The sequence below is a fragment of the Molothrus aeneus genome, chromosome 1, assembly GCF_037042795.1.
Source record: "Molothrus aeneus isolate 106 chromosome 1, BPBGC_Maene_1.0, whole genome shotgun sequence".
Taxonomy (NCBI): domain Eukaryota; kingdom Metazoa; phylum Chordata; class Aves; order Passeriformes; family Icteridae; genus Molothrus; species Molothrus aeneus.
The window spans coordinates 113412420-113484508 of NC_089646.1; the positions used below are offsets into that span (position 1 = coordinate 113412420).

The 72089-nt window shown below is 38.0% G+C and overlaps 4 protein-coding genes across 8 annotated transcripts in view; 2 read left to right on the plus strand and 2 right to left on the minus strand.

Moving 5' to 3' along the window:
• The window catches only part of RGS20 (regulator of G protein signaling 20), a 20452-nt gene extending 14295 nt beyond the window's left edge, over positions 1 to 6157 (plus strand). For all 4 annotated transcript variants that reach the window (XM_066563186.1, XM_066563195.1, XM_066563179.1 and 1 more), the window contains exons 4-5: positions 887 to 1121; positions 2349 to 6157. In XM_066563186.1, the coding sequence (XP_066419283.1) occupies positions 887 to 1121; positions 2349 to 2537 (424 nt within the window). In that variant the 3' untranslated portion in view covers positions 2538 to 6157. The remainder of the gene's footprint in view (positions 1 to 886; positions 1122 to 2348) is intronic.
• Positions 6158 to 8767: 2610 nt separating this feature from the next.
• TCEA1 (transcription elongation factor A1) lies at positions 8768 to 35416 on the minus strand. 2 transcript variants are annotated; one of them, XM_066563167.1, is made up of 10 exons: positions 35301 to 35416; positions 29461 to 29523; positions 24945 to 25050; positions 17038 to 17125; positions 15872 to 16017; positions 13951 to 14007; positions 12925 to 13079; positions 11407 to 11553; positions 10377 to 10448; positions 8768 to 9303 (listed from the first exon to the last, which is right to left on the minus strand). In XM_066563167.1, exons 1-10 carry the CDS (start codon positions 35367 to 35369, stop codon positions 9295 to 9297), a joined length of 912 nt encoding a protein of 303 aa, XP_066419264.1. In that variant the 5' UTR covers positions 35370 to 35416; the 3' UTR covers positions 8768 to 9294. The 2 variants fall into 2 exon arrangements, with proteins under 2 accessions (XP_066419264.1, XP_066419257.1); XM_066563160.1 differs by having other exon boundaries at positions 15872 to 16020.
• A 5350-nt stretch (positions 35417 to 40766) lies between these two features.
• On the minus strand, positions 40767 to 53959 carry LYPLA1 (lysophospholipase 1). The gene is made up of 9 exons (XM_066563209.1): positions 53845 to 53959; positions 53383 to 53414; positions 50224 to 50289; positions 48687 to 48734; positions 47766 to 47836; positions 47117 to 47190; positions 46256 to 46357; positions 45633 to 45809; positions 40767 to 44275 (listed from the first exon to the last, which is right to left on the minus strand). Exons 1-9 carry the CDS (start codon positions 53911 to 53913, stop codon positions 44222 to 44224), a joined length of 693 nt encoding a protein of 230 aa, XP_066419306.1. The 5' UTR covers positions 53914 to 53959; the 3' UTR covers positions 40767 to 44221.
• A 2843-nt stretch (positions 53960 to 56802) lies between these two features.
• Positions 56803 to 65925, plus strand: MRPL15 (mitochondrial ribosomal protein L15). Its single transcript, XM_066563220.1, has 5 exons — positions 56803 to 56924; positions 57747 to 57904; positions 60255 to 60420; positions 60887 to 61010; positions 62253 to 65925. Exons 1-5 carry the CDS (start codon positions 56826 to 56828, stop codon positions 62588 to 62590), a joined length of 885 nt encoding a protein of 294 aa, XP_066419317.1. The 5' UTR covers positions 56803 to 56825; the 3' UTR covers positions 62591 to 65925.
• Positions 65926 to 72089: the final 6164 nt, after the last annotated feature.

The window sequence follows — 72089 nt, forward strand, 5'->3', positions numbered from 1 at the left end:
CAAGCTAAAGTGAAACAAACCCAACAAGCCATACTAAGTAATTGCAATAGTTTACCTGAAATGTGAAAATAACTATTATCTACTTGTCATTTACACCCAATCTGCAAGTCACCTGTTTTTTTACCTCCTAATGAACCAAAGGTCTGATCTATAATATTTTACTTCATTTATATGCAGCATGTAAGCACATCCCCACTCCCATGACAAATTAAAACCAGCATTGTAAACTGAAATTTTACCCTTTTTCCTGAAATAATTTAAAAATAATAATTTTTATAATATAATATATATAATTTTTATATAATATATATAATTTTTAAATAATTTAAAAATACACCCTGTTCCCACCCAGCAAGTATGCAATGAGCTTAACCAACAGTGCTCAGCCTAACAAAAATAATAAACCGGAGCTTAAATCCTCCCAAAAGTCAGGCAACAGTTTCTTCAGAAATGCTCAAACAGGTAAAAGCACCTGCAAAATGGTAACATACAGGTGGGTACCTTCAAAAGGTTTGAACCATTGCTTCTTTATATGTATTTTCATTCAATTTTTAACCATAATTTAACAAGGAATATTAGGGATAGAAAAAATGTCTAGCTGTTACACGGGTACTTCTTTGTTGCAATTACTCTGAGCACTAAACTGCAATTTCTGCATCAAAGCAGAGGCAATCACCTGCATCAGAGCTTTTGATAAGCACACTTTCAAAAAACATCTTATAAATGTGTTTACACGAGTTTGCACTTGGGTGGCTGCAATGAGGAATCAGAACCCCATGAACCTCACAATTTTGTTCCATTGTGATGGCAGATGCCTCCTGCCAGCTGCAAACAGCTTGAGTAACAATCATTCGTTTCTCTCCTTTTGCTCTTCTTCCTCCTTAAGCCCTGCTCCCACTCTTGAAGAAGTAAATGCCTGGGCTCAATCATTTGATAAGTTGATGCTTACTCCAGCTGGCAGAAATGCTTTTCGTGAATTTCTGCGAACAGAATTCAGCGAGGAAAACATGCTTTTCTGGATGGCCTGTGAGGAACTAAAACAAGAATCCAACAAAAGCGTCATTGAAGAAAAAGCAAGACTAATTTATGAAGATTATATTTCTATCCTCTCTCCAAAGGAGGTATATTGCTTTCCTTAATACATTCTTTGATGTTTCTTTGCACAGTTAGTTCTAACATATGTTTAAAGCTACAGCAATGCTTAGGGAGAATTTCCCCCCCGCCCTCCACATTCCACTGCCATCAAGTAGATATTTAGGGGAAGAAGGCACCACCATTGAAGTGAGATGGTCAAAGCTACTTTCACTGGTTGTAAGGAAGCTCTTCTTATGCTAAGCCTGGCATGCTGATGCGGAATTTTTAGTTTGAGGCACAGGTATATGGCTGATCACATTATCCTTGCCCAACTCAAATTTTATTTGTTGGACAAATCAGTTCCTTTTCTCGTTGCACTCGGAAGAGGGTGTATACATTTCTCCAAAAGCACAGTAACCACAAATAAAGTGTCATTTTCAAAGACAAATTTCTCACAGAGCAGCTGACAAAATATGGCATAGAACAAACACAATTACTTCCCCAAAAATTTTCAAAACTATTTTGCTGTTAGCAAATATGTCAAGTTTCAAAGGCACCTCAGTACAGTTTTAATATAATTCTGCCAAGCAGGCTAGAATTTGACCCCTTTCAACATCCTTGCAAAATTGCAATTTAATTTTTTTTTGGTGCCAACTATACTTATGTACTTATAGAAATGCTGTTTAAATCTACCCAGTCTGTTCCTGCAATACTAATATCTCTCTACAGACACATAGGACCTGCAGAAAAAAAAAAATTACATTACTGTATGTTGTATTACTGTATGTTGGAATCATTATATAGCCCTACCTGTGGTTCACATCAACTCACTCTGCTTTTTAACAATTTGATTAAGAAACAGCTTCCCAGGTTACATTGTCCACTTGCGTCATACTCTTACTCCAAGCTCAGTCTCTTTACAACAGCACCAACTCTCCAGGAAATGAACTGTCACAAAAAATTATAAATGCTCTCTACTACAGAGCAGGAAGTTGGTCTGGAAATAACCCACCGGTCTCAGTAATAATGGGATTGCAGATAGCCTTGTTCCAATAAGGTACCTCAGTGAGGACATTACCCACACTCAAGATATTACTCCACTCAAATTTTAACAGAATCATTTTTTGCAGAAGTTTATTTAGCAATTTTTACAGTCTTGTAGGACACCAGATGAAATGCTTAAAAAAGATGGCTTTTTCAACCAATGAAAGAAAAATAAGACCCCACCTGTATTATTCACTATTATTTACATGACTTTCTATTTTAATACACAGGTCAGTCTGGACTCCAGAGTAAGAGAAGTTATTAACCGAAATATGCTGGAACCCTCACAACACACCTTTGATGATGCACAGCTTCAAATTTATACCTTAATGCACAGAGACTCTTACCCACGGTTTATGAACTCTGCTATTTATAAGGACTTGCTTCAGTCCTTGTCTGAAAAATCCATTGAAGCATAGAATTTTTTTCTTAAATGTATTTATTTTAAAACAAACAGGACTCTGGGCTACAGAAATCCACAGGGAATTTAGAATTAATCAGATATTTACCTGAAAATAACTCAGGCAAGTTTTACTACAGACTGAATAATTTAAATCCGCACAAAGCTCTGACACAATCAACTAAGTACAGTTTCTGATTAAATTCAGTATTACTTTGAAAAAGGAAATGAAGAGACTGAAGAAGAAACCTTGTTCAAAAAATGCAGTATTTTTTCAAACACAGCAGACAATTCAGACACAAATTTATACCTTATGTCTGAGGTACAAATACCAACTGAGCATGAAACTACAACTGATTTTAAAGTGGAGTGTTAGAATTTTCTTGAAAATGAAACCAGTTGCCCCATCCACACTGTGACCAAAGTAAAAATATTACTGTCAATACTGTGTTACTCTAGGCACTGCCATCACACCTGGCATAGGCACACTCCACTTATTTTGGTATCTTTAATGCATACATGGTGCACTAATAGAAATTGGCATGGCAATCTCAAGTTTATGAAAGTTACTGGTTGAAATAATGCTGCTTATAAAAAGAAAACCTTTTGCTGAAGAATTGTTATTTTAGTATTAGAATCTGCTGAAAGCATTAAGTTCCCTTTGTTGATGTTCCTAAAATTAAATTATTTATTTCAGAGGAAGACAAGTCTGGGCATTCAAATTCCAAAATAAAGCACAAGAATTCTCACATATTTTTCTCTTCCCTCAGTAGGTGTTTGTAAAACCCTTCACTATTTGTTCCCAAGACGACAACAGTTTCAACCAGCTTGGGTTTGTAAATATGAAATTCTCCCATTTCCTGACAGATCTTGTAAAGTTTCCATCACAGATATATACACAATTTACTTAATAAAAGCAGGAAGATGGAACGTGTGTTCACATACAGCAACATTTCAGACTGTCCAACAGCACCAGCTCTATCCGGTTACAAACCATGTTCATTTACAGTATGCCCAAAGCATTACACTTAATTCCTGGTCATATCTCAAAATCAGTAATCACATAAAATACTAGGAAGAAAGAAAGTTGAATCCACATAAACTATCTGTAGATCTGTTACTCTAATGTCTTCTCTTTTTTTAAATCACATGATTCACTTCAATTCCACTACATTAAACTCTGGAGGTTATAGTGGATTTCCACTGAATTGTATTTTTCCCTGTGTATTTATTTAAATGACCCAAATGACATGTATAGGTTAGAAAAAGATATATGGGAAACAGACACAAAAAATACCCCCAGAAAGGGGGTACCAGACAGACAGAGCTCAGTGATGTATACTGTAGCCTTTCCAAAACCTAATCTTTGCCCAATTCCAGCACTATGGAAAATACAAAATGGGAACTTTCTCTAAAAAAAAATGAAACGGGAAGAACAAAACAGAATTTAAGAGATCAGTTTAATTGTTTCCTTAATGCACTTGGCAGGTGACATGTTGTGCCCTTACTGCATTTTGAAGCACATAATGATTTGATTTTCTCAGTACATAGCACCACAGAAGAGCTGGTGCATGGTAATTTATCAATGCTATGGGCTGGTTCAAGCCAGGCTGGATGGGCAACCTGGTCTAGTGGAGAGCGTTCCTGCCAGTGGAGATGGTACTAGATTAAGGTACCTTCCAACCCAAATCATTTATGATTCTATTACCAGTTTTCATTATCTTCTTCCAACAAAACAATATTCGACATGTCAGCACAAAAAAGTAATCCAAAAAAACTAGAGAGAGCAAAGCAAAGTGCTTTTGCCTGCTGTAGCACAGTGGTGGGTGACTAAGTTAAGAGGAAACCCTTCCATGCACCACTAAAGACACAGTTCAGTTAGTGTTGACCGCTGCTTACCCTATCAATGCTGCTTACCTCAGCTGAATTTCTATTTAACTCACCCAAAGCACTACCAATACCATTTCAGTTTATGTAAAATATTACAATGTAAGTAGTAACTTCAACAAAACAAACTAGGTATCTTCAAAAGGCAGCACTCATGGGGAGCTTGCAGTCAAACAGATGATACTGTATTTGTTTTAATCAGAGTGGGCAGGAGTGCTCTAAACCTCTAAGTTGACAAATAAAGTTTACCTAGGTCAAATTCAGCTTGTTGGAAAGATCATATGCACGAATCAAAATAAAAAACTTCAAAGCATGTCACCTCACAAAATGGAGGATTTAATTTAAGTTATCTCTCTTTCCTGCAAAGATACTTCATTAAAAGCTGGAAGACAGACTGAACAATCATAGTCCATATCAAACTATATATTCTATTATTCTGCAAGGAAATGAAGAAAAAAAGATGTAATGAAGTTATAAGGCAGAGAAAACTATACTGGTTTGGGCAGTTTTATGGTTAACACTAAATTATTAAAAAAAGAAAGTAATAATTTCTAAGCTTATTTTCCATGTGCCACAACTTCTAAGCAATGAACATTCTCTAGGCAATTTTAATTTTACTTCTGCATAACAATATTTTGACATTTGCAATGTGCATTCTTTCCTGAAATATCTTACCAAATCTTAATGCTGTGCTTTAGGCCTAAGCTTATACCCACCACCAGTAGCAGAATGCTGATCCCTAGACATCCGGAGAATATCTCCTAAAAACCCAAACAACCCACTCCCTTAAATATCTTGTTATTTTCAGGCTGGTTAATGCTGGATTTAATTGATGGCATGAAGACAAGGAGTGGGGGGAGGGGAAGATGAAAACAAAAACCCACCCACACACACCACAAATTTTTAATTACATTTCATTGCTATATACCTGCTCATAGTGCATAAACTTCTCAGGGCAAAAGAAAAGTGCACTGAAAAGGAAAAGTTTCCATAGACAAGCTGTTACATGAGTAGCAAGAGAAAATAATCATATTGACATAAGACATTATTTAATCATATAAGAAATTAGCACAGAATCAATTTATCCTAGGTTGAAAATGAGTACGGTTGGTTTGCCTTGGCATTTATTGAACTGCAGGATATCATTAAGCTGTAACAACTTTCCAGTCCACTGGCATTCTTCCTTCAATGTCTGCACATCATAAAGCAGTAACTCCCACAGAACATGCACACTGTTAAAGACTGCTCTTTTCACCAGCCTGCTAAGCACTATTAAAATTGCATGGGCTCCTTCAGCCAACATATTGTGCTTTACAGTGACCTTTAAATTCCAAAGTCATTAGCACAGTACAAATGGAGAAAAAAAATATTCTGAAGGGCTCTACCATATAAAGTTAGATTAAAATTCATCACACAAGCATCATGTACTTAAGCAGTTTTGGATTACAAAGGATATCAGAAAAAAAGATAAAGTGATGAGAAAGGCTATTATATCATAATGTTAAGTAATTTTTAAACAACTTTGCTGTTAGCAGTTTTTAAGAACATGTGTCTTCTGCTATAAAAGGTGTGAGTATTGTTTCAATGACATTATGAAAAATTTTTTATACTAAGGTTGTAACTAAATTAATCCCAAGCTCTTTGAAATGGTAAAAGAATTCAAGAGTAGTGATGATCTAGTGAAACAGAAGCTAATATACAGCTGTATAAAATTGTGCTTAAAAGAAGTAAAACTTGTCAGGTTTGTTTCTATGAATGACTAATATTTCAAGATCCTTTTCCAGAGGCATGTGTTTGAAGGGTAATACAACCACATTTTACAGAATGAAGACTTCATGTTGATGAATTAAGTCCTGTCCAGGCTGGTAAGGGTTGTGAGTTTCAATTTAAAATTAATATATGTGATCACAAGTGGAATCCTGAACTGATAAAAACCAGGCCCTTCCTTGGGTTCACAAAAGCCAAGATCACTGGGCAGATATTTCCCTTCTGCTTAGTGACTATCAAAAAGAACCATTCAGTACAAGACAGTTGAAAACTCATACTTTCTCCTGAATGAGATAACAGAATATATGAGCAAATGTATTATATATGAGAAAATGCCTTCCAAGAAGGATCCAGAAGTTGTGTTTTCTGAGCAGCAGGATGTTCTAGTCTTGCTTACAGAAGATCAGATCCTTAAAGAACACACACACACACACACACACACATACACACACACACTTTAGAAGGAATGTGGCCTCCTCTTTCTCTCTATTAGAATTGTGTACAAGCTACCTTACACTGTAGGACAACTCTGCTCCTTCTGAGAGGATTCAAGTGTCCCTAAAGGTAATAACCAAACCTGCTATTCTTAGATGGAGAGATTGATCAGCAGTTCTGCTGCCACGTTTCAGTGCTTGAAATACCCCAGTGTACAGGGTCAGTCACAGCACAACTGCAGCCCGGTAGACAAAGCTAGCCATGGAGAAATGAGACAGCCCCAGCCCCACCTTTGCATCCTCTTTGGTACAGGAAGGCAATTTCAGACAGCTGTGAAAACTGCAGCAACTGTTGAACAGAGGTCCATCCAAAGATCAGTACTGGAAAGTTTAATTTTTTGATTTGGGTAACCAAAATAAAGCATGAATAGAACAGATGCATTTTGGAATCTAGCTGTTGCACTCCACCTTTCACTGGGCAAAAGAAACAGTTTTTTTTAATGGGGGCAGAAGGGAGAAGGATGAAGGCTGTTGCTCAGGTATCATCAGGTGAAATCACATTTTATTTCAACTCCTACTTGGATATACCTGCATCACAGAAAGTGCTACCACAGTTCTGGTTCTTTTAATATAATATAATCTTTTTAATATAATCTGGTGACTACAGAAAGATAATTACTACACTTTCTCAAAAGATATTTCTTCTAAGTGTCGCAATCAGACACAAAGATTAAAGGACACACAGTGTGAGGAAGGTTATGCAAACCAACCACTGCCTGCCCTGTATAGGTATGCTGTCAACATAGGTGAAATTTAGGTCTACTTGGAATCCAATGTGAAATTTAGGTCTACATGGAATCCAATTTGCTGTCATTTTTAACACAATTCTTTGGACTTGTTCTTTTAGAAGAAACAAAGTGTAAAACAAACTTTTACCAAACAAAGTGTAAACATCTTTAATTGGTTTGTTGTCCTTAACAACTTGAAATTTGAAAAAAAAAAAAATTACATCTTTTAGTATACTCTCAGGAAGCAATGCTGCCAATGGACTTACATACAGGTTAAAAATTAACCCATGCTGCTAGTAGAAAAAAATATTTTCTAAAAGACATTAGCATAAGGTGAGTTAAAATGTTTATATATAAAAATCTATTCAAGAACCTTTAAATGCTAAGCAATTTTCTGCATAAAAAATAGTCTGTAACAAAACTTCTTCTATTTTAATAATTTTTACCCTTCAGCAGAAAAGCCACACTTCCTTGCATAAGCTGACTGGAAAAGATTGCTGTATCAAGTATTAACCAAACAGTTCTTGTCTCCCAAAGTTCAAGTGTCATCATACTATTTCCAACTCATTTGTTACGGTTGCCACTATCACACAAAAAACATTCAACATAGAAAACCTTGGTGTTCCTTTACATTCAAGGAATTTATTTTCCAGGAGCTGTGCATACTCTTCCCATCCCCTCATGAATAATTTATACATTGCCAAAAAAGACCTCCTCAGCCCCAAACTCTAACAAATTAAGTAATATAAAATTAGATTTAATGAATTTAATCTCTTCTAAAGATGTTGACATGTTTTTCCTTGAAAACACATTTGCAAATATTTCTAAACATGCACTGCTAAAAAGCAAACTCTAAAAATGCAGCATTTATATAATTTCTCATATGGAAAAGATCATAATTTTAATAACTTATTCCCACTTGCAGGTCTATGATGGACACCAGATACCCTACATCTCAAAAAATCATTTCATTAACAAAATCAATGCCATTTAAATGAAGGGAGTATAGTATTACCTCCCCAGCCAGTTTAACATAATGAATTGCTTAGCTGGTGTTATTAGGATAGCCTACAACACAATGCCTTTGCTTATTTACAAAGTCTAAGCCCAAGTTGGTTGTCAAGCACATTAAGCAAGACTGAACACTCAAATCAGATTTAATCACTATTTTAGGACATTAGAAATAATGCCTGCTGATAGAAGGTAAAATACATGCTTTGGGCAATAAAATATATTGCATTGATCAAAGCTGGTTACATAAACAAGCTTAACCAACCATTGCAAAAGAGGTCATCAGAACCACTAACAAATATTCAAACCCCATGACTGCAAATTTAGTCCTAGTCCAAAAAGAGCACACAAACTAGAGTTAATTAAATTGTGTATTAGTTAACAACTGAGTTTAATGTTATGAGGAACTTACATACCTTTTCTGCTTGCAAAGCAAAGTGAACAGAGCAGAGAGAAACAAATTTCATTCTTACAATCGAGCAAATGTGGAGATGTAAAATACACACAGGAGGAGCGTGTATATTTCAGACCACAAAAAATAAAGTACGTTATTCACATAGCTAGAAAAAAACAAGACAATTACCAAAATGTTTAACTGGTAAAAGTTTAATGTCAACTTACTTATAAAAATGAAAAAATATTTTAAAATTCACCATACAATTGAGCAACCTGGCCCTACTGACTACCAGCTATAGGAAGGCATTTAAGGAAATGATGGTTGTGTCAAAACAAAGGCTAACTTGAGGCATGTATGCTGCTTTGAAATAAAAAGAAAAGAAAAACCAAAAAACCCTCTCATTTGCAGGAAGCTAGATGCTTAGTCTAGTTTTTAAAGCTAATTACAAAATACTCGTTCATACTGGTCCAGATGTCTTGACAATTTCTTCTTCTAACAGAACTGTCAAAAGAAAATAATACTTTATGAGATCTTTATACATCTTAGTTCTAAACCTCTACAAGAAGAAACAGAAATACAACACCATACTTAGAATATGGAAATTACTAATTAAAGCACTTGCTTATATTTTAACCCTTCCTTCAGGCATCTGTATACAGACACTTCTGTAACTGCCACCTTACATAAGGTTTTAAGGACAAATGTACTTTTCCAATTACTGTAAGCAATTCCATCAAATGATTTCTAAGCTTTATATATTATTTAGATATCTCAGAGCCTATATATGAACAATATTCATACAACAATACATAAGCTATGTAAACCAAGATACATAAAATATTTTTTTATGTGGGATTCTTAATGTACACCGTGGCATGGCCCTGCAGAGCTGCAGCATGCTTAACATAGAAAAATAACAGAATGAGGTTATCATGCTTCCTATGGCATGTGATCACACCCTAAACTGTAAATTTTACAAGCCTTCATTTCAGTGTTTTTCTGTTTTATTGAACTACCAATGTTTCTCCAAAGCTTTATAAATTCCTGTTTCCCAAACTTAAAAAAGATTCAATCAAGTTATCACTGCCCTACACTTATCCTGGCACAGGAATACAGCAGCAGTCATCTCTCTTTTCTATTGCTTCTTCTTTTCAGAATAGCAAAAAAACCAGAAAAAACAGTAACAACAAAAGGTCTAAAAAAGGCCTGTTACACTCACCAAAGCAGGGTTTAAAACCAGCTAAAAGAACTTTGGGTGAAGAAAGAGAAAACAGAGTGACTAGATTGTCACCACTTCCTATGTCAAAGCAGTATTGTAACTAAATGTTGCAACGACTAAGTCCTGACTTCCCTCCCCCTTTGCCACCAACCTTCTTGAGAGATCTCATACCTTCAGTCAAAAATATATTTCTAATTTAAAGCTACTTTGCAATCTCAACATGTAATATCATTAATGGGTTAAGAAGTAACCAAAAGTCAACAGAAAGTGATTTGTCACATTTACTGTAAACCCAAATTAAGCACAGAGGCTGGCTGCCTGCTATCAGATATGCAGAGCAGTCTAACAGTCTTACCTTCCATCTGTTTCCACATTCATTACAGACAACAAATGTTGTCATGGGTTCATCAGCACTGCGGGTTTGAACCTTTGGCAAAGGCAAGAGCCAGAAAGGGAAAGGAAAATCAGTATCTTCAATTTTTTGTTAGTGCGCGTTCAATGTAACCGTTTAAATCAAAGTTTAACATTAAGGAAATAAATTTGCATAAAAATACAAGTTAACTTTATGTATCAACTGAAACTGGGCTTTTTGCCTCACTATAAAGCCACGATAAACTTGGATTTTGAGAGATTTAGTAGCACTAAAATACCAAGTTCTGCACCGAAACTGTGCACGTATTTCTAGAAGATTCTGCACTAAAAGTACAATAGGCAGTACAGCTTTACATACATTTACCAATGCAAAGGCTTAAAATCTCATGACTGAAAATCAACTTTCTATTTAAAGCATATGATAAACAGTACAAAATATAAATGCAGCTGATCCTATGATGAAAATGACATTCCCTGAAGCACAGTTAAGCCAATTAAAGCACTCTTTCTGTGGTTGTGGGAATGACTGCAAATCAGAGTCTTGTGTTAGTCAAATGGTACATTAAATATATATATAAATATACATGTGCATATACATACATATAATTTTCTGCTATTTAGTCCCTCTGTAAAAATAAGCTTACACACATTAAAAACAGTATCTCTCCTCCACATAAAACCCTTATGAATATGATGTATTAAGAAGAATTATCAAGAATTCAGCATTGTAAAAAAACTCAAGTTTCAGTCTATATAGATACTCAGCTTGGATCTACATAAAATTTTTGTATTTTTTATTTTGTATTTTGAATTTTTGTATTTTACATAAAATAAATACAACAAACTTGCTTTACATAAGCACAGCTAAGTAGATCCAGCTACCTTCACATTTTATAATTTGTCAGCATTTTGTTGGAAGTTCATTTTGCAATTCCAAACTTTTTTCTCTGACAATCTTTATATAGGACTTAAGTTTTGAAAAAGGAAAACCAAGAGTCAGAATAACCACGCACCTGGGTGTATGTACAGTTCTTCTTTTTGCACTTGCCACATGTAAACAGATCAGTTTGGGTACCTCCTGTTTTAGCCATCTGGTGCTCTCTGATAGCTTCTTTGGTCAAATTTTTGCGCATTTCTTTCAGCTCATCACTTGCCATTTCCTACAAAGGACAAAGAGCAGACAGAGTTTACTAGAGCGTTTTAGCTTTAGAACAAGTTAACACTGTGCAAGCCAATACAATTTTTTATTTAGAATCCATGAACAACAACTCTGTTGAAGGGCAATGTGATTCTACACATTTTTAATTTTACAAGACTTAAGCTGGGCTATTTCACAGCACAGAAGCTACAAGAAGTTAAAAATGTTCTCTTCTTTAACACAGATAGGGAAAAAAAAGTACAAGATACAACATCAAGCATCTAGAAACATTTCTATGCAAATACACTTCTGAAGTTCAGAAATGTAAGTGAGGCAAGGCAGAAGATTTAGAAGTCCTCCAAAGAGGCAAAAAAGATGTTCTCCCTAGGTTAGATCCTTGGATAATTAACTCATTGACCTACGTAACATTTATTACAGGAAAAAATTTACATTTTTTTGACTTCCATATTTGTACTGATAAAGAAGTAGAGCCATAATTTACCATACGTCACCAGAAATCATATTAACTTTGTTTCTAAACACTAAGCAAAGAGTTCAGAATCACCCATTTTCTTTTTCCTTTAAAATAGTTTTAGTGCATGAGATCTTCACAAGGTCTAGTAATCAAGTGTGCACAGCAAAACCAATTTGTAACATTTTTCTTCAATACAATTTTATTCACCATCCCATGTAGATGTGGAATGAAAATTTTGTATCAATGCTCTTTCACTACTGTTAAGAAGTAATCTTAACACTAAGGGGGTTTTAGCCATTTGACATTTCAATACAAAACATTAATGAAACAAAGAATGTGCACTGGACAGGACAAAGTATATGTTTGTTCTAAATATGTAGAACAAAGAAAATCAAAATACATACTGAAGGTACAATTTGCTTTTTCTACACATTCTTTCACCAGCCTCTGTTTGCCCTAACCTTTATGTAAAGCTATAGTAAAAAAAAAACAACCACCAAAAAAAGCCCAGCACAACTTTCTTTTGCAATAAAGTTAGTCATGATTTTCATTAGTTGACCACAACTAATTTCTCTCAGTCTCCAAGATATTCCTTTATATTTCATTTGAGGGGGCAGAATCTAACACATAGAAGCAGAACTGCAGAACTGAAAAGAGATGTTACACAAGATGTGCTTTCACTTTTCTCTCCCATAAAATCTCATTTTTCATTTGAATTTCTTGATCTATTTTGACTTGTAAAGACACTTTCATGCCCTCTACCCCAGCACAGCCCTGTAATTCAGGTTCTGCAAGCCACAAAAAAGCCACAGTCATTCAGAAGTACACCAGCTTACACAAATTACTTTTATGGCTAATAAATACAGGCTAGGGTGTAAGTCCAAGAGGAGAGCAGTTCAAGACCTGTGCTTTACTTACCTCTGCTGTCATTTTAGCAAATTTGTCAGGAGGAATGTTTCCACATAATACATTTTTCCTTAGGTTAGGGTTCTTTGCATCCTTGAGATTTGCTATCCTACTTCGTACCCTATTTTTGTATTTCATATCAGTGTTTTTTAATTCTTGAAAAATAGGTGCTTTGGATTTAAGGAACAAAACATGGATAAGTCAAATAGAGTAAAACATTAACAAGTAAAACAGAGCATTAGAAAGGATTCATTCTGGGGGGCAAGTTCTAAACCAAGGCACTTCCCCACTGTCCATCAAGTCCTCCCCCCACACCAACCAACAGCTACTTTCCTGTTCAACACAGCAGAATTCACAACCTTCTGAAGCCTAATCATAGTTTAGCACAGGGTCAGTGAAATACGAATTTTTGAGTAGTAGGACCTCAACTGTAATTGTGAAAAGTCACTCATAACTTTATGTCCAGTTTCTTCTTTCTCCAGATCTCATCCTGAGAATTAATTAATTTTTGAATGAAATATTCAAACAATGACAGCTCACTCACACAAACTTTTTTGTTAAAAAACAAAGCACAGACCCCTGTTCTGGAACGATTCAAACACTGGTACCAGAACCACCCTTTTGAGAACTGTGAATTCATTTAGAAATAAACTTGTAGAAAATTAAATAAAGACACTAGAAAATGATTAAGAGTGTTAACAATAAAAGATTTTAAAATAGCATAGAAGAGCCCAGCATATTATGTAAGAATGCTTCAGTAAGATATTATATTGCTGCTACAAGGAAAACATATTGAGCTGAAAAGAACCCACACATACTCACCTACATGCATTCCTACATATTTTAAGGCAAATCATTTAGGTTGGGCTGATTTTTAAACACTAAATTTATGTACTGATGTGTTAAACACAGTTAACATTTTTGTTTTATATGAAATATAAAAACACTCAATATATAGATCAAGTTGATTAACTAGAAAATTACTGTGTTTTTCAAAAACACTCCTGCTCTAGAGCACACATATACAACAAAGGATATCTTCTTCAATTTGAGAACCCAGCTCTTCTTCATCAGCACCAATAGCAATGTAATCATCTGAGGAAAACAAATGAATAAAATAAATAAATAAATAAATAAAATATTAGCAACCTGACACTCTGTGTTCTATATTCCTGAGATCCCTACAGTTTCAGAATGCTGAAACTCAGCAAATTATAAAACACTTGCAGTGAGTCTTCTTGTTGTATATGTAATTTTAATTTACTCCATACTTAACATTTCAAAATTTATTACTTGGAAGAACACAAGTAAGCAAAAGAGGGAGAACAGAAGTTTAAAAGAGTCAAAAACATTTAAAAACCAAAAAACTTCTGATACCTAGTTGCAGCAAGCACAAATAGCAACAAAAACCATTGTTATACAGAAAAATCTAAAATATTCCAATGGGCTTGGCATCTCTCCCATCTCCACAGCCTGTGCACAGAACAAACTACTATAAAAGGGAAACATTTTATATTGTGTTTAATCAATTGTTTTAGTCCATACAATACAAGAGTAAGCAAATAAATGTTTTGCATGCATGGAAGAGAAAGATTTCATTATAAACATGGTAATTAAATAACAAACAATCTTATTAGATTTTTAAATGCAAAGCAGAGATGTGTCATAAAAGACGTAAATTAGAAGAAATAGACCACAGCAGTCTTGAAGGCAGTAAAACACTTGAACTAAAATGTCTCAAAATAACTGTTTACTGTTTCTGACCATAATGCTTCCCCACAAAGACATCTACCTTTCCAAGACAGCTTAAAAACAAATTGCATATAATGTTTGCCTCCTCATTTCAACATGGGTATATTTCAGCGAGTAACCCAAACATCATTTGTCCTTTGATCTCATACCAAAGGGCATAAAATAATAAAATAACCTTATTTTTAAAAATGGATCATCAGTTTACATGTGCTATAGAAAGCAACACAGCAAAAAAGGTTTTTGGAAAACTATTTAAAATGAAGACTACATAGAATTATGAATACTAAGATGCTGTGTCTGACTGTCTGGTCCCAAAAGAAGTCTATGAACTATATATCCAGATGACCACTAACCTATGGTCTTTAGTCAACATTGCTTATTGTCTATACCTGAATTTCTATGAATCAAAAGAAAGAATAAAAGAATGAAGAGAGTAAGCACAGATGATTCAGAAGCTTACTTACACGGGGCCAAGCTACACTAAGCTAAGAACAGAGAAACGGGAGCTGGGTCATAATTTTGACAAAAAGGATGCACCAGAAAAAAATCAGGTAATTCTGAAACATCCAGCTTTCAGTTTGCTCCTGATCTAGCAAATCATTCAATTTGTCAGTTTAAAGACACCCGAGTGTATATGAGAGATAAAAAGAAAAAATCCCAGAGCAGTCAAGGAATTTATAGATACACAAAAGGCACGAGGTTAAGAGCAATGCAAACTCTATTATTGCAAGCTATCTTAATGAAATGTCAAGAATAAATCAAAATAGAAAGACAGCCTTCAAAAACTAAAATCTGAAGGTTCCCAGGACCTCTGGTGTAAGGCAGTCTTGTATGTAGTCACACCCTCTCAGTCAAAAAGACTGAGACAAAAAAAATAGCAGCCTATACAAAAAAAAATTCAAATTAAGCATTAAGGAGGCAACAACATTCCTTAAAACAAGATCCCCTGTTGGCAATGTATCAGATGAACTGAGCCACAAAATGTCCTGAATTAGCAGCAATAAAAATGCATTTTGAAACATCCCCATGCCATCAAGGTTACTCATTACTTGCACCTTGGGTGAACTGGTTTATGGGTCTACACGCTCAAATGGATGCAAACAGGGTTTATTCTACCCTACAGGGTAGGAGAAAAAGTAGAGTGGGAAAGACAGAAATAGAGAGGAAGGAAATAGTTAAACTTGAAAATATAGTCTACAAAGCTCACCTCCTGTTCTGAGAGCTGCAGAGAGCATTTCTCTACATTTCACTCGTACAGAGTCTGAAGTGCTTGGAGCCCGGGGAAAAGAAGGGATGAAAGAATTTGAGGGAGCACTACCCTCCTCCTTCCTGCTGTTGGAATTGCTACTTGAGCTGCTAAAAAAAGGCAAAATGAAAACCAATATTAATGTTTTTTCCCCTTCAAATAATTTTGTTTCTGGGCAAAATACGGGTCTTTTGCTACATCCATTTGATGGTATTTGAAAATAAGAACACAAGCCACCTTTTAAAGAAGTTATTTATAGCTCTAGAGTCAGTACAATTTTTAAAGTGTCTTTAGACTATTCACTAGGGTATTTCACACAATAGAGACACAGCAGGTATTTCATTCCATTATATGGCACATAAGCTTTAATTCTCAGTTCTTTACATTAACATGAAATCTTTTTTCCTCCCACAGACCTTTACTTTAAGAAAAAGTGATGATACATCACACCAACTTTCACTCTGCATGCCTTGCATTCAATCTGCTTACTGTACTGAAGGGGTGCCATGGTCATAAAAAACCCCCCACAATCTATGTTGTTTTGCAAACTGCAAACCAAGTTTTCATCTTCCATCTGGACATACAGTTAGAGGTTAAACTTCAATTTTAAAATGGCTGCTGAAAAGAGATCACCGAAGTCAGAAATGTAGAGAAGAAATGGGCTTGCAAATACTCTTTTGTAAATGTTCTTTAGCTCCTGCAGTGACATTAATGCAGGCTTCTTTTTCTGGTAACATACTCTGTGTTTACCAAAAAAAGTGCAGAATGTTTATTAAACTTAAAAGCTAACACACAAAAGAAGCATATGCAATTACCACAAAGCAGAGAAAGTTGTTTTACAATTCTCAAAGCTGGGTGCTAGTACCGAGAGAGGACAGAGTATTTGACAGACCCAACAGATGGATAAACAAAACTTGTCTGGCTATATCTTGACCTATGTTTGTTGGGTTTTTTTCATGTCAACAGTAGCACAGTTTACTTCTCCAACAACACACTGTTCCTTGTACAACTCTATCTTTCAGAGAAGAACACGGCAGCTGTCTCTAATATTACCAATTCAGACCAAATAGTTTAATGTTAATTTATACTGAGTGAGACTATTTGCACAGCCATTAAGAATTAAGCACCTTTCTTCTCTGGCATCAGGGCTGTTTTGTGAGGAAGATGCAGGCTCCTTCTTCTTTTCTTCAGAATCTTTATCAGTTGAAGGTCCATCTGGAAATACAAAACATGAGAAACTCTCTTCTACCCAGAAATAGTAACTGATTTAAAGCAGTGATAAAATATCATGATTTTTCCCGAATCAGTTACAAATGCTATCATCTCCCACTCTCTGCTTTGACCTTCTCTTGCAGTACAGCCTTCCACTTCCCAACACCCTCCCAATGCAGGAAATGGAAAACATGACAACACTTCAGATGCTTTGAGTCAAGTCCAGCATCTGCTTAAACTGGCAGTGAAGACATGATGGAAACATAGACTTCTATGATTTATTTTTTCCAACACTCCTGCATTAGGTAGACAGTAACTTCTCAGGTATTGTATCAAGTCTCTGGAATTTGTCTTCCATGCTTTATATACTTAATTTCCTACTACATACATGCCATTCTTTTTAATTATATTGTGGAAGAGACCATAGTTGGCAAAATATAAAGTCACTTTCATATTTTCAAAGGAGTTTTCCAGACACACAGATAGTAGTTTCTGTGATAGCTCTTAAATTACTTGCCTCAGTATTTAAATATACTTGAATCTGCCATTCCCATACAGGTTATGTTTCACAACAATTTTATAAAGAATAAGGACAAAAGTCTATATAGAAAAGAGCAATCACAACACTTAAATCTAGCGCAGCAAAAATGCATACACCCTTCCATTGTAAAGAGGATTTCAGAGTGGCTAAATTGAGTGCCTGCTTTGATTTGTTCTCTAGAAAGGGTGGCTCTCTACTGCCTACAGAGAAAGCCTAGTGAGATTGACATCACTGATTGACAGATTTCGTGAATTCCTCTTCCCAAGCCCTTATAAAGCTGCTATTACACTTCTAAAATCGTAGACTGTATTACTGGAATAAGCATATATTACAAACTTTAAAATTAATTAAAAACAGGACAAGAAAAGGAGGGAAATCTGTTAAGGCTCAGTCTTGCCAACAAAGATGTCCTGAACTGAGCATGTAAATCCTTGTTTAGGCATCTAAAAGTGTCTTTATTTACAGAGAAACCCCCATCCCTGTGCTTCTCAGAAGAACTTGGTTGTACATAACACAAATCTGGGTCTCTTCAAACATCAAGCTTTTTAATTTGATTTTTATAGAGCAGAAAATAACTGTACTGGCTTTATTTTTATAGGAACAATAAACTGAACATGATTTTGATCCTTTCCTTAACCTGTGAGTTAAGGAATTTATCCAAAGAAATACCACTTTGTTAAAAAAAATCATCATAAAAGGAGAGCAGAGACAGCAGTACTGGATCAGACCAGGCACCAATCTATTATCCTGTCTCCAGCTGCACCTATAAGGACATGCACACAAAATAGTACAGGAACCAGAAAAGCACAAGAAGATACTTCTCCAGAGTATTTCTCCAGCCTTCAAGAGCTCACTCATTGTTTGCAATGTTGTATTCAATCTGTGAGAAATTTCATTTAGGAAAAAAAAGATAATTAAACACAGATGATGCACTCAGTGATCATCTTTAATAAGCTGAAAATGCTATTTAAAAAATCCTAATAAAGAGATCAATTTAACAACTTCTGTTTATAAAAATAATTTTACTAAGAAAGCAAACGACTATAAACTGAATGGATCACATGAGTTCTCTGCTATGACAACTGAAGAGAACTAAGAGAAAGAAAACAACTCCCATTTTTAACATGCATACTCACTCTCTCTATGGCAACAACTGATTACATGATATAATCTTTAAAGATGTTCCAAATATGCATACAATCTTATTTAGCTTCATAACATTTTAAGTACATGTTCATTTTTGTCAGAGGCTTTAAGACAAACCAGTAGATCAAACAGGTATCTTGGGGTACAGCTCAAGTCCTGCAAAGCAGGAGCTGTGCTTCAGCCCATTTACCTACACATTCTTTTCTGGCACACAAGTTGTCAAATTCAGGTCTGACTTGTGTATCTCCTGCTTATTATGCACACATATCACAGTTGTATAGCTGGCACCCAGATCTCTTTTATCAAACACTTCCATTCAGCCCAGCACCATTTCACCAAGGGCAGGCACTGGCCAACACCTGCCAGTACCCCAATGGCTTCTTTCCCTTATGGAAGGCAGGATGTACACAAGGCACACAGATAAAAGCACAGCTCCTCCTAAGCTGCAGTCTATGCAAGGATGTCTCAAATCAAGGTCAGACTTGAGCAGCTGAAACTGGACATCTTTAGCAAGTATGTCTTCAAAACTAGAGCTTCTTTAATCACTTGAGAGTTTTTGCTTAATCTAGTTTCAAAAAGCTGAAAATAAAGTTAATATTATCCTAAGTCACTTTATTATTTGTTTAAGTCACTTTATGGCTCATAAATTGGAAAGCATTAGAAGAGATGCTTTCCATCTTTAAACTCACACAGTACTGAGGATATCTTGTTTTACTGAAATACTGTATTGACAAAAGAACAGACTGCAATTAACAGCCTGCTAGGCAGCATTTCACCTATCCTCTGGGGATAGAAAAATTATCCTTGACAAATTAAAAGTCCCTACTAATTAGCTTATTTTACATTCAATGACCAGACTCTAATATAGAGGAAGAATGACATCTAATGGGAACTATGAACAACCACAGAAATTCTAACAAAGTAAGGTGGAAAAAAATGGCCCTTCTGTGAAATATCTTTAAAAATTCCAATGTGATTCACCTCAGGAAGTCTACAGAACATTATAAATATTTATACAATACAAACTACAAGTTGTGCAGTTCCTTTTTGCAACTCCATACAGCTATTCAAACTTACCAAATTTGTCTTCAGAAACAAGTGGGAATTATCACCAATTTTAGGACTGAAAACTGTAACTTCGCAGTTTTAGCTACTGCATCTTCAGGCAGCCATAAACACCTCAAAGCTTTGTTTTTTTATAAGAGAAGTTAATTTATATTAATACTTCTTCTTTAAAATACAAAGAACACGGTAGTAACAAGAATAGACTAGTACTCATTGGAATAAGACATTCTAAGGTTAACAATGGCACTGCAGTTTCTACCTGGGACTTGCAATTAATTTGAAAGATATTTGAAGCTTCTCCAGTGAAAAATCTCTCCAGGGTCAAATAAGACATAACAGTGGTTTGTGTTATCAAACCAGAAATTTTAAAGATACAGCCAGATAACATAATTAATCTGAATGTTAGAAGCCATTAATAGCTTTCTCCTAGATATTTCTATGTTACGAGCCAACACTAGACATTTGCTAGTAAAAAGAAAAAACTAGAAAATATAAAGATGAAATGCTATTCATTTATAAATCTAACTTCAGATTAAGAAAAATATTAAAGTAAAAAATTTCCCCAGAAACATTAATGAAAGGGGGCTAGTTATTACCTGGAAGCACATGAAAATTTAATTTAGCGGGATATCGTGTGTTGCCTACTCAGGAATTACGACCAGAACTTGGAAAGTTTTCTGAGAATTCAGTTTAAATAAGTGAAAAGAAAGAGATAAGAGAACAGGTACCAAATTACATAATTATTAATTCAACAATGACCTTGACATGCAATAATTATTTAGGCTCCATTTTCCAGATTCTGACCAAATAGTCTTGAGATGCACAAGCAGCTACACTTGTCAGCAATTCCTCTACAAGACGTAGTAAGGCATGAAGATAAGATCAGTAAAAGTCTCTTTTCAGTAGTAGCTCTGGAAGGAGGAATATCTAAAAGTCCATAAATAAACAACAAAATTATGAACTGTTTGCTAAAGATTTTTTTATCATCAGTGTCAAAAGACCACGACACATGGACTTATTCACTATGTGTTTTTCTTTTATATAGTATAATGCATTGTGTGTTGTTATCTCTCCACTTATTAGCTTAACAAATTACAGACCTACAAACAGTACATGAACAGTTCCAAATATACACTTCACAAGAGGTGATTTCTACAGCTCATACTCGATATGAAAATGAAACTATTGAAATTGTTTTTGCACTTGATTCTGCTTGATGTCTTATAAAGACATGTACTCTTCTTATCAAAAGTAAATAATATTTGTAAATGCTATTAGACTCTAATTTAAGAACTTGCTTTGCCAGGAACATTTTTTTTTTTTGAACAAAGCCAGTAGGCTTTGAGATGTCCTTGAACAACACTTATGACAGCATTAACATACCTGTAAGATAGTCCTAGACTGCACCTGCTGGCTCTAGGAGAATCAAATCCAGGTTTGAAATAACAAAGGATTTTGTGAGCAAAGTAATCTTAGTAAAATACTTCTGTGATGCCTGATTGGTGCTATTAACACTTAAACACTCTTTTAAAATAAAATTATTCAGGCACGCCCTTCTTTGAAATAGGCATTTCAAAATGTTTGTGGCCTCACTTTAAGTTTTCAATACTGGCAACAGATTATCACTTAATGTTAAGAATATTGTGCCATGCTTCTGCATTTTCAGTTCAGTATATAGTTACTGGAGGAAAGTTTACCTACAGGTCTAGACATTCTTTTTCACTGTATACTCTTCATTTCAGCAAGTAATTATTTATTATGAGGGTTATATTCCTTAAGGAATTTTTGTTGCTTTTCTAACATAAGAAACACTCCTGACAACCTAAATGAGTGCACATAGATTCATTATCTGCACAGCATACTCTGTATATTCAGTGCATAGATTCATTATCTGCACAGCATACTCTCTGTATATTCAGCTACTTGGCAAAACAATCATTATTGGTAAATCCCATATTATAACTGAGCAGCATTTTATTCTGAGAGCTGAATTTAGCTCCTTATGCAAATTGTGACCATCTCTGCTGTATAGTTTAACTTTCAGAAAGTATCTGAAAGGGACCTTGCACTGTGGCTCACCCAGTGAGTCACTTCAGATGGTCAGAAGCCTCAGCTTCACAGCGTCCAACCCCTCCAAAAAACGCTTGGAGAAAAAAATCTGGGAAGGCTCAAGTCAAGCCACAAAGATCTGGTGATTCACAACTCACTTTGATCTGTACTCATGTATCCCATGCATTCCTAAAAACTAAATTCTGATAGCATTGAACTGAAACATTACATGCAGCCTGAACAGTGAACAATTCTTGCCTAAATTCAAAATGTCATTTATAAAAATAACTCACAAAGACTTCAGAGCTCTGAGTACAATGCTTGGTACGATTAACAGCTGTCCGCTTCTGCTGCCATCTTTGCTCCATACCATTTTACATGCACTATAAACAGCATAATCGAAACTGATTTCTCAAGCAGCTCAACATACGGTATTGCGCATTCTTCCAAGAAAGTCAAAACTAATGATAAAACAGAATAAGAGTACTTTGTAAGATTCCCACCCATACTTATACCCTATCTTTCACAGTTATGAAACTTTATGTTCTAATGAGTTACTGAGCAGTGATAAAAGAGGCAAAACATTTGCCTTACTATGCTTTAGATCTACATTACAACCAAGAAAAATTTAACTACCGAAGTTTTGAATGTAAGCAGTGCTGTATTTCCAGGATTCACTTAATTTTATGTAGTAAGTGCATTACCACAATTATACTAGAGCTGGCACAATTATGACACAATAATATCTGTTATGTAACAAAAATTACCATATGAACAAAGGTCACATACCCACTGCCCCAAGAAATACTCAGTTCTGATAAATGCCAAATATTTCTTATTTGCTTTCCAGCTCCTCACATGTTTGACTTCACCTCATGCAAAATGCCTTAGTTAGAGTCTCCCAGCTGTGTTAAAACAATCTGAATCTAGCAAGCTACAAAAGGGGAAGGTCCACTTGCCCAGCTGTTTGTTACTGCTACAATCCCTGTGCAGGAAACAGCAACTGCAAACAGGCTGGACCAAAAAGTCATAGTTGAAATTTCAAGCCAGAAGAAATGAACAAAACAATTAGTTTCTAACTGATCAGTTCTCAGCTCTGGTCTTCTGGAGAGCCACTCCAGCACTAGTTGTAACACAGGAGGGAGCAAAGAGGCAGAAGGGGAGTCAGGACTGCTCCTCTGCACAGCAGCCTACACCCAGACTGACCTGCTGTGACCTTCAGGCATCACATTCTTACCCAGACTACTACAGCATGGAAACCCTCCAGGCAGGAGTGACACTCCCCAGGTTTCACAATGTTTGAACCCTTAAACACCAGTAAACTTTAAGTAACAACGTATTAAGACAATTCTGACTGACTTAAGGAACTCAAGGGTTAAAAAAATGAGACAATTATTTTTTATTACTATCAACAAAAAAAAGGCAAATCCTTAGGTCAAAGGACAGCAATAATCAGGCAGGTCTCCCCCTCCCCAAGGAGAGCAGCATCTGAGCACACTCCCAGTGAGAATTCTGTTGGAAATGAGAGTATATCCTCTACTATACTGTCTAAGCTAAGTGGCAGTTTTAAAAATTTGAACTTCCAAGAAAAAAAAATAACTTTCACCAAATATTGATAGGGTTTTGTTTTTAAAACTTAGACTAACAACCTTTAATAAAGTTGTTGAGAGCTAAATCACTCAATCCAGCAGCTACTTTTAGAAGTCTTTAGAGTAACTGATGCTAATATACAAGTCAATTTCTCCACTTATATACCTTACTACTTTTATATACTGATTTAATAAAGCTGGACTTCCACATTTAATTTCAACAATAAAAAGTATATTACTTTCACTATTTACCAGTTATCTCTGATCAGATCATACACTAAGATCCTGTAAATGCACTTACTTTTATTATTAAGGTCATTATGAATTTTAAGGTGTTTTATCAGCATGTCTAGTATTATCCAGTTTTAACCTCTAAAACTAACATTATTATTAGGTAGGTTAAAAGTCTTTAAGGTAGCTTTAAAAAGTTTGCTGTAGACACTGTTTTTTCTTACTAGAGCATCAAAGTTTAAGGTTCTGACAAGTTGTCCATTTCTAGACAGTCAGAGTATTTTCTATATCATTTACAAGACAGTAATAAAGTATCTGATAAACACTTCACAACTGATAAAAATGAAGCTGAGTTCAAATGGTAGGGGAATTACACTCTCCTGGTATTTAGCATATTTTTCCAGACAGAGTGGTAAATATTTAAATCATTAAGTAAATTCTTTTCTATTTTAAAATTTTAAGCTTCAAAAATCTTAATTTACCTAAGCTTACATACAAAGAAACAAAACAGAGTGCACCACAGTGTATGAACAAAAATATCTGGACATATTCTGAGATTTAAGTGTTTTCAGATATATTAAGTACTACCAAATACCCTTGAATAAAACCCAAACAGAAAGGTTTTAAGCTTATGAATTGCTTTAAGGGAAATTAAACAAAAAGTGTTAAGTTGCCAATTAGTAAGCTGTTTAAAATCATTAAGGTTTTAGTTTTAGAAAGTGCAGCTCTGTTTCTCACTACCTGTAAGTTCTAAGAGATTTTAACATTTTAATGTCTTTTTCTCTTCATAATCAAACATCAAAGCCTCCACACTCTCACATGAGATTTTGCACCAGCTCTTCAGAGTACTTGTTATATTTGATGAAGAAAATAGTCAAGAAGTTTGTTAGTGCTTAGTGTGCAGTACAGGCACTCCAGCTCAACTGCAGGCAACGAGACTTCAGAAATTAATCACATCAGAGAAGCTGATGTCCTGCTGCCTGCCAGCCCAAATAAAATACATTAACTGTTTCTCTGCACACACTCTCACAGTAATGGCCTGGGGACAGTCAAAGAGTAAAAAACCAATTACACCAGCACAGAAAGTTTCAACATTCACACAAAAGCACAAATATGTCTAAAGCAAGGCAGTGCCAATGATGAGCACCAAGGCTGCACAGAGTTAAAACATGCAAGAGCAGGGATGTTTCTGTTGCCATACCTAACAGCTTCTTCCAAGACTTGATAAGAGATTTTGCTAAAGATGTAACCTCTTCATCTGTGCTTTGCTTGCGTATTGCATTCACTGACATTCCAATTCTGGTAGACTGCAAAAGAAATGGAAATATACATTATCACAAGTGACAGGAAAACAATTTAACAAATAAATATATATAAATTTGTACTTTGACATTCATTTTTACAGTATCTTTTTTCTTTTTCTTTTGTGGTGTGTTTGTTTCCTTTTTGCTTGTGATTCTCAGGACAAAATACTGCAAGCCTTTAGAAAAATTCTCTCAATAACATGGACATTTTAAAAAGAAACACAACAGTATTACCATCTGTCTTCATCACAAAAATTTGGGGAGGGGTGGACAGTGATTGTGGGCACAAGGGTTAAGGACTGTAGTTATATTTCAGCACTATAAGAAGCTTGCTGACTTCTTCATTGACATCACACTCTTAGAATTCCCTTTCAGTGGTTGTGTAAAAAGCTGTAATACCCAGATGGGAGCAAGCATGGTTAAGGTACCTAAAAATTTTGATGATACTGAGATTGTTTAGAATCATTAGCACAGAGAGTTCTAACTTTAGACAGAAGCAGTACTCTCTGTGTTTAAGATTTTAAAGAATGAGCTATCCTATATTTCTGAAAAGGCTGACAGTGACAAGCTTTAAGCCTTTGCCATTACTGCCACCTACAGAGCGAACATGAGAGTAAGTTACAACTCACGCCTTTCAAGACTCAGAAGATAAGGACATAAATATAGCTCAACAGTAACATTTTAGAAGATTTATGGCTAATGTGTAAGTGTAACAAAGAGAAAATTTCTACCCTTTTAGCTTCATAAGAGGAGAAAAGCATTTAACAATATAAATAAGGATTTTATTATCTTTTTGTATTCTGATTGATGACTAAATTTTTTTATTTGCTGTTAAGATGCTCATTTTTGTTGCATTACCATTTACAGGATTCACTAAATAGAAATTACTCTACTTACTTTTGCAGTAGATCATCATTAACTTCCTTCTTCTTAAAAGGAAAATTTAAATCTTTGTGGCTTGCTAAAAATGGAAATTATTTGTTCCTGTAAATTACTTCTTACAACCCAAACAACACTTTTTGAGGCACCATGGATGAGCTATTGAAATAATCCATATCTATTTCAGCCAAGGAAACACATTAAATAACCTCAGGCCTAAGCATCAGCTCTAAACATGCATTTTGAATGAAAGAAAACAAACGGTTACTCACCTGTAACTAAAATGTTCCAAGATGGACTCTGCTCACCCACATTAATGGTACTGCCCATTTTCTTGGTATTTTGAACACTTAAATCTCAACAATATGTTCAGACAGTAAAAAATAGCATGTCCTTGAAAATCCATAAAATACTACATCTGGATGAGAAAAATGTATCTACTAAAAAACCCAACCCTCCATTAACAGCTGGGCACAACGACAGCCTATGCTCATCAGCAAAGGGAAAACACACAAACTTACAGACTTAGCTAAGTAAAATCCAAAAACTCAAGTAAAACTCAAAACTAACCAGAAAAATTTCTTCTTATGATCACACAAAAGGGACAGTTTATGGGAACTTTCTGAACTGCCAGCTTTCTTAAAGCAGCACATAAAAACAACTAATTTGTTTGCTTTTATAGAACACTGCATCAGGTCTACCTGAAGAGAGGAAGTCATGATCTACTAATTTATCTACCTTCTAACTGGCACAGATAGTCACAAAAGATCAGTGTTATATTCTCAAAATTACTATGTTGTAGTGACAAACCAGCTGACAGTATTTGGAATTTCCTTCGTCACCCTGTCTATAGAGCTGTTCTTGCAATTGCCACTGTTAAGTGAAAAACTCCAGTATTTTCATTCTTCCCCACTTTAAATTCTATAGCACTTTTCATCTGCTTTCAGAGTTAAGACAGTCAAAGACAGCATAAGACAGCTGTTTTCACCCTGAAGCACTGAAGCTTTGGCCAGCAGCCCTCAGTTGGTGCAAGCAGTAGTGAGCACAAGTAACCTATGACTGAACACAAAGCAGAGCAGACAGGGGCAGCAGGTGCTCTCTAAACCAGATCAAATGCAAAAATTTAAGGAACACAGCTGGGGAGGGAGAGCAACCACCAAAGGAATCAGACCTGCCTCCAACTTTAAACTGTAAGTGTGTGAGGACAGAGAACTGCTGAGCACTCAGACCAAAGCAGAGCCAAACCAACCACTGAAGAATAACCACCCCTGGATTTCTTGCCAGTGAACTGCCCTAAAGCCATTAACAAAGGCTGCACATCATAGCCTAGCTCTGCACATGTGTGTGTAACTTCCTGTAAAACCTGTTTGTGAAAATAAAGGCTGACTGTGTCACTCACTGTTTAGCTGTGCACTAACCACAATTAGCACCAGGGACACGATGCCTTTAATGCTCTGAAGCTGCTAAACAGATTTGCAAGTCAGACCACAGGATAAATTGTGTGAGGAAGCCTACCGGCTCCCTGCCTAGCTGAGGAAGGATCAGCTTGCTTACATAAAACTCATCAGATGTGACACAATGGTATTATTGCCTGTAATCACTTCAGCTTTCTGTGAAAATAAATGTGGCAAGAAAGACAAAAGACACCAGCACAAGTCCAGACTACTAATATGCACCTTCCTATTGCACATACCTGTGAAACTCGTCAGAGGACCTCATTATTTCAGGCTGAGGTAGGAGAGGTATAACACAAAAAATCATCACTTCTCTTATTACACAAGAATAACAGAGCTAGCAGAGCTTTTCTAAATGTAGCCAGCTTTCAAAGCTTCTTAAAAATGGGTATGGAAGTACACTTTTCACTTTTATTCTTCATTTCATCAATTCAAACACAATTGTCAGAACTCTTGATCTGCACAGAAGAACACAGTGCCTCCACTATCTCATGACCATCACCCCACCTGACACTGGCACACTCATGACTCACCACCAGAGCAAGGAGTACGATTTCTTCACATTTCAGCTCTCGCTCTGAGCCCACCATTGCTTAAGCAAATTTGGGAGGCCAACAAAGAAAGTTTATGTCAGACTTAATATTTTATCAAACTCTCAAGGGAAAAAAAAAAAAAGTAAATTTGAGTCCAAATATGTTGCTAAATGCAATCTCATGCAGTGGAACTGTTTTGAATACAGCAATGGATATTTATGAAAAGCTTCCTAACTAAGGTACAGACAATGCACTATGCAAGAGTATCCCAAAGTACTTGAAAGTTCAGAGCTCTCGCAGAGAAATTTTTAACTCCAAAGGCAAAATAATGTTATTATACTTAATGCAAAATATAATTTGCATTAAGACCTGCACAAAGAAACTCAAAAAAATCAGGTTAAGCAGAGAGATTTTCTTGGTTTTGTTATTGCTTTCTGTGGGGTATTTTTTCTAGGGGGTTTTGAGTTTGTTTTCTTTTTAAAGAAGAAAGTTGAACATAGGGGACAAAGTATCAGAGTTGCACCAGCATTCATGCATAAAAGTGACACCTTAAAAATCCCATTTTCTGTCAGAAATAGTATTAGTAATAACTTACTAAGTACATTCTGCAAGTATATAGGATGCATGAATCAAAAATTCTATCACTCCTGACACCTTTAAAATTTGAACTTTATATTTATAGCTAATTCTTTATCTGTGACCATTAATTGCCCCTTAGAAAAAAGTTACTTTTCAGTCTCCTCCAATTTAAGTGGCTACTACAGCAAATCGGGTCTCAGATTTAACTGAAATTTTAAAATTTTCACAGATAGGGAATATCTGGCTAGTTTGGAACAAAAGTTGCTCACTGATGAATTACATGAAAAGCTCTGAAACTTGACATATAAGTAAAGTTGACCAAGTTTATTTTTTGAAGGAATTTACAAATAATATATAAAATATTGTTAAAGATGCAAATCTAAGCAACATTAGTGAGAGTATCCATACAACTGGGATAGATTGTACCCCTCCATCACTCCAATCCAGGAGAGTAAAAGAGGAGTATAATTACCTTAAGAAATACATTACTCAGAATGAGGGAGGGGGAACATGGAGTGTGCGTCGAATACAACTTGTCTACAAGGTATCAACTATGTTTCTCCTTACTTACAAGGCAAAACCAGAACTAACTACATAAGACAGAATCAGACAAAATCAGGTGCATTCTCCTTCAACTCTAACACACTCATTTGTGTTAAGAGTGAAAATGTAAGATTCTATGTCTGGTAAATTTGTAAGCAGCTCTTCTCCCTTATCCACAACAAAATTCACGACTCTCAATCAGAAAGAGAAACTTTAAGAGTTTGCTGCTGGAAGAAAATACTTAAGATAAGTGTGCTACATCAGGTGAAGTGAGACTAGATTACCATGTAACAAAACTGATGCTTCCGAGGACTTTGGACTTAGGAATCTATTTAAATAGTGTAACCTCCTTTCAAATCAGCTGGCTCCACCTTCTTCATTAGGGAATTAACAATTGCAACACAACAACAATAAGAAAATCATACCTGTAGTAACTCAAGGGTCATGGGAATATTCTTAAGCTCCTTCAACAAATCAAGAGCTCCAGCCTAAAAAAAAAAAGAAAGAAAATAAAAACATCAACTTGGTAGCAATCAGGAACTCCAAATAAAATATCAACAATATAATCTTATCTGCCTTCAGGGTCATACACTGGGTTCAAACCACCAGTTCTCAATTTATCCACAGAACTAGAACAAGGAATGGTCCACTTCACAAACTCTAAGCATTAACAGGCCTTAACTTGGAAATCAAAGTATTCACTCAAGACTAGGGAGTTGCCATACCTAACACAGGAGTTTTACCCCATGTAACTCAAATGACAATCAAAGCATTCTGTCAATTACTACTTAACCAATACACATCTTCAAGGATGTTTTGCTTCAGCACAAGAAAAAATCCAGACAACAGCAGCAATTTTCAGTTCAGAACAAGCACGTCAGTTTTAGCACAAGAACTTGGAGCTGAGAAGCTCTGCCCAGTCCATCAATAATGCACATATATATATAAAACATACACAGACATCATTCTTTACTGTATTTGTGGTGATGTGGTAAAGCCACACACCGTGGGTTTTTCTTTTTCCCCTGCTAAGACTTTTAGGAAAGGTACTAACTACTTCTGTGTAAGCAGCTTTCTAGATAGATGATTCAAATTCAGAGATTGCACTATTAGATGTTAACAAAGTCTATACCCAGCTACTTTAACAATTCATTCTTTAGCAATATAGGCTTTACTTTAAAAAAGTTTGCATAAATGTGAGCTCTGTAATTCTCTTTAACCTCTCCAACCTTGACGATTTACCAACTCTGCTTCAGCAAAGTTCTGCACACACTTCTGACTGTGCACGTGGGCTGTCAGCCCACACAAACCTCCCAAAGGCTGAGATGATTTGGCTGTTATTCAAGTGCACGTGGTGCTGAACCTGGAAGCTATGAACAGAAGGGAGGCAACAACTGCCTGTGCATCCAAGAGGCCACTCAGTTCACTCAGGCTCAGTTCATTACTTTTTCTTTTTTTCCTTTTTTTAAATTTTTTTAATTAATGAGGTTTGGAAATAAATCCCATAAAACTTCCATTTGCAAATCTGTGGAATTTTATTTGCTTTTCTTTCCTTACCTCTTAACTCATCATATTTTATTTTGCATTTTGCTTGCTTTTCAAATTCTCCCTAATCGACTTCTATTACAACACCTGTTGCAAGGAAAGGTAAAATATTCTGCTACAACTGCAGTCTTACACTTTAGCCACTAAAGATAAAAAAGCCACCAGGAGGTTGAGAAAGATGGAAGTGGAACTTCGGTGTCACATTTAAAAACCCTCAGGTTTGGACACCTTCAAATGTTGGCTACAACCTTTGTTTTTCAAACACTTCTGACCCAAGGAAACCTCTAAACCCAAACATTTCACCAAATCCCACTTTACATAAATTCAATTAATATATAAAGCTAAAGTTTTACTATTTTGCCATGATAGTAAAAGTTACATTTAACTTTTATTCATCTAATACAAAACTTCTCCAGTCTTAACCACAGAATTTTAGCAGCAATGATGCAAGACTGAGAAATGTCACAATGTTTTCAGGTGCTAAATCGAGTTGGCATACTAAACCACATCTTTCTCTCAACAGCCATAAGCATGGTTTCTTCTGTGCAAACACAGATCCAAATAAAGCAAATTAGTTATCTTCACTGCTACAAAACAAAATCAAATTCAAGAAAATTTTCTTAGCCAAAACAAAACTCACGACAGAAGTCAATGTCCCATTTCAAAACATATAATCCAGTAAAACTTACCTCCAAACTAATTAAGTTATTAGCACACTGTACACAGCATGTAATTTTAAAATTAACACACCTGATTATAGTCTGCAAATTCAATATGAAAGTAACACTGTAATGCAAAGTAGCATTCTCTTCATCTCATCTTAGAAATACAGCCTAGTCAAAATTCCTTTGCCTGTTATATCCCTTCCCAACTGCACATGTGAAAACAAATTTATTATTCCCAGAGTAAATGTTTTGTGATACTAGCAACTTGATACATAGCAGGTTGACATGCAACAATTTTTTTTAAAAAAGAAAACAAAAAACCAAGCAAACAAACAACCCCCCCACAAACAAACAAGAATAACCCCCCACAAACAAACAAACAAACACCAAAAAAAACCACCAAAAAAGCCAAACCCAACCAAAAAACAACAGATTAACGGATGTTATCTACATTTTATGCTGGTTTCTGTACCAAATTACCAAAATTGATAATGCACTAATCCTTTCTAAGCCTTCACTTCTCTAATCAATTAATCAATTATACTGTGCACCATGAATAAGATGCTTTAAAATTAAATTTAAATTGGTTTTAAACTCTTACTAACTAAACAGCTTTTCATCATCACTTTTCTTAGCATAATGTCAAATGCTCTCCTTATCTCAAAACTAGTGTGGAAGTTGCACAGCATAACTTGTAATTACTTTTCTCCTAATGTAAGACCTCTATGTTCAAAAAACCCCCCAATCATTAAGACATTGTTATAAACCCTCTTTTAAAGGCATTTCTGTAATTTTATAGAAAATTAAAGGCTATGTCCCATTCTCCTAAGCTGGCTGGCTTTCAATTTACCTTGTCACTTAACAGAACTTAACAGCTTCATACAGACTCAGTAGATTACGTACAGACTCAGTAGATTACTCCTCTCAGCTTCTTTCAGTTGATCAGACCACAACAGCACAGAATGGTATTCTATAGTCATATTTTAGAAGCTGAGCTTCAGGCAATAGAAAATGAAGCAAATTTTCGAAGACAGCAGAGCTATCCAGTCATGATTCTGTTCTACTTAAAGGAGTATACATTTAATAACACAGACAATTTTATTTTCCTCTCTAAATTTACTCAAGCATTCTTGATTTATTTTTAATCCATGGGTGCAGCCTTAGTTTTAATAGCTATTCATTAAGCAGCTTAATGAAAGAAAGGTGTACTTACATACAGCAGAAGCTCAAAGGAAGGCACTACAGGTTTTAATCCAATCACAGTTCTGAAGGAGGAGTGGTATCTATTTCAATTTGAAGCAACGGCAGAAATGTGTATGGCACAGTGCATTAAATACTAAATCATATTATTTACCCCTTCAAAAAGAACTGCACATATCATTTCATTAAATAGGCATGAAATCTGCACAGCTACAATTAAATCCTTAGTCAAGGCAAATCACCAAGAGTTTGACTCAGAGTGTCTGCATGGCCTGCCCTTTTAACTCATCAAAAGACATGTCACAGAGTGCTTTGCCACAAGCCAGAGTCACCTTTTGTATGAGAGATCAAACATTTCTTGTCATCTGAACATTTCTTGACAGCTTCAGAGAGAGCAAGTATCAAAGCTTTTTTTTCTTTCTTTTATTATTAATGTGTCTCATCAAATCATTCTCATTCAAAGACACAGACCAAATACCTGTTCTTGATGAGTAAAAATGGAGAAAGGAACACAAGAGGCTGTCAAGAGTATCATTATTCAGTGGGTACTTGTGTAAGAATGCATTTATCAATTCTCCTTCATCTTTGTGAGACAAAAAAGTACCTCTTCATAGAGACGACCTTAATAATTTTGCTAAAGTTAGCATTTTAACTACAGGGCAGAATTAGGGAGGAAATCACTTTGTGCAATAAAGAAATACCTTGTATATGACAAAGACTCAGAAAAACACAGAGACATCTCCTGGTTTGAATACTAAAGTACATCCTCTCCTTCGATGCTGCTAAGGGTTTTTATCATGCCACACACACGGGCTTTGGACAAACTGTCAGATCTCCGCTTTTGGCCACAGCTCATTGAGAAAACATCAGCCGAACAAAGGAGCCACTTGCGTGTAGTAAGGAGCCTGACTGAAGGAGCTCGGTTCCAACACAGCACAAAAGCCCAACGCCTCTGGTGCTCCCTCGCTCTCACTCCTGGCTCTCACTGCTGGACAGAGGTGAACACGAAGCTCCAGCTCTGGCTCCGGCCAGGCACAGCCCGGCCCAGCTGTGCTCGCTGTGCTCAGCCACGTCCCACCTACACTGACCCCAAGGAAGTCACGGCAGCGCTCCCCAGAGCTCTGAAGGTTAATCATGTTACACGTGCTAGAATGTGAACATATTCACGTGCTAGAATATGTTCCCAGCTGCTGTTAGGAATTTTATCCAAACTACTAAGCCTCCCAGATCACAGAGAAATACCCTGTGGCCACCTGCAGCATCCCTGGTATGGCTGCTCCCCAGGAACAACAGTCATTCTCATGCTACCTGAGAGCTGTCATTTTCTTTCTGTTATCAGAAGTTTTACAAATAAAATCGAGCTGGCTGCCCTTTATCAGTCCCATGACCATGATATTAAAGCATTTCAGGCAGTAAGTCTTCACCCTTTCAACACCTTGTAGGAAAGAGCCACTATTTCAGTTTTAGAGAAAGTGAGACACAAATGCTTTTGTGCTTAAATGCATGGAGAAGAGAATTAAAAACAAAGAGGGAAAAATTATGGAATTAATAAATGCCAGTCATAAAGCATTGTTTCCTCTAGACAAGGGTCTTGCTGCCACAATGTATCATTTGAGAGTTCAAAGAGATCAGAGCTAAACCATGCCATATTATGGAACTACACAGATTGAAGCATGGCTTGTGTGTACTTACAATGAATTTGTTTGTATTCTGAACTAAACAAATCACCTTGGTTTAATACAGTCAGTATTTCTATAAATATGAAAATATTATTAATAATGCTCTTTATACTCTCCAGTATTAAGCAAGAACAAAATTACTTCTATAAAGTGGAAGTGCAGTGTTGAGTTCTCAACTATTACTGTTACTAAGCTTTTAATGCACTATCATAACATATAGGAAAAAAACCCCTTAACTTCATGTATTATTATTAGTTTCTTGCAGGAAGAACAACAATTACATATACAAGCACAAATTTCCAGAGAATAACCTGATAAAGAAATAGCAAACAGAGTTGACAACTTACTTGCATGCTATTTTATCTATAACCAGGATCAGTTATCTGGTTGTTGCTCAACACTCTGATTTTACTTTAATGTGTTTGCAGGCACCGTATAAACACCATATGTTATCACAGTTCTTTATGAAGGACATTACATGACAGTAACACTTCAGCTAAGCCAATTGAATCCTGCCTAACTATATTGTTCATCCGTTCTGAGGCACAAGTTATTCTCCAGATTAATAAACACAATTAGAAGTGTTGCAGGTTAAAAAAAAAAAGAAAAAAGGCTCACACTCTTCATCTGTTTGTGAAGTTTACCCACTCGATTCTGGCCCTGCCGCAGCTGGGTTTGGGCTCTCCACTCACATCTTAGTTTTTACACCCCACCTAAAACTCCAGCTCTCGCGCCTAAAAGCGACAACACCCTATGTACAGGGGGTACAAGAGGCCGTCTCCGCACGGTTCCAGGGGGTGACAGGTTTCCTTTCCCCGCCAAGGCCAGCACCGCGCTTCCAGCGAGCAGGAAGCGAGGGCGCAGCTGCTCCCAGCCAGGGCCGGCGCCCGGGCGGGAACCTCCTCTCGGCCCAAGGCGCTGCGGCGAGGGCGGCGGGGCCGCCCCGCGGGGGAGCAGGACCGGCTGCCGTGCCCCCTCCTCTGGCGGAGCCGGGGGAGGCGCCGCGGCCCCGCGGGACGGCGAGGGAAGCGCCGAGGCCGCCGGGCAGCGCGGCGGCGGGAAGGGACAGGCCCCGCGCCCGCGGGAAAGAGGGAGCGCGGCGCCGGCCGGGGCCGCGCCGGGGCCCGCGGCGCCGGCGCCGATCCGCCTCCCGCCCCGTCCCGTCCCGGCGCTCACCGCGTTCTTCTTCTGCACCATCTTGTCCATCTTCTTGGCGATGCGGATGATCTCGTCCTCCGTGGCCATGGCGGCGGCGGCCCGGGCGGCGCCAGGCAGCGCGCGTCGAGCGCCGGCCGCGGGAGGCAGGCAGTGCTGCCGCTCGCCGAGAGCGGGGCGGGGCTGCGGCCGCCCGCGCACCGCGAGGCCCCGAAAAAGCCCCAAACCCAGCAAAAGTACAGTGAGATGTGTCTGACCTCCGACAACCTTCACTGGGCACTGTACCGAGTCCGACCGAGCTCAAGAAGCGTTTGGACAACGCTCTTCAGACCCATGGTGTCATTCTTCAGTGTCCTGTGCGGGGCCAGGAGTCGGACTCCATGAGCCTAGTGGATCCTTTCCAATTCACGATAGTCCGTGATCCTATGACCCTGTGACCCTCTTACCCTCCCCATCTCCCAGCAATGCTGCTAGCGCTACCCCTGTTCGTACCTGCGGACACAGAGCGAACCACGTCGCCCGGAATCGTCTCTACGACCCAGCTTTTCTTCGGCTGGCAGGAGGCTCAGAATTACAGCAGACACTTCATTTTTACTAGCGTCAAGGGGACGGGGAAAAGCCCCTGTCCCCTCTGACAGAAAAGGTTTTTATACATATATCTCGTTAAGAGTTACTTTTATATAAAATGTAGTGAGGGTTTCAAATGGCAGCTTCAGGGTGAAGTTTGGAAGATACAGGTTCCGAGGCAGAACAGAGCTGGAAATAAACTTTGACATTAGCCAAGCATCACACTGTGAGGTGCTACTGTGCTTCTGAGTCTTAGATCTAGTTGATATCTTGTGTGTGTTCCAGTGGGACATACCACATTTATAAAGTTTGACATACAAATATTACACATCATTACTAATGGAATTCTGTTCAGCAGGTGAACTAGGTGCCTTGTTACTGTGATTTGTGATTGAGAACAGCATCACTAAACCATTTTTTGCTGTAAAACAGGGGTGTTTACTTCACAACAACAGCACATCTGAAGGTTACAGGAAGATTATCCCTTCCTAAGATCCAGGAGGGTGCTTACACAGTCACTCAAATCCATTATTAATAAGCAGTCAAATGCTGTGGATGCCCCAGTTGTGAACCAAGGGCTGTGAAATATGGACATTTTGGAGAACAGGCAAGGCAGACCTTTTCCTCCAATAGCACTCAAGGAAGCCATTATAGGAAAAACCATCAACACACTTTCTGTCATGCACTGGGCAGCAAGACTGTCCTGGGTTTTGAAGCCAAATAGAGACAGGTGGGGTTTGGGCACTTCTGCATCCTGCTTAATGAACACCATGGCCAACTTTAAGGCCTGCACATATTCGAAAAAACTAATTATTATTTGGGACCTACACAGGATCTTCCCCCAGGTTAGATCTGGGCCATGAACTGGACAAGCATACAAAAACTTTGTCTGCTGCTTTTTTGTTTATTCTGCCCAACAGGGGGTAAAAAACCCCACAAGAACAAAGATATTTTTTAAGGAAATATTTTTTAAGGAAAAGAATACCTTTTCATTCAGGAGCAGATTTTGGGAAGACAAAAATAACAGAAGGCATCTTCTCACAACATTTAAAGGATTGTGCCATTTCAGGTTTAATTCCACTTTGTCTAGATTTAGTTACCTAGTACCTGCAATAATCAAACACCAGCATTTAACCTGATGCTAACCTCAAATGAAGTTTAGCATCATTCATTTATGTGATTGACCACAATCACATAAATTATAAAAACAACAGACAGGGTGTTGGCAGCTCAGAGCTATTGCTACATTACAGGATCAACAAGCTTGTACATATTCTACAGTAGGTACAAGTTAGGTCAGGGACAATACAATCACAAAACTAAAAATCTCAAATCAGTCACTTTGGCTAGTTTAAATGCATTTAAACTCTAGAATAAAGTCATCCAGATTTTTCTAAAATTTCTTTTAAAAATACAATTCAACACCTACTTCACTGGAAATGCATGGAAAGAGTTCAAAATGCAGATGAAATCTATTGACATCCAAAATGTACCAGGTGAAAAACTGACAATTATAAATTAAATCCCATGAGAGCACTTATAAAAGGAAAGCATATCATACTTATTTAACTTCTAAGCTTTAAAAAGTATCATCAGAGAAATATTTCAGTAGGAAAATCAAAGAATAATCAGATGGCAATGCATACCCTTTTTATTTTTTGCAAGTAGATGCATTAAAAGAAAACATAATACAGCTCACATTATTTATATTCTATGCTACAATACCAGAACAGTATAAATTAACTGAACCGTACTGAACAAATTCTTTATTTCAGCTGCTCCACCACCCTGGGGAGAGCAAGTCTTTAATGAAAAGGAACACACAGCACTCCTCATGCTTGTTCTCTTTTAGCTGGTTCTAAACCAAGCAGCTTTGTTCAGCATCAGTCTCTTCTATAACATGTCACTCCAAGCCCAAAGAGGAGTAGGAGAGGGAAAAACAACCTAACTGACCTTTTCCTGTCTGTTTAGGATCATTCTCCTAAATTAACACATTAGATAGAAGAAATAACACACTGTGCATTGCACTGCACTTACCTGTTATGGCACATCCTCACTTTTCTCTTGCAACATTTTCTAAAGGGTATTGCACACCTGCTCATGCAGAAAACCTGTGTCCAGCTCTCATTTGCTGGACCATGGGGCCTTCTGCAATACTAAGACTTAGCAGGCAGAGATGACACTTCCTAAAAGAGTGAACTTATGAAATAATGTCAATTTTTACTAACTAGTCTCTTTTGATATGAGATAGCATTTTCAGAAATTTGGGGCAGGAGAGGCAACACAGTAGCATATTCACTACTGCAGAATTTGAAGTAAAGAATCTCTGAACTGCTATCAAGGCACTTAAAATCCTACATTTTCAGGACTGATATTCTGTATGGAAAAGCTCCTCTAATTGGGTAGTAATACAACTGTTGAATATATAACATTCACAGCATTGCAAAACCTTTTATGTAACAATGTTATGGCTATTAACCATCTCCTCTTTATCTGAGCCCTGGGTGCAATGTCTTAGATCTTCCAGAATCTCAGCTGGTCTGAATCAGCCAAGTGGTCACCAGCCTTTGCAGAGGAAGAGATGACTCCAATCACAGGCAAATAAGGGGAGCTATAGCAAATGGAAGTTCCAATTTCTCATAACAAGATTTTGTTCAAAAACTTGAAAAATAGCAATAAACATCTTGATTAGTTGTTCTATAGCTATACAACAGATGAGTTGGGTTTTTTTATTTACTTTTTTCAAAATGCTACTTACTTTTTCAAAATGTCTTCACTTTTTTCAATTGAGAAGCAGTAATGTTAGGCATTCAAATATATAAAAAAATTAAGCTAATGTTTTGGGATTTTTTACTTCTATTTTAGTTTCTAGAGTTTTTAAGTTCATTAGACTTCTCTATTCTGTGGTAACTTTATCTATTTTTTTAATATAGACTTAAAATATTTAAGCCTTTTAAAGATCCTCTCTGTTAATTTCAAATACTACAATACAGCTAGCAAATTATTTCAAGCACAAACTACTTTAAGAGTTTACTTGTATTTCCAACCCAGGAACATTCAGACTCCATCTGCTCCATCTGTTAATGCAGAGAAGTAGCTCTTTAAAACAAACCTTAGGTGAGGGAAGTCTATTTTCTCCTCACAAGCACAAGCTAAACCTCCCACTTAGATGCCTGAAGCAAGTTCACTACACCTCTGCAAACTGGCTGGAAGTTTTGAAGTTTTACTAGTTTTGCAGATAAAAAAGGAGGCAATGGGTTGCTCTTTTCTAGTAATTGGTCCTAAAAGAAAACCATTATCTACTGGTTCACTTTGTGGACATCCATTAAATTATACAAGTACTTTGTTTATATCAACTTTATTCAGCTACATCAAAGGTACCTGTTCAACTCAAAGACAATTAATAAAATCTGTTATCCCAAAGGCAAATGTGGTAAGATGAGAGTGGCAAGCAATGAAAAGGAAAGAAAAAAAAGGGGTGGGGAGGGGGCAGGGCCAGAAGGGGAAATCTGTTCTACAGCTATTAATCTTCAAAGAATCACATTTTCAATTTAACCAACAGACATTCTAAAAACTTCTTAAGTCATGTTCTTCACTTACACCACTGCTCTAATACTATAATTGATAAAATTTGATACACTACATTGTCTTGTTTTGGGGGTTTTTACTATGCTAGTTTTAGGCAATTTTTCTCCTCATAATTACCTTATCAGGGATGCCAGGACTGAAAGTAAATAGAAGCTGAACATTACTCAAAATATTTTTCAAAAAATATAAACTGGTTGATTGCTCTGTGTAATATTGCATCTTTATTGTTACTAGCTATTCTTAGACTCTTGATTTGCCACAACGTATTCACATAGAGCACTGCATCTACCACACATTCCCATACATTTATGAAATTCCTCATTGTACTCCACACTGACTTTTGGACATTGTGGAGACAAGTAGCCTTTAAGTTGCTTTAAGCTGCTTGAAGGGGGAAGTCTGCCCTTACCACACATACACTCCATTCCCTCTCTTCCCAGATAATCCCACTTTTTCTCTAGAATACCCTGCACTATGTATAGCACTGATTGCCCTCAAATATTAAACTAAATAGCACATGTAACCCTTGACCTGAAAATTGTCTCTCTAACAAATCTGTGAAGTGGTGTGTATGCCAAACCTTAATCAACTTCAAAGCCTTTCCAACAGCACAGAACATCCAGAGAATGGTGCAGCAATCCAGAGTGAGAAGACTTGGGCTCTTCAGTGTCCTAGAATAACTTTACTAGAAAATAACTTAATTTCTTTGATCTTTCAAAATTATCGCAAATTCCAAGAAAACAAGTTAAAATAAAATTAACCCAGAATTTGAAAACCACCCTCCAATCATACTTAGGATTCTTTCAACAAATAGCAAAACCTAACTTGGTAAGTGATTTTTTTTTTTCAGTAACTACAAATCATTGTTCTTCTGTATTATAGTATGCATACATTACCATACAATACATTTCCAAGGAGCCTCTAGAGTGCCTGTTTCACAGCACATAAAAGCTCAACTTCCTTCAGGTAAATATGGAAAAAATCTTTAGTAGTTGTCCAAATACCAATTGAAATTTATTTCACAATGATTAAAAATTGAAAGCTCTTACATTTTCCCTAGTACAGAAATAATTTCCAAAGTTAAGATTTCTTATAATAAATAAAATTAGTAAAATAAATTACATTTTAGATGTTTATAGTAAATATAAATGGCTTATATGTCTTAACACAAGGAATAATTGTTCAGGATTTGTAAAATTTAAGAGACAGGCCTTTTACATATGGCTTCATTAACATCTTACAGTTTGCCCTCAGTCATATCCATCAACCCAAATAAGACCTCTACATAAAAGATGCATCCAAATTATTTCAATGAAGTGCAGTACACTCCACTAGAGAGAACATGTTTTAATTAACAGTTCTAATACCAGTTACAGTGTACAGTACTTTTATCAATCTACTGTGTTGTAATTATACAAGATAGGACAAAGAGACCAAATCATACAGCCCTCACCACAGTACAGACCCAAGTAAAGTTTTACCTCAAGAATAGCTGGAAAATTTGGCTTATAATATGCAATTCAACATGTTTATTCAAAAGTGGGCAATATATTCCAAGTCAGACTTCTGACAGCACAAAACCGCAGTCCAGTTTAAGTACCATTGTGAATTAAGAACACCTTAAGGAGTTAGATACCCATTGAAACAAACTGAGCTGCAAGCAAGGTATTCTCTTATCAATGCTTTCACAGATTCGATAGACATCATCTCCTTTGGTGGAAAGTCTCCCATTACAAAGAATAGACAGTACTGGAAAATTTCAAATTGTAGTTTAAGAGGATAGGACATTCATATTTAGAACACTGACAGCCCAACTTCTCCATTTTAATAGAATACTATGAAAACTCCCCCATCAGACTGAGCTATTATTCAGCCTCAAGTACATGCATTATAACAACAATCCCAGCATCAAATCACTTCAGGTAGAGAAGATGTTCAGCTGCAAGATCATACACAAAGTTTCAAACCAGCTGGGAAGTTATAAAAGACAGGAGCTCTACATACACAGTGTAATATGGGAGGACACACAGAGACTTGAAGTTTTCTGTAGCTTCTGGGCTCTTTAAGAACTCCCAACCACAATATAAACATGCACGCCTGAATTCAAAAAAAAGGAGGAATATTCTTCCTAGAATACAGAAATTCAAAGTAAGTCAAAACATTTACTTATACAGACTTTGGTAACACAGCTCTTTGTAGATATAGCAAGCAGCAAAACAACATGAAAAAGAGTCTTGTTATGATAGCTGAGTGTTTGAACAAAGTTAACACATAAAAAGCATTGCTAGAAAAACATCTGAAAGCATCATGACAGTGACAGCTGAAGCTGACTTGGATTAGAATGTTTAAGTACTAGAAGGTGACCACAAACTGTAAACACAGTTCACCAAATTGTAGAAAGTGCTATGGAGCTAACATAGAAGGAAGCTAGGGCAGATCCCATTTTAACATCTTGGAAATACTTTTTAAAACTAATTCTTGCAGAAGGAAAAATATGTGAAATGAGCACACAGTCAATTAGAAGTTAAGACAGATGGACAGAGTTAACAACAAATCTACAAACAGAACATGAAAACAATGAAGGAAAAATTAGAAGCTTTTGCAAGAACTTTGGAAATACACCAATGCTCAGGGAATTATTTAGACAATAGGGGAATGAAAAGAAATCTAAAAACTAGGAGAAATAACATATAGTTTGCTTACCAAGACTGCAATTTAGTAGAATTGCAAAATCAGCTAATGCAATTTGGGAATTACTCCAAGCTAGGACATAATGTTTTCTCAAGAAAACTTTGGCACAACTACAGTAAGAATATTATGGTTTCTTCTGTGAACTAAATTAACTGAAAGACAAATTGGCAGATCTATAGAAGAGAGCAACTGAGAGAAATTACTAATTAAACTTCAAAGTTAATAAAAAATGCTCTCTTAACTACACAGATGGAATATCTAAAACTGTTTCATTACCATTTAGGAAAAAAAAAATTCTTTTTCAATTTTACATATTAAAAGATGTTTAATAATCCAGAGAAACTGGATTAGAAAAGAAGCAGCTTCCTAAAAATGAAGTGCAACATTAAAAAAAAAAGCTGAAAACTGGTTAACTGGTTACTCAGACTAGGTAAACAGGTCAGATCTCTGGCAGCAGCAATGTTAGAGGAGAGATATAAAGGTGCAATTCCTCACATATGTATTTGTACTGGCAGATACCTGATGTAAATCCACATACACTCTAAGAGGACCCCTGGGAGAGGAAAAGTACCTTAAAATCAGGTGTGCAGCACAGTGCTGACATGACAGATACATCCAAAATAGAAATAGTCTTTGACTGAAAGCATATTACAGGATAGAACATTGTTATGCAGCAAATTATGCAGTAAAAAGTGTAGTGCATTGTTTTAAACATTCCTAGGGTGGTGACAGCCTCTGAATGCTACAGAACAGCTGCTCCCTGCAGTAAATTATGGCTCTGAACAGAAAAAAAGCTATTGAGTGTGCATCAACTCCTGTAAACTAGTGCATTCCACAATTTTAAGGTTCTGAAAGAAGAAACATTCTGTATCTTGTAAATTTACTCTTTTTTTCCCAGGATAGGTCTTTATATTCCTAGGCTATAGTGATCTGGGGAAATGTAGAAGGATAGATTTTAAAAGAAAATGCTTTGTTCCAATTCAGAAAAAAAAAATCAAGTCTCAACATGTAATAAGAGAAGGTATTATATGGTATTATCTAAAAGTATCACTTTAAAGTTTAGCTAAGTTATATCCCAATTGCACTTATATTTCTAACAAAAAATAATTCAAATAAGTGTGTGTTACAGATAAGAGTTCAACAATACACAGGAACTACGTACATGCACTATTTTCAGTTATTTTCTCCAAAATACAGAGAAAAAAAATCAACACAATTTTCTGTAGTTGTTCATGTGAAATACATAAACAAATTAAAACTACAAATAAAGCATCAGATGAATATTCAGTATGAAAACAAGAATTTTTTTAAACAAAACTCAAATTAATCCTCTGCACTTTTTCAGAATTCTGTTCCAAGTCCACATTTGCAATGAGTTTAAAAGAAAAAAGACAATAAGACAAACAACAGTCTAATAAGGAATGAGTCCTTTTAGAATTTCCACAGTATTTATCTATATGAACATTTTAAAATTGAGGTGGTTTAAATATAAGAAATACCTTTGCTGACTTCTAGCCATTATAGAACTACCCTTCTTATCTGTTAAACAATTAACATATAATCCTTAAGTTTTATCCCTGGGAGCATTTATTCTACCATCACATGCCCACTACATTACATGTTCTGTACTTTATGCCCACTGTGTTTTATATTGTGTTCTTTATGCATTCATTACATAAAAGAAATGCCATATGTTTTCAATGAAGAAAGAAAGAACAAATCACATTTTAAGTAAAACTTAACTGGTCACATCTATGTTGCTCACTTAAATTTAGTTTTTTATTACTTGTACAAATAGTTTGAAATTCTGCAATCAAGAAAAAAAAATAATCTGACATTTTAAAACAGTTACATTCTGTCATTGTTACCTAGTTCCCTCATTCTCATCCTTCCCAGCACTGGCTGAAAAATACTAAAAAGATTATCATTTCTTGTACATGTTCATTATTTAATCTTCATTGTAAGTATAAATTTGCAACACAGTAGTAACACTGCAGGTATAGAAATAATGTTTCCTATCAGGCATATGAAAAGATTTACCACTCTACCACAGTTGATGCTGGTGTATTTATATAGAAGGCTTCTCACAGATAAATTCAGTCTATGGGAGGTAGATGTTTGTCTATGAACTGTTTTACATCCATCATTTCCTGTTTAAAGATAAAAGTCTGTATTAGTTGAAGCCCTCTACTACTACGTAATCAGCTACATTAAATCATGCTTTAACATTTGAGTTATAATGAGCAGCTGGGCTAGAAATATTGAGCAATCAGTTACTTAATTACCACTCTGCACACAAGTCAAGGCTGATAACTTCACAGTGCTGATACGCCCTTAGTAGAGGCTAAAATACAAGAAAAAAAGCAAAGACTACTTTTCCTCTGGAGCTGAACAGGCAAGCTATGTATCAAGTGATCTTGACAGCACCAGGTTGACTGTGTAGCTAAGGCCATAGCTTCCTTTACACTTTAAACTTTTACAAGTTAGCAGCAGCATGAAAAGCCAACAACTCCTCCTCCTAACCATCCAGTTTCATTTTCAGCATGCTTCCTTCCTTAAGGAAAAGAAATACAGCAAACAAGACTGAGAAACTAATCCATGGTAATCTTTTTTTTAATTAAGTTACTGTTGTAAGAAAGACCACTACTAATATATTTGTGTAACAGATCAGCAATATTACAGGCTAAATGCAGTGCTACTCTGTAAATGTTACAAAGAGGTTGTTCAAAGTTACACTTCCCACAAGATGCAACAATCTAAATTAACAATGTTACTGATGCTGGCAAATTTGTTCTTTGCTTCCTCTTTGATTTCTTGCTCTCATCACTTGCTTTGTTGAGTTCTGATGCTCCAGCTCCCTGAAGGCTGCAGCTTTTGCCATTTTAGCAAATTCAAATGGTTCAAGGAAGTTTCTGATCCGTCCCAGAGCCCCGGTACAAGGAGGAAGTGAGGGCCACGAGGTCAGGAGCAGAAGGAGTCCACCCCTTTCTGGCAGCAGGAAGTTCTTACATCAGCTCAGCTGTCTGCTGAGCCAGAACCATAAACACAGGTTCTGAGGCTGCCTCTTCCATAGTGTCAGACCTCCCTCCCTACTCCTTCAATGTCTCCATCCTCAGAACTACCAGGATTCTTCTCTCCAAAACACCATCTTGGATTTATGCTATGAGAATTTGTGTTTTAATTCTAATTAGGTTTTTTAACTAAGCAAATAATAAAAATTTGGGAAAAAGAGCATTTTATAGACCAAGTCGCCTAGTGCCCTAAACACAATCTTACGAGGAAGTTCTCATCTGTCATACAAACTTCTGCTTTGGATGATTTTTAGCCCAAAATTCAGTAACTCATCAAAATAAACAGCACGAAGCATGTATTAAAAAAAAAGAAACAAAACCAAAACAAACAGAACAAAGAAAAACTAACCCCCCCACAAAAAGCCTATAAACATTAGTTTTGAAAGAAAAAGAATTAACTATAACCAGCTAAAACAGGGTGTATTTAGAAAATTACCTCAAGAGATGAACTATGCATCATGCCAGAATAAGTCTTGAAGGTTACATTGGCTGGATTTATCATAGTCTTCAGCTTCTCAACAGTGAGGGAACCAAACATTACAGGAACCAGGGGGTCACAGTCCCCATGGCACTGAAGAACAGCAATATCCTTGTTGACACCACTGATAGGGCCCTAGGAGGGGTGGAATTAGACAGGAGAAGAGAAGAAGGAGACTCTAAGTGGAGATAAGGCTAACACCTTTGAAATAAAAAAACCATGGCACTATACCCTGTGACATGACAAGCAAATTGAATTCTGAGGGGAAATAGTACAATGTATAGCCTGCAAGCAGCTCCTTATGAAGTAAGCTCTGTACCTGACAACACATTAAGCTCAAAGACTTGCAAATAAAATTTTGACAAAAAGTTTTGTAACACAAAGTCATCATTTCTGGCCAAGTAAAAAACTTGAAACTTTGCTCACTCAGTCTCTAATAAAAACTTATTATTTTAAAAACTTCCAAATTATCAAACAACAGTCATCTGGTAATAATGATGACCACTAATTCTTGCACAAGATTCAATCTTCAGAGATACTCATTCCCCAAGTGCAAATCGTCTCAGGAAAGAAAAAAATACCTGAGGAAAAGAAGCCCGTAGAGGAAGCCAGCAGCTGAGGGCTACGACACCTGCTAATTTCTGATGTGTTGTAAGAGCTGTATACAATGATAAAGCACCTCCCTAAAATAAAGAGATATAAGTTTTATTAGAATAATGACAGTAAAGTTCTTTTCAATGTTTGCTTCAAAATCCCTGATTTCTCTTTTAAAAGTCTTTTCCCTATTGCAATCTATTCTTCTTTAGAGCCAACAACTAAAACCAGTACTTATGTACAATGTTTGTTTTGCTTTTTCTTCTCTCTTCCAAGTCCATGTAGCCAATTCAGAGGTAAGCCAGCAAATTTACTGTAACTAACAGTTGCTAAAAAAACCCCAAAAACCAAAGACTATTCTCACATTTTATCACTGTAATAATTTTATCACAACAGTATTATCACCACTTTAATATTTAACTCATTTGCATGCAGACTGGGGGAGTTGATGTATGGACCAATTGATCAACTGACCTACCTACCACAGATGCCTTACAGGTGTAAAGGAAAAGATTCCCCCAATAAATCCAGACCACCAAATTCAATTAAAAATACTACCAAAATTTTCAAGCAAAACTATGTAGGTTATGTGCATAAAGATTTTAAACAGACAATTTATCTTAGTACTTTTTTTTTACACATGCATGTTCATTTTCCAGCGAACAGTAATTATTTGCATAAAACCAAAAAACTTCATTTGTTAAAGCAAAGGAAAATTGGCACCTTAAAATTTTAGAGGCATCTAACATGAGCTGATTTCAATTTAAGTGTCTGGGTTTCTGAAGTTAATAAAGCTAGGTTACTTCCCTAAAGAAAAAAGACAATGGTTCTTTCCAACCATACCTTACCTGAGAAAAGCCTCCCAGAATAATTCTATTAGAAGGAATTCCGTTTTTTACTTCTTGATCTATCAGTGCTTTAACTGCAACATAAATAAAGGTCAGCTGTTAAAATCCACTCCATTCTCTAGAAAGTCCAGAAGAGGAAAAATGCCTTCTTTCTGGCATCAAGAGAAAGCTAGTGAAAGGAAAATCTAGGCTTCCATACATTAAAACTACCAGAAGATCTAGAGTACAGTCAGAAATGTCAGTGCCACTGTATCATTTCCAAAGAGAAATACATGCAAATAGGTTTTGCAAAAGCACCATTGTTGGGAAGATGGCATCCTCTTCCCAGTAAAATCAACACAACTGGATGCTAATACTGCTCTGACCTGCTGCACTACCCAAAAGCTCTTTAAAAAAACCTACACTTGTTCCCATATTTCAGAGTATGAACTGTTTATACTGGTGAATTACTCTACTTACTAATAAAGTTAAAAAACAAACAAAAAAATAAACAATTCATCTAGCTAAACTTTGGTCAGTGATAATACCATATACACATATTCTTTTCCCTAAAAAATATTGGCTTTAGAAAACCTGTTTCAGACTGATAGTTAATTTTCAAGAGTACCTGGAAGTACTTTTAAGACATAAAAAATACTCCTAAGTATACCATTCTCCGCTGCCTGCTTGATTCCAGCTTCATCTTCCTGTGAATCTGGAGAAAGTCCAATGATATCAAACCTTACAAAAACATCAACAAGAGCATTACTCATTAGAGCATCCATTCCACTTCCTTAATACACAAATAATGAAATCTGGATGTTTTCCAGACAAAAATGTTAGCTGTCATATTGTTTATTACCAACTACCCATAGATCACAAGAAACGCTGCACAATCTGTGAATGTGGCTTAAAAGACTAGATCTAGTCAACAAGGCTTTTCTGAGTTTTGACATCTTCTGTAACTTACTGCAGATTAAGCAGCACAGTCTTGATATTCGCTCAAAAAATATTAGCAGGCATTTTGCTGCATGTAGAAATTAAAATACAGTTTGAAGAAATATAAGAAAAACAAACACAAGTTACTCTGGGGGGAGGGGGGAAAGCCCAAAATCCAATAAAACTGAAGACTGGTTTCAGATCATTGAAATCTACCATGTTCTTCTTGTTCTCTATTCAGAATGGATGTTCTAAAGAACAGTTTCTACATATCCTACTGACCCAGCAAATACTGCTCACTAGTAGCAATAATATTTCCACTCCAAGTCTCTGCTTCTACTGTCTAGGAATTCAGACACAATGCATACGACAGACCATACCTGTAGAATAAAATGGGGTTTTGTTCTAAGATATACAGATTAGTCCTGAGGAATAATCACTACCACAGATACAAAATGATAACTAGAATGTACTCATGACAGCCCTTTTAGTTCTGTTATTTTATTAGAAAATATCTAAAGTAAAATGGTTTAGACTTGTATGTGATTAAAACCAGATACTCAGGTTGTTCATGATTTTAAATTAAGAACAATGAGTTCATAGCCCCAGATATAATTTGATTAGAACCATCTGCATTTGAAAAAATACTTACCAGGATGGCATAGACATGTTCATGTTCAAAGAAACAGGCATAACTGGCCTAGAAATGAGAATGAACACTCCTGACATAAGATATATACTGAGATTAATAATACAGATGCAGTAACATCATGAAATTGCGTATCCTCTAACTCTGTCTTACTTTTAAACAGTAATTAACATTAGTTGTTTTGCAGCATCTATTGAAGAAACTCTCTTGAAACCTGCCAGCTCAAACACATTTAATATTCAGGGTTGAATTACCACTCTCTGTGGAGAGCAAGCAAAACAGTAATGGGCTGCTTTAAATGTGCATGTGTGTGAGTGCATATATCTCATATACATTTTTAATATACATATATCATTTACTTATTTGTAATTAGGAATTATTTATCACAGTTCCATTCACAAGTCCAGTGGATTAAGGCACCTTATACAGCAGCATAACCAGGAAGCAGCCAAAAGCAGCACATGGTGGAGCCTGGCCATGCCTGCTTCTGCAGCTGAATCTGCTTGGGCAGCGCCTGCCCTCACTGCTGAGCTCCCTCCCAGACCTGTGCCATCTCTTCAGCCACAGCAAGGCAGCTTCAGGGGATCATGCCATGGATCAAACCTGGATTGAGTTTTAATCTATAGCAACTGAGCAGCATAAGTTCCGTGGGGAAGGACTGAAAGAAGACAAAGGGCAAGCAAAGAAAACAGCAGATATTGCTAAGCTCCTTTTGAATGGTTCAGCAAAGCTGGGACATGTGGTAAAATAAATAAATAAACCACAGCTCAGTAATCCACCAAAACATTGCTTCCTTCTCTCCCTATCATCTCTGCTCCGTGTCTGCCAAGACCATTGGAGCAAGAGACAATCTGAATTTTGTGTTAAAATAAATTAAGATTATAGTTTATTAGTTTTTCTACCACCAAATCAAGAGCAGACAGATCTTACTGCTTTATTTACTGGTGCCTGATTATGCTTAGAAGTATTTCACTTCTCAAATTGAACATAAAGATAGCTCAAATTGCATTTGCTGAAAATATCACTATACTGTTAATCTTTAAACTTCTTTGTAACCTACAGCAAGTTTCAATCTACTATACACACACCCAAGTTTAAGTACAGCTGGCTAATGCAAATTGAGTGTAATGGTAAGTAAAACACAAAAAAAAAATTCCTTGATAAAACTGTTTTTGATAAAAGATTGTTGGGGGAAAAAAAGAAACCAACAAACAACTCAATCCACTGGGAAAAAAGTCAAAATACTATAACTTTGTACCTAAAACTTTACAAGTATGTTTTCAGTCTGAATAAGTACCCGAACCAAAGTACAAATAAAAATGAAGTTTTATCCCAAAGTAAATCACACAGAATTTCCTGAAAACAAAAAACACTTAATAGCATCAACACTATTTTAGAATGGGCTTTTATATAAAAAACAAAAATGCAGGGATAGTCAGATACCATCTCACTTCTGAGGTGTCTCTCTGACATCTGCACAAGTGTTTTAACAGATGATGTCTCTACAGAAAAAGGTAAAACAAGAAAGTTACAAACTTACGCGTGTGGGCAAATGTATTTCACATGGGGGCTTTTGATACCAGCAAGTGCTTCTGACCATCCGTGCCTGTTGACAAAAACATTTTCAACTGCTTTTAGGTCTTGGCTTAGCTCTTATTTCTGAACTGGTGCATCAGCACAGACCAAGTATGAAACATGCTGAATTAGATCAATATAAACACACTTTTAGAAAATATCTACATCAACCACAGTATACTATGAATGTAGTACTAAAGTTAGAAGGTTTTTTCAGCCCTTGAATGCTTGTGGCATATATATAGTCAGGAAGACTTGATCTAATTTGGCTGCCATAGTTGTGGTGCAGCTACAGAAATATCACTTTGGCTGCAGGCAAAGCCCACTCTGTATCTGTCTGGCTTTAATAATTTGTGTGCCAGAACAGATGCACACAGGTATCCTGCTTCCAGGCAGCACAGAGGGTGCTCTGCTGCTCCTGCAGATCTCAGACAGCTTCTCTGACAGCCAACTTGGCATTCTGTGAACCACATTTCTTGACATGGGACAGTAGCAAACTGACACCTAAGCTAACTCCACATGGATCCAACCCAGTCAATTAGCCCTATTAACTCCAGCTCAGCTTGAATGCTCTTGGATTCAGGCAGTCCTAAACAACACCCCAGACTGCAGTGGCTTTTTAATCTCAAGCAGATACTGTGTATGAATGTCCATAACAAAACAAGATCTGCACAGCAGGTAAGTTAATGAGCTTCCCCCAAACCAGAACACTGGAGAGTGTAAGGTCAAGACTCACTCCAGGCCTCATCTAGACAGGAACTGACCTTGACCCAAATCTGAACCCATGCACAGCCACTGCACATGCCTGCACTTGGCTTTCCAGAACACTAATTTCACCTATATTTCCTGATTTTTCCTCATCATTTAGTATTCCTAACTCACCCACTAAATTAGATACTGGGAATTTGGTTCTAAGCAGAGAACACCTCTAACAAATTTGTTAGTGATACAGTTGAACTAATCAGACCAACAGCAGACCAGCCATAAAGGCATGATTGGTTTAGTTTTAATACCATCCTGGAAAGTTAATTAATGCATGCTATCTGAAGTTGAAGGCCTTTCCAACACACTGACATTTGAAGCACTGACAATAGTATCTCAGCCTACTTCCCACTAGTACTTTTAGATATATTATTAACAAATTGCAGGAAATATGATTTGCACAATATTTGCAGTATCACAGAGGGTTGAATAAGAGTCTAAAGGAGAAACACTACTGAGAAAAAAATAGTTACATAAGAATTTAGGGACATATTTTAGCTAATTATGAAGTTGACAAATTTGAAAAGCAACATTGTGTACATACTAATGCAGACTCCTTAGAACAATTCTCTATATGGCACCTTTTGTTCAGATTTTGACAAGTATGTACCAATCTTTAAGTGCCATTTATACAGGAGCTAAGACAGAAAAAGCATGTAACCTCTGTTAAACACTTTCCAGAGTAAGAAAAATGCAGCTGGTAAATGGAAGTGATCAATTTAGAAATTCATGTGAAGTGGAACAGGTCAGTTTAAACTGGGGGGAGTTATAAAATTGTTAATAGGTTTGCTTCAGACAATTTTTTGGGTCACTCCTACAGCTTTTACTTAAAAAAACCACAAACAACAGTATGTCAGAGGCAGTGTATCTGATCTAATCTGCAGCAGACTAGAAGAAGAAATACACCTAAATCACTGTATTTCCTTCCACAGAGGTGTCATGTCTTGTCAAATGCAGACGTTCCAGTATGCTCACTACATTTGCAAGATTGAGGCTGTGCATTAGCTCTGACATTGAAATGGAAATGCCACCTTGTCTAGGGAATACAACTCAGGTTAAAGAGAAAGTCTTTGTTTTTTACCCCCTGCCAAAACAAACACCAAGCCAATTTGCAAGGACTCAAATTCCAAAAGCTCAAAAGATTCTGCAATCACTTGCTGAACATTTGGTGCCAAGATGCAGGCAGTGCTGCTGCCTCAGCTGCCTCCTACCAGCAGAAAGGAAGAGGGGTAATGCAAACAAGGTGTTGTGTCAGCACAACAAATCAGAGCAAAAACCTCCACTTGTAGAATACTGCCAAGTGCATGGACTTGACTCTTCTTTAACTTACTAAATGCCCAGGTTATGCAAGTTTTAATTCTGACAGCTAATTTTAGTTAGTACTTTGGAAAAAATAACATAGCAAGTTTCAACCTAGATGCAACATTCAAGTTCCAGGTGACAAAAAAAAAAAGGTTCTTAAAAAATATTATGTAATTTTGGCCACGAGGGAGCACAATAGACAAAGCATTCATACTACTTATTTTCAGTATAAGTGCCAATTCCATAGACAAAGCATTCATGCTACTTATTTTCAGTATCTAAGTGCCAATTTCTTTAAAGTCTTCCACTAAAAAGGCTTCAACACTCTCTTAACCTGTTAATTCAACGGCTTTAATGAATGCATGCTTATTTCTGGGCACACACAAGCTTCAAAAGGAAACATTACACCAGAGCTAGAATGCCTCCCAGAAATTCCCTGCTCTTTCTTTCCATTTCTACTCAAACATGGAAATAACAGGAACAAGGCAACAAGGCATTACACATTTTATTTAGGGTGCTTTTTGTGGAGTCTGAAGACCATATTTCAGAGACAAAAATCTGTAGATATTAGGTGACTACTTTGGAGTTTGCTTATTTAGATCAAAGAGGCCTGGATTTTAGTGTAAGTATGACATATTGATGAAGAAACCACGGACTAACAGCAGCTATTGGCAAACCAACAATCCACAAGTCTAGAATAAAAAGGACCTCTAAATCTAGACAAACACAGGAAAAACAGAAACCCACTCTCGGGAAAGCAAATGACCAAAAAAACCACAGACTTCTTTTTCTAAAAAGTTTGTCTCAGGAACAAAAGTGAGATCATATTGAGACCAATTTAGGTGACTAAAGTTTTCAAGGACTTAGTGGAAAATTTTAATTAAATAGTTGTCACCATCATTGCAGGACACGTGAAGTTTTATCTGCTGTTGGCCGCTGCGTTCAGTAAAGGGCAAAATAAGAAGCTTAAGTAAATTTTAACTGCTCACGTGTTTAAAATATGCAGGTCGTATTTGAAAGTATAATAGCTACTGAGTATGCAATAGATCAGAATACACACCCGGTATCTCCTAATCCGTGAAGAAAAATGACCTGAGGGAAATAAAACAGCAACAACACAAAAAAAAAAAAGACAACAAAGGCAGAGGTTTAGGATCACTGAACAAGCACACGAGCCCCAGGCGCCCACCCAAGGTCAGGCGCGGTTCGGAGCGCGGCACCACTTTCTCCAAAGAAAACTCCGCTTCGCTCACTTCCCCTCCCCGGCCCCGCCGCCATCAGCGGCCGCTCCCCGCGGGCACCGCTGACCTTCCAGGTGCCGAGCCCGGCCCGCTTCTGCAAGGGAAGGCAAGGAACGGGAGAGACCCGCCCGGGTCGGGTCGGGCCGGGCCGCCCGCCCGCCATCCCCCTCAGCGGCGGCCGCGCCTCGCCCCGCGCCCGCCCGCCCGCGGCCGCCGCGCCAACAAAGCGGGGCGGCGGCGCTCCCTGCCCGCGCTCCCTGCCCGCGCCCCGCCACACTCACGGCGGCCGTGGCCTTCCTGGCGGCCGGGACGATGGCGGGCAGAGGAGCCGACATGTTGTTGCCGCACATGCACCGGGCTGCGGGGCGGCCGGCGGGACACGGGCCAGCGGCGGGAGGCGACGCGGGAGGGCGGCGGAGCCGGTGGGAGGGGCGCGGGCGGGCGGGCGCCTTGTGCTGAGCTGTAAGGCCCGGGGGAAGAAGGAAATTACGGTATTCTTAAATAGGTGAAATAGAAAAGGCTAAGTCACGGGATGGCAGGAAAAGCAGCACAAATATAGCAAACAGCACGGCGAGACGGGGCTCGTCGGTACTCATCGGGTCAGATGCCTTCATCGCCGAATTAAATCTCTCGGCTTACAGCTCCCAAGTCACTGATTCTTACTCATCTTGAGATGTGTTAGGCTATTCAGCACTCTGGTTGGAGTTACTGGATCATTCTAGTCCATTCCAAACACTTAGACCAACTATGAATATGTATGGCAAACACATTTCTATCAGAAGGGAATACTTTGTTTTTTGTCTTCTATTCCATACATCTTTGTCAGATATTTACTCCTAGAAAATCAATATGCTCATTGTGTTTGCCGGGTGGTAAGTGGCTGCCATGGATGCTTGTTTGGCAGCTCCAAGAGCAGCTGAACGCACACTATGCTTCTTTCACATCCTTCCCACTGCTGTGCCCCATACCAAACAGGGACAATTTTTCACAAACCTTTTGCTCATCAACATTACAAGCATTGGCCGCATAAAATTTATTGGAGGAGCCCTTATGACAGCTGTGTAACACTGAATGCACATCCTCTTTTGCCATGATTGTTAGACGGCTTTGATACATAGTATTGATGCCAGGGAATCTCTGTTATTGCTAAAATTTGATGATCTTCACTGGTAACTTTTTGTGGTTTGATGTGTCTCTTAATTTAGCGTGTGCTCCTTCCTCATGCACTGTACCAAATTCAAGTGTGTTAAGGAAATACAGTTTATGCACTAAAAATTCTTCCAAGATTAGGAGCTGCACATTATATCAGGTGCTTATTAAGTATGCTGAACCTTACTCTTGCTTAGATCATCTTTTTGGGACATGAAAAAAATGTTGCTTTCCTCACTACTCTGCTATTTACCATGTAAATGTCACTTCCATTAGGTGAGCTGCTGCTGAACTTCCAGCCTAAGAAGTAATAGTCTGCTAATAAACAGAAGAAGATTTTAGTATTTTAGTCAGCAGAGCTGGAGTGATCTTACTTGAATTCCTGGTTGTTGCTAGCATGGCCCCAGGGGCACTGGGGAAACGTGAGCTCTGTGTGGATTGGGCATGGGGCATGTCTGCTGGGCACAGGCAAGTGCTCAAGAAACTGACCTTCAGGAATGCCAAAGGAATTGCTGGAAACATCTGAGCTGTGAACCTTTCAAAAATGGTACATTGGTTGTCCCTTCAGAGTGAGATATCTATCTTAGGTATGATACTTTTCTACCTGATTTGAAATTTCTGTTTAGAGCAGTGAGAGTTTTACAAGACAAAGCATTCCTTAAATTATTTTGTTTTCCCTGCCCTAGAGGTTAAAATGGGCTTAGATAAGATGGTTGTCCATACCAGCATCTTGTGTATTGTTACAATGTAATTTTTTTCCTAATTTTTTTAAAGGGGGTAAGAAGCTACATAGATTTCATACTGAAACTCACAGATTTCTGCAGCATGATTGTCATTTTACCTCCATTTATTTTCATTGCTGACAGAGCTGCTGCCTGATCCCTTCTCCAATCTGAAGCAGACATTGAACATGGAAGAAGGTACCATCAAACAGAAGTTTCAGGATGGAAAGCAGGATATTTCACTGAGGAGTATCAGCTTTCACAACGAGAGCTGTCCTTTCTGCTCTGTAACTCAACAATGGCAGCTTCTACAATTCAGTTTTTCACTGCACTGAGCCTGCACCCCACACACCCTTCCCACCAGACCAATATACTGATGGAAGCTGCTGTATGGTTTTCCATAAACTAGGTACACATTTAAAGTTAAAGGACTGAAATAATAGATGTGATCAAGTACTGCAGCAGTACTAGGAACATCTCTGTCTCAGCAGTACTAGGAACATCTTTGTCTCAGTGTTGACTGCAGTAATTTTCTTCCAAATGTTGAGTGAGGGGCTCAGCTTTGCATTTGTGCTGAACACAGGAAGGATAATATAGAGATGTTTTTGCTATTGCTCAGCAGGGCTTACACAGAGCCAAGGCCTCATCTGCTTTTTATGTTGCCATGCTCATGAGAAGACTGGGAATGTATGGGAGGATGGGAGGAGACACAGCCAGGACAGGTGACCTCAATCACCAAAGGGATATTCCAGACCTTACGGCATCATGCTCAGTATATAAAGTGGAGGGAAGAAGAAGGAGGGGGGATGTTTTGGGTGATGGTATTTGTCTTCCCAAGTACCCATTACACATGGTGAGGCTCTGCTCTCCTGGAGATGGCTGACCACCTGCCTACCCATGGTAAAAGTGAATTAATTCCTTCTTTTGCTTCGCTTGGATGCACAGCTTTTGCTTTCCCTATTAATGTCTTTATCTTAACCCACGAGTTTTCTACCTTTTATCCTTCCAATTCGCTCCCTGATCCCACTGGTGGGGGATGGCTGCTCCTGGGGTGAAGCCCCGGGAGTCTCCCCCCGCAGTGGATACTCCAGTACCTGCACGGGGGGCAGCTGAGCCAGGCTCGGTGCACCGCCGGCCAGCCGCGTTTAGAGGCAGCCCGATGGTTTTAGAGACTCGGCTTGGGGACACTCGGCTGAGGTCTCAGTAATAAAACAGCAGTGACAAAACGCCAGGAGCGCCCTGTTCCCAACCATTGGAATTCCGAGCACCGGGCCCGCCGCCGCCGCCTGCGCGACACAGCTGCGAAGGCGCGGCAGTTGCGGTTTACGGCGCTGCCGTAAAGCGGCGCTGCCGGGCGCGCGCCCCGCGGGCGCCCTTGGCAGGGAGCGGCCATGAGCGGGAGCGGCGCGAACCGGGGCCTGGAGCTGCTGCGCTCGCTGCCCAGGGTCAGCCTGGCCAACTTACGGCCCAACCCCGGCTCCAAAAAGCGGGTGAGTGCCTGCAGCCTGCCGGCTGGGCCCGGGCGGCAGGGCGCGCCCCGTCCTGGTGTGGTTTGCCCCCAGGGCTGTCAGAACGACATCGTCCTGGCACGGCTGGGAGAGCCGCCTGGCCAGAGGGAGCGTGGAGAGGCTGAGGAGAGGATGGCACTGCTGTCTGTGTGTGGTATCCCCAGAGAGCTGGCTGATGGGTGGTGCTGGCTGAACCTCAGAGCATTGCTGGGGCTGGAGGGGAGCAGTAAAAGGCTTCACACTCCAGGTGTTTATGGGATGGAGTAATGTGTTTGGAAATGGAAGGGTAGAAGGCGTACAGAGAAAAGGAATGTGATGCCAGCTAATATTGTTGTTCTTATTTCTCGAAAACAAATCTGTGAGTGTCTCCTTATAAAGTGGTAGAGAAATTACAAAAAGAAACCAGGGAGAAACCCTTGTGGTTTGGGGGGAATATTAGTGAGCAGGGAGATGAGGTTCAAAGGCTGAAACCATAGGAATAGAGTAGGGAACAGCAAGCAGCACTCTCCTGAAAGTGCTGAAGACTCCTGAATAGTATTTAAGTGCAGTTTTGTGCTAGACTCGACCATCCCTGCCACCAAAGGAAGCTGATTTGTCCCCAAACTATTTGTGATGCCAGCCTAAAGCTGCACTCTGCAAAAATCACATTAACTGCTTTTCTGTTTTTCCTCTTAGAAAAGATCTATGACTTAATTTTTCCTCAAGAATCAGCATTTTCTCAATTGTTTATGTCTCTGAAACGAATGTTTTGTAGGTACTGGTCTTTGTAGTAGTTGTCTAAATGTACCATTGATTGTTTTGAAGGAGAGACGACGTGGCCGTGGAAGGTATGGGGGTCGGAAGTGTGGCCGGGGGCACAAAGGAGAAAGGCAAAGAGGGAATCGGCCCCGACTGGGCTTTGAGGGTGGCCAGACTCCATTTTACTTGGCCATACCAAAATATGGATTTAATGAGGGACATAGGTAAGTGTCTAAACATTTACTTAGAAATTAATCATTGTCTCCATTTCTGATCTTTCTCCTAAAGCAAGAATCCAGGATGCCAAAACAGGCCTAACTGAAAAAGTTCAGCTTCCCGAATTCCTCTCAGGTTGTTAGCTACTTTACCAGAAGAATCTCCCATTTCTTGTGAGATTATTCTTTTAATTAATTAATTCCTGTTTTGCACATCTGCTTCTTTACTCTCTTCTCCTCATAATCCTTCATGTGTAGCAGACTACCTTTCCTCTTCCAGCTGAGTGAATTTCTTCTCTTAAACTATTCCTTCATTCCTGCTTGTTTTTCCTTTTGCTTCATAACCCAGTGAACTGACTGGGAACAGTCCCAGTGACTGGAGTGAGGATGCTGGACATGGAAGTGTAATCCAAAACCTTGCTTTGTTGTGTCTCCTCACTTTATTCACCAGAAGCTCTGATCTGCTGCCAGCCAAACAATTCTGCTTCTCTTCATGGTTCTACCTTTTCAGCCCTCTGACACTGTGGTGTTTGTCTGTCTGTGCCCTGCCTGTTACATCTAGGATCCTAACAAGCTCTTTAGTACCAAATCTGCTGGATGAAGCATTAAATCACCTTTCACCATTGCTCTCCTTGGGCATTTTTTCACATGGTACTTGTTTGTGTCATGTCCTTATTCCACCTTTTTCATGTTTGAGGTTATTCTTCTAACATGTCTTTTCTCCAGTGGCTGTTCTTACCTGGAGAGGTGTGTGTTAGAGGTGTTTCCAAATTTCCTTTGCTTATATTGATAATTAAAAAAAATTTTATTAAAATTAATAAAATTTTTTGAAAGCTGGGTTTGCCTCGTCAGATAGCATTTGTGTTACCTGGACCAGCAACCATTTTGTTGCATTTTGATCTGGCCTTGCAAACTTGTGTGTCCATAAAATCCTGTTACTGGCAGTAGTAACAAAAGCCTGCTACGGCAAGCAGACAGTTCAAGGATGAAAAGACTAATGTGTATTTGTGAATTGTTAGACTTGATTTAATGTTCCATTTCCTGATACCACTTCATCAAATAGCTGAGCACTTTTATATTTCCATTCTTAATGTATGCAGTAGAACTTACAGACTTGTCCCAGTTTAAGGGTTTCCTCTGAATCTTAATAGTTTTGAGATGTGACTCAAATTCTATTTTCAGGTACTATTATTTCCTCCTGTTTGCTAAATTATTACAAGAGTAAACAAGAAGCACTTTCAATAGCTGAAGGCAGAATGTAAATCCAGAGTGTAACTCCTGCAAAGGAAATGCTGCAGAATGCAGACACTCAGCTTCTTATGGTAGTAGTGGTCAAAAGTTCATGAATAACCAACAGCAAAAATCCAGCCTCCTGCAGTGACAAGAAATTATTAGGATCTTGCTGTTTTTAACGACATCTGACAGCATGTGAAAACAGAAAAAAAAGTACTCTGTAGTTTCAATGTTGTTTGCAAAAATTCAGTGTCAGGCTCCTGTAAATGTTCCTGTGGTGAGCACTGTAAGTGCACTGGAGCAACGCTGTTGGGGTGGAGGGAGCACGCTGAACAATGTCTCTGCCTGTTTGTCTTCACCTCACTCCTCCTTCTGCCTCCACTTCTTGAGCCCTTCTCTGTAAGGGGCTGTCTGACAGCACAAATTCTTGTTCCTTGTCCTTTGTACGTGGCTTGCCAGTAACAGAGATCGGCTGCTTCCCAGTTTGTGAGCTGCCACTCAGAGCATTCCAATAGCAGCCATCAAATGGATTGTAGGAGGAAGTTTTGGGTATCAGCACAAGTGGTGTGCATAGACAGGGATAGACTCTGGCTTTGGAAGCTATGCTAAGGATTGGTTTGTACAGTAAAGTTAGATCTTGAGAAAAAACAAAAGTAGGTTCTGCTGAAGGCAATGGCTGTTGTCAAGAGATTCCATCTCCCTTTGGGGAATGTGGGTTAATGCATATTTCCTCAATGTTTCTCTTCCTTGATGGTGTTTTGAGGGAGATTCCTTTCAATACTTTCTGAGATGTTGGGTACAGTGGTAATGGATCAGAAAATCTTGTATGTAAGCTATGCATGTACAGAATTTTGCTGGTAGTCTTTGATATATGTTTGTATTTTTGTTTTTTTCACTGTGTGTCAGCGAAGCACCCAAGGTGGATTCACTTTGAAAGTGGTCATTATTTACAGTCTTGTTGGTTTGCCAAGGAGTGCTGACACTGTAATGTCTTAGTAGTTTTTTGGTTTAGGAGTAGATAAAAACCAGAATATCTCAGTTGACCAGTTGCTATTAAAACTTCAGTTTGGTAAATTTCTCATTGTCTTGTTTGGGTTGTTTGATTTTTTTGTCTTTCTGTCCCCAGCCTCAGACGTCAGTACCAACCTCTGAGTCTTCAGAGGCTGCAGTACCTGATTGACTTGGGCAGAGTTGACCCCACGCAGCCAATTGACTTAACTCAGCTCACTAACGCCAGAGGTGTGACAGTGCAGCCTCTCAAGAGGGATTACGGTGTCCAGCTGGTGGAGGAGGTATGCAAACAACACACTTGGTACTTCAGCCTTTCAGGTTGTCATTCCCATGGTTTGGAAGCATCTTTGATTCTCCAAATTAGTTTGCTGTGGGACTTTTGTGGATCATAAATCCACTAGAGGGCACTGTGTGTCAGCAAAAAAAGAAATAACTGGAGGATGTCTTCATACCCAAGGGACTGCAGAAATCAGAGTTAAGGAGTACATAACAAAAGACTGAAGAAGTATTTTACAACAGAAAACTGAAATGTACTGAAAAAAGTGTATGACTATTTTGGAAATGGAAAGTTTTTTTATTCACCCCAAGTGACTGAGAGCAACTTGGTTACTTAACTCTGTGCATGGAACAGACAATTCATAATATTTTTCCAGGATTTAATGGTCCTTATGAATTTTCAGAAAAGAATAAATGTGTGTCTTAAAATACTCATTTTAATGTTACTGTAATATCTGTTGAAATTTACAGGGTGCTGATATTTTTGCAGCAAAAGTAAATATTGAAGTGCAGAGAGCATCTGAATTAGCAATTGCAGCCATAGAAAAAAACGGAGGCATAGTAACAACATCGTTCTATGACCCAAGGAGCTTGGGTAAGAACTTCTTTTAATTTCTGCCTTTTATTTTTTTTTTGGATGTGCAAAGATTAAATGATCCAAATCAAAGTTTCAAACACAGTTTGTAGTAGAAAGTCATCAACTTCTAAGCTTCAAAAACAGCTACATGTATGTTTATAGAATCATAGAATACTTTGGGTTGGGAGGGACCTTAGGGATCATCTAGTTCTAGCCCCCAGTGAGGAATGACAATGCATCCTCAATTTTGCCTTTTTTAACCATTCACCTGTTTAGCCCTTCCAGTGTTAGTAATTGTATACCAATCAACCAGTTAAGGAAATCTGAATAGCTTTGTAAATAGAGGAACTAAAAATACTGTTTTGCTGGATTTTTGTCTTCTGTTTCCCATGTTTAATAGCACTAAGAAAACTCAGGAAAAAATGGATTTTAAAAACACTGTGGATGTTTATATTTTTAATTTAAAATACTTTTCCACTTAAAGTAAGGAAGTAAGTTACAGAAGCTCAGAATCATTCCAGTTAAAATGGCTATTGTTTTCAGAACACTTTCACTGAAGAATGAGGCTTTGCTTTGCTTGAGGCTGCATCCTGCCTAGCATTCATTCATGCAGTTTTTATTGACAGTAACGCAGCTTTCATGTGTGAATGAGGCTGAGAAGAAGGGGAATAGACATTTTAAGTGTGCAAAATATGTTACCCTGGGGTGATATAAGTTCTGGGATTTTTTTTGGTTCCACAAAATAATAAAAATACTAAGATTAAAAGGTTCTGGAATATAATTTTCCAAAATCAGTAAAATCTGAGGAAGAGAAGATAATCCCACAAAGGACTAAATAGGTGCATGTGCCATTGAAACTTTATTTAAAATACTCATAGAAGCACTAAATTTGACATTAGTTGGGACACTGTGTAAATAGCTGTGCAAATGCATGTCTTCAAACTGGGAAATAATAATTTAAATAAGTTCAGTTATGGTTATCTTTCCCTAGTAGTCATTCTAAATGTATTAGAAGTAGCAACTCTTCCAGACTGGCATTATAAATATCAATTAAAACAGAGTTTTTTGTGTGGTTAAGTGAAACTTGCAAACCACTATCTCATTCTGAACAAGAATATTCTTGAGATTCAATTTTTTGCTTAGTCCTTTTTGATGTGAGTGTAGTAACTAATTTAGTACAGAATAAGAAGACGTCATTTAATGTTTTTAAATCTGTGTTATGAAGTGCAATCACTAATCTTCTCTCATGTTTGCCCACAGAAATTTTAATCAAGCCAGTGGTATTTTTCCTGCGTGGCAAACCTATCCCAAAGCGAATGCTCCCACCTGAAGACCTCGTCCGTTACTACACAGATCCCAGGAATCGGGGCTACCTGGCAGATCCATCCAAGGTTGCAGAAGCCAGGCTGGAACTTGCCAAGAAGTATGGCTATGTCTTACCAGACATAACTAAGGATGAACTCTTTAAGATGTTAAGTGCACGCAAGGATCCTAGACAGATATTTTTTGGTCTTGCTCCAGGATGGATCGTAAACCTGGCAGACAAGAAAATTCTGAAACCAACTGATGAGAATCTGTTGAAATACTACAGCTCATGAATTCAGGACTGGACACAATTGCAGGTGTACAGGAAACATCTGGGTATGAAATAATGGGTAGAAGTGATGTGTGTTTGTTTGTTTTTAAGACTCCTATTATACTAGAAAAAACATTTTTTTCTTCATGTAATCTTCTGGTGTAGCTCTCAACTTTTTTATTGTCATAATAGAGTGTATCAGAAGTCTTAACATTTGAAAACAATGTGGAGTCTGACATAAAGTGTGGGTCTGGGCACTTTCTCTTCCAATGGTTTGCCAGTTATTTTTTTCAGACAAAAGGTTTCAGTGTTGCATTTGTTTCAGAGGATAATTCCAAAGAGTCATTTGACCTAGTAATTAGTTTATATTTCCCCCTCTCAGTTTAAAATGGGAAACGTGACTCTACAAAACCAAAATTAGTTTTACAGTTGTATTGCATAAAATTTCTAGATAAAAGTTCTAGAAAATGTATCTTAAATAGTTCTAAGAAGTATTTTTGCTTGGGGAAAAGTAAAAAGAACCAGAAATAAAAAAGTACTAAAGATTGCATTAACCTCTTCAATTCCATAGCTATATTTTGGATTTTGCCATTGCTATCGATAGCACTAGAGCTTGAGAGATCTTGATTTTTCTTTTATTTCTTCATATGCAATTGAAGAGGACAGAGTGTGCAGTTCAACATAACTTTCTATCTAAATTTGGGACTGGGGGGGAAGATAGCTGTCTTAATTCAATGGCCTTTATTATTCAGAATTTAAAACTTGTCCTGACACAAATAAAGATGCATAGCAGAATCCAGGGTCAATGGATGACAGTGACAGCACATTATAAAGGATGGGGATGTGATGGACGAAGTACACAGTCAGAATTCAGTTTTCAGCTTGATCACAAATTGCATGTGTGACAGTGGACAAATTAATTTAAATGCTGTGAAAAATTGAGTAAATTGTGTTTATGGGAGACAGCATTTTAATCACACCAACTTGATTAAGTCTTGAAAATATTTTTCAGCAAAGGTTTGTTTTATCAGTTTCTCCAGAATACTGCATTATTACTATGCAAGAGTATTGTAGGTTTTGTGTGGAAGCATTGGGCGTTGTGTGGACTGGGCATTTGAGACAGCGAGGCAGACAGTAAAGAAAGATGAGAGGGGAGACCAAGATGATGTATCAGAATGTGCTCTGACTCCTTGGAAGTTAATGAGCTGCTTCATAATTATGTGGTTTAATGGAAACTGAATTTGGCTTTAAAATAGTCATAATTTGATTATAAGAATGCAGGAAACAGTTCAGGAGAACAGAACATGAGATGTCATTTTGCTTTCCAATTTTGATGTGCCTTTGGAAATGCTACTTAGAGTTTCCTGTAGCTGCCAAACCATCCCATCTCATAGGGAAAGTCCTCTGTGTGCTAGAATCTCCTTTTTCTCCTGTGTAACATCTGTATTTTGCTGGTATACCTCAATGGGGGAGGATTTAAGAAAAATCTTCTTTTTCTTTCAGAAAATAAAATGAAGCAGATGAATTTTTGTTGGTGTTTGTCAACCAGCCCAGATTTTTCCTTTACTCAACAACCTGCCTTTTCAATTAGTATGACTATCTGTAATCATAGAACAAAATAAAAGAAGTCTTCTCATTCTGATTAAATAATCTGAAATCAAGAGATTAAGAATAAAAAGTCACTAAATTTTGACAATTTACTCTTCAACTCCTATTGTTCCTTGTTAATGTGTGTTAAATGCTATCAGTAATGTTCATTCCCCTGACTTGGGGTTTAAGTATAGGTGAAACATAGCAAAACAACAGCAATATAAAATTGGACAATGAATAGCAGGAATTTTGTTTTAGTGGCATTAACATTCATATTTTATAAGGTGTCCAACACTTTTTTGGCACGTTAAGAATAATGCTGTGTGCCAAAAAAAGTACAGTTGGTGTTAACTTGAATGTGAAGTAAATAACTTTCTCACTTTAGATGTATCCTGTTCTGCATCCTGATGATTGTTGGTTTGGAACCTTAAATGACAAGCAATACTTTTTTATTTTTCTTTTTTTTTTCAAGTTTTTGTTATTACAATAACTTTACAATAACAATATTACTACTGCCTCCATTTGGGAAGGAGTTGGAGAGGGGGAAGAGTATTTATTGCCTTCCCTTATTTGTGCCATAATGTTTCTGTTTTTATGAATCAATTCACAATTGTATTTTGTGGAGGTGGTGGTACTCAACAGGAAAGCTACTTAACTGGAAGTGAAGAAGGAAGTTACTCATATTAGTGAAGACCAGAAGACAAAAGTGTTTATGTATCATTGTGTATTTTGGGGAGGAGAAGACGGGGGAAGGCAAGTTTGTTTCCATTTCTGCTCTTTGTATTAAAATGAACAAATTGCTCTCAGCAAGTTTTTTTCTGAATCAACTTCTTTGATACAGACACGCGTGCACACGCTGGTTTCTGTAGGTTTCTAAATGGTTTTCAGGTGAAAGGGTAACTTGGATAAAATGATAACAGTGAAAGAAAGAATGAAAACAGGAAACAGATGTCTGGTGACGTTGAGGGATTGGATAGCACTTATTCAGTGGACGATGTCTTAGTCACAAGGCAGCTGTATCCTGGCTCTGATACTACAACGCTACAAATACCTTGGAGCCAAAACAGCCACGTTCCACAAAATCCGGTCATTCTACTTTATAAAGGTGATCTTTTATCATCTTATACTTGGAGAGGGCAAAAAAGGGCTATATGTTCCTTTATTTAAAATATGCAATGATTGTCTTTTTTTCTCACTTCTGTTAACAGTAGCCAGTATTTTGTATGAGTTGTTTGCATTTTTATTTACTAGTGTAAAAAGTCACAAAGCGATAGATGATTTCCTGTTCATTTTATCTCATCAGGAACACAAGTCTCCTAGCAACCAAACACAGAATTATCAAAAGCACAAGTAAGTTATTGACAAAGTTTCTAATAAATCCATAATAAGTAGTGTCCCAAAGGACTCTTGTTTATATGTCAGGCTTAATGGGGCAGGACTAAGCCAATGCTGGCATCTAAAGCCATTCTCATTACTTAAGTATATGGACCATGTTTTCATGTTCATAAGATAAAGGATTGTCTTGGATATCCTGTTTTGACAGGGCTTTTTCATGTGCAACAAGGTGTGACACGGCAAGAAGTACCCAATCTACTGTAGGTGGAAAAGTATTATGGGGTAGCTGAGGAAAAGGAACTTTTATTTGTGTCACAAAGTGCTGAAAGCCGTGTCAATTTTTATCAGCAACATCATACTTCTGAATGACTACTTGATGAAACTGATTACAGATGTGAGACTGCAATCTAAATAAAGATCTGTAAACATGTACATACCTTGTTGTTTCATCCTGTGATAATCAGAAATCATGTGTTTCTTGGGAGCAGATTCTACTGACTGCATCCAGTCAATGCTATACTTACAGGTGGCTGGCTGCAGACTCAAAATGAAGTGGATTAAAATATGTGTTTTCCGTTTTCTCATATGTATAACAGTGATAACATGGCTTCATTATACTTCATATAAAATTTGTGTTTAACAGTCAAAAGTTGACTGTACAATCCACTGATTTCCAAAAAAGAATAAATTAAATCAGTGGCCCTGATCTGAATCTTCGCTGGCAGTGTGCCAGCATTGTTTTGAAGTAGAAACATAATTGATGTTAGTCCTCCAGGAAGTCATATAAAAGTGATCAATTTTCATTACTCTTCTCATTACTATTTTATTATTTTCTACTATTATTTCTATTTTCTATTATTTTCTATACTAAAACCTTAAAGTCTAATGCAGAACTAATTTTGCACTCCTTAACACAAGTTTTTCAAGCAATTTGAAATTGTTGCACAAGTCCCATATTTTATTTAACCGTTATGTATATCTAAAACATGAATGATGCTCTGTATATCCAAAATGTCCAGTTCAATATCCTATATGCAGCTTTATATTTTAAAATTTTCTGAAAATGTAATCAGTCAGGAATAATTTTATGTAGCTCACAATCTGTACTGTTTAAGGTTATGGTTTGCTCTATGAAAAGAGAGGTCCATATGTGACAGGGTTCTTGCCCATTAGAGGAAAATTAGGAACATTTTAAGCTCCTTTATCGCCCACCCAGGTGGCTCCTCTTGGTCTTTTGTAGCAGAAATACACAGCATTGTCTAAAGAAGGATGGTTTCTCAGTGGAAGCAAACCATCCTCAGATGTATTCTTGTCTCCTGTGCTTAATATTCCCTCTGAAGCATCTGCATCTTCCCAAGGTCTCTTCTCACCTTTCCCGTTGTAGTGGTGGGAACTACAGGGCTCAATCATTCTCACAGTGTCATCCTGTCTGGCCCACTCTGGGTTTGAAAATCTGGTTGTTTTATGTGCCCCTGGAGCAGGAAAAGTGTTGATCATTCCTGCATCTGTTTATATGGGGGGGTTGGGGGGGATTGGCTTGAGTTTCCTGGACTGGTGTTGCTTTTGTTGTTAAAAATGTCAACAGCAATGTTGTTTACTTGTTAACCTTGTAGATTCCAAGCCACATGCCAAGCAACTTGGAGGGCCCTTTGAGCAATGGATTTAGTGTTTATCAGTCAATGAACACTCCTAGAAGAGTGTCTGTGCACTTAAATCAGAATTGCACACACTAGATACCAGTATGAAAGAACAGACAATTTTGCATTCAATGGACCAATGCCCAAATCTGTCTTTCCTTGCACTTTTCTTCAGCCTCTGTAAGAGTCATTCTGTCTCATGATAGCATTATCCTGTCTGGGCTTTACTCTATAAATATGGGCAGATTATAAATATGGGCAGATTAGTCCATATTTAGCTTGAAAATCTGCCATTTGTTTCATTCCTTGGGCTGGTAATGAGAGCTAGGAGTTTGTGAACATAGAGTGGCCTATGAAAAATAAGTTGATGTGTAAATTTATGGTAAACTAGTTCTCTAGGGGTTTTTGTGATGCTGGTATAGATTGCTCCCTGTGCAGAATACCTTAAATTAAAAAAATAAACTCACTTGGTGTCTAGCAAGGAACATGAATTTTTTAGTTGAATGTAGCTGTGGTTCAGTGCTGCAAAAATTGGCATCCAAGTTCCTTATGCAGTTATTATAGTGAGGTATTGTGTTAGTTTCAAAATTAATGCAGGTCTAAATTTACATTGCTTACATGTAAACAGTACTTCAAACTCCTCTCATAGGAGTCTTGCTGCTTTTGTTGTAATGTGATTGACACAATCATTGTCTAGAGCCTAGAGAAAAGCCATGTTCAGCTTGAAGCAGACATCTAAGCAGTTCAGTGACACTCTAGACTCCACTGACTGACAGGAGTTGTAACATAGCACTCTTGTATGCACCCAAAACTTCAGCATCTGGAGCTGAATCCCACTCCTTTTTTTCAGTGACCCAAGATCCAAGATGCTTGAAGTTAATGGTCAGAATTCCTCTACAGGATCAACATATTGCCAGTGTGTGTTGCTGAGCTTTGCCATTGGGAACTTGTGAAACCTGATCTACTTGGTTGTATTTATCTTTGAAAAGAAGCAAGCTCTTAAAATTATTTAGTGAGAAAAAGCAGTCTAGAGGATCTCTTGGTGCCACAAGAAGTGAGATGCTGGCAATCAGACAGTGCTATGTTAAGTTGCTGTCTCTGCTATTGGAGACAGCAACTTCTCCAGGATACAAAAATTGGTGATGTCCCCACCTGGAAGTCTCTGAATTTCAAGGTGGATGACTCCCAGTTCCCAGCCCTGCTCAAAATTTGCCTGCCTGCCTTCTTTGACCTTTGTGTAATACATGCTGATGTTTGTGCTTGTTCTAATGTATATGTTTACTCTATAAGGAAGGAACAGAAATTAAACTCACCTTCATTTGCAAAAGAAAAAATGGGAGAGCAGGATGGTGCCTCTATTGAGGTGTCTGCTTTACATGTGCTGCTTATAATGGCTGGAGAAGGTGACTGAGATGCTTAAACACAGATGTTGTCTCACTGCTGAGAAGATGCATCCAGTATATCTCATAGGGTACCCCCTACAGCTACTGTGACAGCCTGTGATGTTAGTATAAAAGACAGATTTGGTAGGGATGTGCTTGGTTTTTGTGCACAGGCAATCATTTATACCTTCCTTTTCTTTTTTTTTTTTTCATGGTTTTTTTTTCCTCTTGGCAAGGCCATTGTGCTTATTGCAGCAGGCAGTCTGAGTATGGGCCATGTACTAGGCTTGAAAATGTTCCAGACAAAATATTATTCTACTGGTTTTATGTTGGACTGTTGTAGTGCATTTTTATATTTTGTAATACTTTAAAGTAGTTTTGTTTTGTATCCCCATATTTTTCCCAAATGGTTTATCCCAAACTGTACCCCCCTCCCTTTACCTGTGTTATCCCTCTCCTGGGATGAGATCATCCCCAAACCCCCACCCTGGCTCTCTGGCAATCACTCAGCCTCCCATCCCCTCCATCCACAAGTTTTGGTCCAGGTCGTCGAGTGATTAGCCAGAGGCTGGGAGTCAGCCCCCCAAGCCTTGCCCCATACGCTGTCCTATATGTCTATCCCCCAGCATCCATCCCTTAGGGTCACTAATATTGGTTGGTAAAATGTTCTCTACTTTGGGTTTCCACTTCCCTTTAAATGTGACCTTGGCCCATCTCCCGGGGCTCTCGGCAGGAGGCCCCCTGAGGTGCAGGAGCTCCTTTGGGACTCCTAATAAAGCCTTGGATTGACCCCTGCTAAGAGTCGGCCCTTTCTCTTCTACCGCTGTCTCTGGTGTCTCTTGTGCTGCACAGGCGGCCAGCCCAGGTGCCCTCAGCACCCTCAGGGCACACACAGAGAGTGTCTCCCTGCCAGCCCAGGTGCCCTCAGTACCCTCGGGGCACACACAGAGAGTGTCTCCCTGCCAGCCCAGGTGCCCTCAGCACCCTCGGGGCACAGAGAGTGTCTCCCTGTCAGCCCAGGTGCCCTCAGCACCCTTGGGGCACAGAGAGTGTCTCCCTGTCAGCCCAGGTGCCCTCAGCACCCTTGGGGCACAGAGAGTGTCTCCCTGCTGTCAGCCCAGGTGCCCTCAGCACCCTCGGGGCACACACAGAGAGTGTCTCCCTGCTGTCAGCCCAGGTGCCCTCAGCACCCTCGGGGCACACACACAGAGAGTGTCTCCCTGCTGTCAGCCCAGGTGCCCTCAGCACCCTCGGGGCACACACAGAGAGTGTCTCCCTGCTGTAAGCCCAGGTGCCCTCAGCACCCTCGGGGCACACACAGAGAGTGTCTCCCTGCTGTCAGCCCAGGTGCCCTCAGCACCCTCGGGGCACACACAGAGAGTGTCTCCCCCCAGCCCAGGTGCCCTCAGCACCCTCGGGGCACACACAGACAGTGTCTCCCCGCTGTCGGCCGTGTCGAGGCTGCCCCCCGGTGTCTGCCGACTCGGGACTGGCCCAGGGCTCCTGAGAGGCTCGCAGAGAGACTGAGACATTGGACTTGGGTGATGTGATGTTGCTGCTGCCCTGACTTCTAGGTAAAATTTCTGAGCTAAATGTGACTTTGCTGTTGGGACTTGTTTTTATTGTTGTTTTTGGAAGGTTCCAGCCATTCCAAGTTCATAATTAAAAGCAGGTATTTACTGTAGGATGATTGTGAAATGAATTACTATATTGAGGATGTGATTGTGTGGTAAAGTTCTACCTGGGTCAGTTTTTGTGCATTCATTTGTATGTCTCTGAGGGAGTTGAAGAACTGGGGTGCTTTGATTTTGTGTTTCATGTGGGAAAGCTTATCTGTCCATTAAGAGAACCTAAGAATAAGATGGGAGGTAAAAACCTGTCAAGTAATTTTTGCTGCATCTTGTGAAAACTTCATATTGTTCCAATTCCAGCTGTTCTTGACTGAGCTGGATGGCTTTGCTTATGGCATATTGGGAAACTGCAATGGCAGCAGCCCACCATGGGTACTGACATGCACCTATGGTATGTAGCAGGCTGGGGCCAAAGAAGAAATAATTTTGAAGACTTGGGAACGTGAGAATCAAGGTATGAAAATGCACCTGAAGAGATTCCAAATTCAGAAATGTGTATTCTGCAACACCACTGAAACTCTGCTGCATGTTGAATTATGCTTTGTTTTTGCTGACTATACTGTTATGAACTGTAAGTAGTCAAGAAATTATTTAAAGAATATACATTTTAGGTTTTCTTTGTTGTCCTTAGAGTTTTCAGCTCTGCAGGAATCTTGTTTCCAAGTATTGTTCCTGTATCCAGCAAGGCTAGAAGCAAATTTAAGAAGCAGGAGCCAGCATTTTCATGTGATGGCAATATTCCAGAAACTGGTGGTCTAGGATAAACAGTAAATACTGGAGGCTTGCAAAACACTTACTCATTCATTGCTAATGCCCTGCTGATATTTTCATTGTTAGAGAGCATAATTTCTCTGCTGTCTCTGCAGGTGACATCCAGTCACATCTCCTCAGCATGAAACCTGTCTTTGTTTCCAGCATCCAAACCTGAAGGTAACAAATATGATATTACCAGGTACACAGGCACCCTGCACAAACATCCTTCTCCATCTGCTCCTCTGCCCTAATTACGAGACTGCTACGGTCATTTGCGGTGCTGGGAGTTGGATCTGCTTACTGGGGACAGGGAGGAGAAGGTCCGGTGTCCTGGTAGAGGCAAGGCTGACACCTAGTGACCAGACGTATTTATTCCTATGGGAATTCCCTGTGTTCTGGTTCAGTCACTATTCACTCTTACCTAGGTCTGGAAGGTTTAAACTTCAAAGTGAATAGTTAGTTTATTTCATCGTCATTTTTGGCCCTTGTTTTCACTGTTTCTAGAATGCTCTTCTGAAGACGGAGTTCAGCTAGCTTGCAGGCTTGTTCACACCAGATGTTGTAGAGGATTTTGTGTGTAGTCTCCTGGGAGCTCTTCATGCCAGCTGTGCTGAGTAAGCTGAGGTGGCTGATTGCAATCAACAGTAACTTCAGAACATCATGCTTTTTGACTTTTCCTTAATAAAATCATGGCTGACTACAGTATTTGTATTATTCTTGCTCATCCTGTGGTAAAGGATTCAAAATCAAACATTTTGGGATATTCTCTGAGTTGCTAAATTTTCTTCCTGCAGATGTCAGCTGGCCAGAGGTAGCATCTTACAATTAGGCTGCCACCTGGAAAGCACTACCTGTTCCATCATCATTGCAGATCCTGCTGGAAATGCTCTGAAGTCTGGGATATTAAAGAGGAAGAGTAAAATCTAGCTAAAAGACTCTTACAGAATGCTTTCTTTGGTTATGTAGATTAGCATTTCAGGAGCATAACATATTGATGAGATTTGCTTTTAACCTTTACCAAAAGGAGTAGACATACCAATTTAGGAAAACAGCCCCCCAACCTGAACCAAAGGAGTCACCTGCCATGTTGACTCCAAAAGTAGACTGCAGAAGGTCTCAGTGGTTGCCCATGCTAATGGATTTCATACTAATCCCTGCACTGAAGCCCTAAAAAAGCCTTCTTGGAGCAGTCC

What these genes read in the sequence shown, in the direction of transcription:
- TCEA1 (XM_066563160.1), bottom strand. Translation starts at nt 35,369, where the DNA reads ATGGCCACGGAGGACGAGATCATCCGCATCGCCAAGAAGATGGACAAG. An exon ending in TGGTGCAGAAGAAGAACGCG is followed by an intron (nt 29,524 to 35,300) that starts GTGAGCGCCGGG and finishes TTTTTTTTTTAG; the next exon opens with GCTGGAGCTCTTGATTTGTT. An exon ending in TGCAGCTCTCAGAACAGGAG is followed by an intron (nt 14,008 to 15,871) that starts GTGAGCTTTGTA and finishes TGTTTTCCTCAG; the next exon opens with ATGATTACATTGCTATTGGT.
- LYPLA1 (XM_066563209.1), bottom strand. Translation starts at nt 53,913, where the DNA reads ATGTGCGGCAACAACATGTCGGCTCCTCTGCCCGCCATCGTCCCGGCC. An exon ending in CCAGGAAGGCCACGGCCGCC is followed by an intron (nt 53,415 to 53,844) that starts GTGAGTGTGGCG and finishes TATTTCCCTCAG; the next exon opens with GTCATTTTTCTTCACGGATT. An exon ending in AACATGTCTATGCCATCCTG is followed by an intron (nt 47,837 to 48,686) that starts GTAAGTATTTTT and finishes TGTTTTTGTAAG; the next exon opens with GTTTGATATCATTGGACTTT.
- MRPL15 (XM_066563220.1), top strand. Translation starts at nt 56,826, where the DNA reads ATGAGCGGGAGCGGCGCGAACCGGGGCCTGGAGCTGCTGCGCTCGCTG. An exon ending in GGATTTAATGAGGGACATAG is followed by an intron (nt 57,905 to 60,254) that starts GTAAGTGTCTAA and finishes TTCTGTCCCCAG; the next exon opens with CCTCAGACGTCAGTACCAAC. An exon ending in GTGTCCAGCTGGTGGAGGAG is followed by an intron (nt 60,421 to 60,886) that starts GTATGCAAACAA and finishes TGAAATTTACAG; the next exon opens with GGTGCTGATATTTTTGCAGC.